We start from the raw sequence: 60,356 nt of genomic DNA, 5'->3' as shown, positions 1-60,356 counted from the left end.
TATCCCGCACCATATACAAAAATCAACTCAGAATGGATTAAAAGACTTAGATGTACAACCCAAAACTATAAAAACTACTATAAGAAAACAGATAAAACACTTCAGGACATTGACCTAGGCACAGATTTCATGACTAAGATTTCAAAAGCATAGGCAACAAAAACAAAAAATAGACAAATGGGACTATGTTAAAACAAAAAGTTTCTGCACAACAGAGGAAACAACAGAATAAAGAAGCAACTTATTGAATAGGAGAAAATATTTTGCAAATTATTCATCAAACAAGTGACTAATATGCAGAATATACAAGAAACTCAAACAACTCAACAGCAAAAAATCAAATAATCTCATTAAAAAGTGGGCAAAGGATCTGAACAGACATTTCTCAAAAGACATACAAATGGCCAACAAGTATATGAAAAAATACTCAACATCACTTATCATCAGGGAAATGAACATCAAAACCACAATGAGATATCATCTTACTTCAGTTAGACTGGCTATTATCGAAAAGACAAAAAATAACAAATGCTGGCAAAGATGCAGAGAAGAGGAGCTTACATACACTGTTGGTGGGAATGTAAATTAGTTTAGCTATTATGGAAAACACTGTGGAGGTTTGTGAGAAAACTAAAAATAGAACTACTATATGATCCAGCAATCCCACTACTGGATATATGTCCAAAAGTATCAGGGGAACCTGCCCCCAATATTTCAACATAGGTTCTTTTTAGTTTCCCTAAGTGTCAGCCAGTCTGAGAAATAAAAGGAAAGAGTACAAAGAGAGGAATTTTACAACTGGGCCACCGGAGGTGACATCACATATCGGTAGGTCCGTGATGTCCACCTGAGCCGCAAGACCAGCAAGTTTTTATTAAGGATTTCAAAAGGGGTGGGGGGTGTAAGAACAGGGAGTAGGTCACAAAGATCACATGCTTCAAAGGGCAAAAAAGAAGAACAAAGATCACATGTTTCTGAGGCCAATAAAGATCACAAGGCAAAGGGCAAAGCAAAGATCACAAGGCAAAAGGCAAAATCAAAAACTCCTGGTAAGGGTCTATGTTCGGCTGTGCATGTATTGTCTTGATAAACATCTTAACAGAAAACAGGATTCAAGAGCAGAGAACCGGTCTGATAAAAATTTACCAGGCTGGAATTTCCTAATCCTAGTAAGCCTGAGGGTACTGCAGGAGACCAGGGCCTATCAGTCCTTATCTCAACTGCATAACATGAACACTCCCAGAACGGCCATTTATAGACCTCCCCCGAGGAATGCATTCCTTTCCCAGGGTCTTAATTATTAATATTCCTTGCTAGGAAAAGAATTCAGCGATATCTTCCCTACTTGCATGTCCGTTTATAGGCTGTCTGCAAGAAGAAAAATATGGCTCTCTTCTGCTTGACCCCACGGGCAGTCAGACCTTATGGTTGTCTTCCCTTGTTCTCTGAAAATCGCTGTTATTCTGTTCTTTTTCAAGGTGCACTGATTTCATATTGTTCAAACACACGTTTTACAATCAATTTGTACAATAGTGGTCCTCAGGTGCCATACATTCTCAGCTTATGAAGATAACAGGATTAAGAGGTTAAAGTAAAGACAGCATAAGAAATTATGAGTATTATTTGGGAACTGATAAATGTCCATGAAATCTTCACAATTTACATTCAGAGATTGCAGTAAAGACAGACGTAAGAAATTATAAAAGTGTTAATTTTGGGAACAAATAAATGTCCACGAAATCTTCACAATTTATGTTCCTCTGCTGCGGCTCCAGCCAGTCCCTCCATTCAGGGTCCCTCACTTCCCGCAACACAAAAGAAATGAAATCAGTATGTCAAAGGAACACCTGTACCCACATGTTTATTGCAGCACTATTCGCAATAACCAAAATATGGAATCAACTTGAGTATCCATTACTGGATGAAGGGACAAAGAAAATGTGTACATATACACAATAAAATACTGTTTGGTCATAAAAAAAGGATGAAATCCTGTCATCTGTAGCAACATGGATGGAACTTGAGGTCATTATGTCAAGTGAAATGAACTAGACACAGAAAGAAAAGTATCACATGTTCTCACTCAGATGTGGGAGCTAAAAATTTGGTCTCATAAAGAGTAGAATGATAGGGGGCAGAAATGAAGAGAGATTGGGTATGAACATGTAGTTAGATAGAAGGAATAAATAATAGCTAAATAATAGTATTTGATAGCACAGTTGGGTGACTATAGTTAACAGCACTATATCGTGTATTTCAAAATAGTGGCCAGATGCAGTGACTCACACCTGTGATTCCAGCACTTTGTGGGGTTGATGCAGCAGGATCACTTGAGGCCAGAAGTTCGAAACCATCCTGGACAACATAGTGAGACCCCATCTCTACAAAAACTTGAAAAATTGGTGAAACCCCGTCTCTACTGAAAATACAAAAATTGGCCAAGCATGGTGGCATGCATCTGTAATCCCAGCTACCAGGGAGGCTGAGACAGGAGAATCACTTGAACTGGGAAGGCGGAGGTTGCAGTGAGCTGAGCTCGCACCACTGCACTCCAGCCTGGGAGACAGAGCAAGACTCTGTCTTGGAAAAAAAAAAAAAAAAAAAAATTTGAAAAATTATCTGGATGTGGTGTACACCTATAAATCTACATACCCATGAGGTTGAGGTTGAGGTCTGAGGATCACTTGGGCCCATGAGTTTGAGGCTTCAGTGAGCTATAATCACACCACTGCATTCTAGCTTGGGAGACAGAGTGAGATCCTATTCCAAAACAAAAACAAAACAAAACCAAAACCAAAAACAAACAAAAAGCTAGAAGAGAAGATTTGAAATGTTTCCAACACAAAACAATCATAAATGTTCTGGGTGATGAATATCCTAAAAACCCTAATTTGATCATTACACATTGTATGCATGTATCAAAATATCACATGTACTCCATAAATATGTACAAATATTATAAATTAATAATAAATCAATAAAAATTTATATGTTGAAGCCCTAACTGTCAGTACCTCAGAATGTGACTGTATTTGGAGATAGGGCCAAAATGAAATCATATGGGCAAGCCCTTATCCAATATGACTAATATTCAATCCTGGTATCCGTAGAAGAGGAGATTAGGACCAATAAAACACAGATCTAGGGGAACCATGTGAGGACACAGTGAGATCAAGTGAGGACACTTGCTGTCTTCAAGCCAAGGAGAGAGGCTTCAGAAGAAACTAAACCTGCCAACATCTTGATCTTGCACTTTTATCCTCCAGAACTGTGATAAATTAAACTATTGTTTAAGCCAACCAGTCAGCGGTATTTCGTCATGGCAGCCTTAGTAAACAAATACACCCTCTGCCCCACGATTACAGATGAAGTCTGTAACCAGGGTCTTAGGTCACCCAATAGACTTCATTTTATAACTCAGATAATTGCTTAGCTATGGAATCATGCTTCCTAGATTATGGGTTTATTTACCATAAATAATCCTTTGGCCAGGGATATCTTGTAAGTGCATTCAGTCTTTCAATTCTCTTCCTCCTAGACAGTATCATGCATCTATTTACACAAAATCCAGTTAATATGGAGATTAATTTGCCTTTTTCTTTCTCCTACAGGGCAACCCTGTAGTAAGGGGGTAAATGCATCATAATGCAAGCTGCTTTTAACTCCTTCCATAGCTAAAGTCTTTAACTTTCACCTGTTGCTAGATTTCTTTGCCTTCCCACCATAGCATTCAAGAGATAAACACAGCCAGGTACGGTGCCTCATGCCTGTAATCCCAGTAATGTGGATGGCCGAGGTGAGTGGATCACTTAAGGTCAGGAGCTTGAGACCAGCCTGGCCAACACGGTGGAACCCCATCTCTACTAAAAATACAAAAATTAGCTGGGCATGGTGGCCCCTGTAATCTACCCCAGAGGCTGAGGCAGGAGAATTGCTTGAAACCAGAACGTGGAGGTTGCAGTGAGCTGAGATCATGCCACTGTACTCCAGCCTAGGGTGACAGAGTGAGACTCAGTTTTTAAAAAAAAAAAAAGATGGAGACAAACACTCCCATGATTTTGATGTCCTACAGTCCATTATATCTATCTGCAGACATAACTGTACTATTTATATACTATATTTTGTTTTGTCAAAATATTATTTTGTTTTTTGTTTGATAAAGTATATTATATTGCATTTATTTTTCTGAACTACCTTACCACTCAATTTTATGTTAACTGGCTTCCCATTTCTACTACTTCCTCTTAGATCCATCAGGATTCTTGGCTTAAATACAAAAAAAAAGTTCACTGGAAGGATACCAAGTAGCTCATATAATTGTTGGGAAAGCTAGAATTCAGGCAACTGGCAGGGCACAGAATAGTCTGGGCTGCTAGAGTCACATTCAAGCTTGCAGCATTAATGTCTGGTTAGGATAGATAGTCTGCACAGAGACTCCACTCACCCCTGCCCTGCCGAACTCCTGCCTGCTGTGCAGGATTGACACCAGCCTAAATCTGATCCAAAAGGACAGAGGGACTAACTTGAAGGGCCTCCCCCTGACAATTAAGATGGAGCCGTTAAGCTGGAATAATGACTGTGGTGGATTAAAACACATCAAATATTATGAACATTCATGAGTTCACAATAATGGTTTTTAAAGCCTTCATTAATCCCTGTTGGAGGTTGTTAGGGCACCAACTTTTTACTGTAAAAGTTGAATATTTGTCTTGCCCTCCATATGAATGGTATTTCAGGATAACCAAATAGCTAATGAAAGACTATCTGTCTTTAAAACTTTCACTATTTTGCAACCCCAAATGAAATAACAGATTTAAGCTATAATCCTAAGTGGCTGCTGAAAACCTTGGGCAAAAAGCTAAAAGGGGAAATGTCTCAGTCTCTTCAGCTACTGTAACAAATCCCCATAGACTGGGTGACTTAAACAGACATTGATTTCTAACAGTTCTGGAGGCTGGAAAGTCCAAAATCGAAGTGCTGGCAGAGTCAGTTCTTGGTGAGGGCACTCTTTGTGGCTTCTCATTTTGTTCTCACAGGGTGGAGAGTGGAGGGAGAGAAAGAGAGAGGCAAGCTCTCTCTCATGTCCCATGAGAACACTAATCCCCTCATAAGAGCCCCACCCTCCTGACGTATCACCTCCTGTGTTAGTCTATTCTCACAGTGCGATGAAGAAATATCTGAGACTGTGTAATTTATAAAGGAAAGAGGTTTGACTCACAGTTCAGCATGGCTGGGGAGGCCTCAAGAAACTATCATGGCCCAAGGTGAAAGGCAATCAAGGCATCTTCTTCACAAGGCAGCAGGAAGGATAAAAGCTAGCAGATCTTGTCAGAACTCTCTCACTATCATGAGAACAGCATGGGGAAAACTGCCCCTGTGACCCAATTACTTCCCACTGGGTCACTCTCACAACATATGCAGATTACAGGAACTACGATTCAAGATGAGATTTGGGTGGGGACACAGCCAAACCACATCACCTCCCAAAGGTCCCATCACCAAATACCATCACACTAGAGATTAGGATTTCAATATGTGAATTTTGGGGGAATACAAAGATTCAGTCCATATCAGGGAACTTTATAATGTATAAATTTGGCTTTGACATCCTGAATCCACTGATCAACTTTACAGGAGGTACTATGTACCTCACTGTATGATGCAATGGACAGAACCACCTATGAAGTTTTTCTGCAAAAATCTGAAGCCTAAATTTAAACAAGCATCTTATTTATCTACTTATAGGAAATATAGAGGATAGAGGATAAACCAAAGGATATAATTGGCAAAATCCACAATGTTAGAAAGTAAATGATAAAAAAGCAAGAAATTATTGCACATTTAAAAAGACTTAGATACATCAATCGAATGTAATATACAAATATTGTTTGAAATCCTGATTTAACCAAACATACAGTAGGAAGATATTTGTAAGACAATTGGGATATTGTTAAACACTGACTGGATACTTGATAATATTAAGATTTTTTTTCCTTTTGAGATTATCATTTTTCTTTTTGTGGTTATCATATCTTTTCTTTTGTTTTTTAAATAGAGTCAGCCAGTCTCAAATTCCTAGACTCAAGTGATCCACCTACCTTAGCCTCCCAAAGTGCTGGGATGACAGGCATGAGTCACCTCGCCCTGCCCGTGTTTTCTTTTTATGGTTGTTTTTTTAAACTAATCTCTCTGAGATACATGCTGAAGTGTTATAGGCCTTGAAAGCTAATGAAGGAACTTATAATTTCTGACTAACTGGGTTTAAGAATTGCTATGAATCTTTGGTCTTTGTCACTCTCATTCCCTTCTTTTGTGAATAGAAACTTTTATACCTGTTATATGTATTTTCCTGTCCTACTATTTTATTAGATGTGGGGGGCCAATAACTTTTCTTTTTGGTTTCACAGGTTAGCAGATCAAAAGGAACTGTTCTCAAGGAGCTGAACTGAAGAATTACTTCCAAAAAGCCTTGTCCATATCTGGACATGATGCAGAGGATGAAATTCTAGACTTTGAGATGATGCTATGATGATGATATGAGATCTCTGAGGACCTTGCAAGAAAATGACTGTATTTTGCATGTGGGAAGTATTTGGGTCGTTAGGGGCTGGAGGTCAATCTTAGGTTGACTCTAAGATGGCCCAGTTGATCCCCTCCTCCTGGAATTCATGCCCTTGTGAAACTCCCTCCCTTTGACTTTGGGTTGGCCTGGTGACTTGCTTCCAGCCAATAGAATACCACAAGGTGATGGAATGTCACTTCCATGATTAAGTTCTAATCTGTTGTGGCTTTTATCTTGCTAGCAGACTTTCTGCATTGTATTCTCAGTTTCCAGCTTTGATGAAGTTAGCAGTTCATTGGACAAGCCCATATCATAATGAGCTGAGAGTGGCTTCCAGACAACAGCTAGCAAAGAACTGAGGCCCTCAGCCCAACACCCTCAACAAATGGAGTTTTGCCAGCAATCTTAGCGAACATGGAAGCAGAGCCTTCTCCAACTGAGCTTTCAGATGACCCAGCCCTCGTCTATGACGGTAGCCCTGTGAGAGCTTCTGAAGCAAAGAGTCTGGCTGAGCCATGGCTTGACTCTTGACCCACACAAAGCATAAAATAATGAATGTGTGCTATTTTAAGCTGTTAGTTTGTGGTCATTATGTATCAGTAAATAATTAAAACATGCAGTAACTAATTATCTTTTAACAATTCTTTGAGGTACATGCTAATAGACAACCCAAGTTTACAAATGGGGAAACTCAGGCACAGACATTGAGTAACTTGCCCAAAGTAACTCATTTATGCCAAGAGGGGAGAAACTTCTTTCTTATTCCACAATATTGCTGTGAAACTAGAGAGTCAAGATGAGTGACAGTGGGTGTGTTTTGTGGGGTTGCTGCAAGGGAGATAAGGGTAAAGAGTAGTTTTAAGCCATTCTGCAAAGCATGGTGTTGCTACGTCCATTCCACTGGATTAGCACTTACCATCCAAACAGGGGTTGAGCCTCCTTACCTTGCACTATCCAATAAACATTTGGAGAAGACATGGTGCGGGGGTGGTGGGGAGGGGGTGGGATGTATGGTCAGCATTAGCTAGCCGTGAAAGTTGCAGACACCACGATGAAATCACTTTCATCAGACTCAGACAAAATAGAGCTGGTAAAGTCCAAAAAAGAGGATGCTCATGCTTATATGTCTGGCATAAGAACTGTTTCCAAGAACTTTCTAAAAACCCTTTGGTTTATGACTAGACATTCTCCTGGACTGCAATAATTCAGATAAGATATTCTCAAGAACACTTGCCCACTAACAGTGTCTCCATCAATAAACTGCTAACAACTCTGGCTTTCAACTTCTAGAACCAACAAACTCTATTTCTAAGCACCTTATGTAAACCTTTTTTTGCTAACAAAAGTTCCCCTTGCCCTTCCCTCACCAAAGGTACTCGTGGTTTACCATTCCATGCATTCAGATTATAATACTTACTTCTATTACCAAGTAAACCCAACATATTTAATTCTTTTTCTAGTGTCTTTTTTTGTAAGGTTGACATAATCAATGCTTGTCCTTAAAAGAAAAAAAAAATGTGAGCACCTCAAAGCCTCCCATTTTCAGTAGATTGATTTTCCTAAAACTTTGCCCTGGTTACCTCAAAACATTGATCACAGTTTAACAGTAATTCTTTAGCTGCTAATTTAAGTACAGATCACACCTTGGCATTGAAAGCCTATGGCATTTCTTCTGTCTCCCTTTCTATCTGTACCTGCTTTAATGTATTGCTGATGTACGCTGCATCAGCAATTCATTCCAGGCTGACTGCACACTACACAGTTGCATACAAAGAGCTTGCAGTTTCCTTGCCTCCTTTTTACCAAACTATTTTTCATTGCATAGAACACTTTGTTGCCCATCCTCATGAATCACAACCTTACCTATCTGCAGCATTTCTGGCATTCTCAAATATTGCTAGTAGGAGTGCAGATTTCTTGGAGGACAATTTGACAATATTTATTGGCAATGTTGAACCTTACCTGAGCCCTGTGTTCTTGGAAAGGCACTTTAAAAATCCTCCTTCCCTTTTGTTCTGGGAAATGGCTTGCTGCAGGGAATCATGCTTGCTCTTATGACTTAAAACTTTTTTGTTTACGTGGGACATGACCAGGCACAGACCCTCTGAATTCCCACTTTTTTTTTGTCTTATAAATGTTACCTGAAGTGTTTGTTGAACTGTTCAATCTGGGCAAAATGCAAAGTAACTTAACTTGACCAAAGTTTAGTAAAGCTTTTCCCCTTTGCCCAGGCACCTAAACTTTGGCCCACTTTGGGCAATGGAACATGGAACCATGTTAAAGTCAGAGGTCCCTCCTCCAGGGAACTGGCTGAACTCAGGAAAAAGTGTTCCCTGGTCAATGTCCCATCATACCTATCACTCGTCCCATCTCCTGCACCCAGTTCTTGTTTAATTCTCTCCATAAAAGAAAGCCTATTTGTGTCTGACCTTTGAGCTACAGATCTCATAGATCTCAAAGCCTTCTCCCTATTGTCGTAGTCACCTTCCCCTTATGGCAATAATCCTATTGAATAAAGTCCCTCCTTACATAAGTTTAAGCTGTTTTTTTTAAAAAAATTTGACATTACTAACAGCTTTTAAAAATATCTAGGCTTTTTGATCAAATAATCCCACTTCTAGGAAATTAATCAAAGGAAATAGTGATAAAGCACACATAGTTTATCTTCTTTTTAAAAGCAAATGCTCATGACATATTATTTGTAATAGAAAAAAATACTAGAAAAGCAAAAATATTTTCCCAAACAGGAAAGTTAAATAAATTATGTAGCCATTAAAAATATGTTTTCAAATTGTCCCTAGTAGCATTTGAGAGTGTTCTTAATGTGTTAGTCCAAACCATTAGAGCAAGATATAAAAATATATAAAAAGCTAATTTCAAATTGTTTGTCTTATTACTATGTTGAAAAATAAAGGCCATAAATACATGCAGGAAAAGACTGAAATAAACACTTTAAAATATTAATATTATTTAATATTTGATGGGGTGATTGATTTTATACTAAATATTTTGGGGAATTTTACAAATTTTCTATAGTGAGTATTTTTTTGTAATCAAAATATTTTTTATATATATATATATATATTTAAATATAACACTTCAAACATACCAAAGCAAGAAATTGTCTCTGGCTATCAAATATTATCTTTTCTACAAGCTTTTCTTATCAAAATATTATATATATATATATATATTTAAATATAACACTTCAAACATCCAAAGCAAGAAATTGTCTCTGGCCATCAAATATTATCTTTTCTACAAGCTTTTCTTATCAAAATATTATATATGTGTGTGTGTGTATATATACATATATATATAAATATATAAATATAACACTTCAAACATACCAAAGCAATAAATTGTCTCTGGCCATCAAATATTATCTTTTCTACAAGTTTTTCTTATGCTCTCAGCTAGTTACTGTTTCTCTCTCTCCTGTGGATTCCTAGCCCTTTGCCTTCTATGGATGTAAAAGCATTCTACTTTATGTTATATTATCCATGTACTTATTCCCTTTAGCCTATTGTCCTCTACTAGGTTGAAAAATTAGGGAAGGTAAGAATTGTATTTTAAATGCCATAGGAGTGCCTAGAATAGCACAGTATCTTTCATAAAGTAAATGTTTATTAATTCCAGCCACATCGTTTAGAGTTTACATTTGCATATTCCATCCTCTGAATTATTTTTTTTATATTTTGACTTCAGCTTTTATTCATGATACATTCAATAAAATTCCTTCAGTATAATCTCTTTGTTGTCCAAGGGTCAAATATACTGTTTTCTACCCTGGAAAATTATGAAAACTGATCATTATGTGAAACAGTTCTACACCGTATTACATCCCTGAAGCAAGCAGAAACTCATGTGCTTTGTTTGCAGAGTTGCTTTAAGATTTAGAATTTGCCGCCAGGCGCGGTGGCTCACGCCTGTAATCCCAGCACTTTGGAAAACTGAGGCAGGCAGATCACCTGAGGTCAGGAGTTGCAGACCAGCCTGGTCAACATAGTGAAACCCCATCTCTATTAAAAATATAAAAAATTAGCTGGTCCTGGTGGCGGGTGCCTGTAGTCCCAGCTACTCAGGAGGCTGAGGTAGGAGAGTCACTTCAACCCAGGAGACGGAGGCTGCGGTGAGCTGAAATCATGCCACTGCACTCCAGTCTGGGCAGCAGAGTGAAACTCTGTCTCAAAAAAAAAAAAAAAAGAAAAAGAAAAAGATTTAGAATTTGCAGACACCTACCTACTGTTTCCTTTTTAGCATCTCAGTTTTGGGACACTTGTGAAATTAATCTTCCAAGTATAATTCTGGTCATAGGTAAATGGTGAAGGCATTGGAAATTGTCTGCACCTTTTCCCATCTCTGTTGTAAATTAATTTCCCACACACCTGGGACTTGTTGCCTACAACCAAACCTTGTGTGTCACTAAGGTGAAAACTTAGAATTTAAGCATGAACATTACAAAGACTTCAGGTATGCGATAAAAAACCTCTTTCCTCAGAGAAATTCAGATTTTATTAGTGAGCCATCTAAACATCAATGTCTTAAAGCGTTGAAATTATAACATTGGAATAACTGAAAAGCGAAGTTTTCTGGAGTCATGTGACCCTGCTGTGTGCCCAAGTCATCTATTCATATGGCTGTTCACGTCACCTGCATGAAAATATTTTCACTTTGTGTTAACCATAGTGATTTACAATTGTATGACTATTAAACTTTATTAAAAACAAGTTTAGAAAGTATCTTTAACAAAGGTGTGTTTATTTCCATATATTGCCCATTACATTTTTCTTGCCATAGTTTTATCTAAAGCCAAGTCAAAATTTTTCTCTAAGGTATTTATTTGTAGTGTGTGTTCTTCAGATATAAAATCCCTCTGGTCAACATGCAACATTTGAGTATCTATTGGTACTGTATCTCTATGAAATATTTATGACATTTGTTAATAGCAAACCTCAACCTCCTGACCCCACATCCGAAGTTGGGGGCGATGTAGGGGAACATAGACAAAATTACCAAAACATTACTGGTCAAGCACGTTGCAGCTAAAATCTATTGACTTTAAAATAGTATTGTATGTGAATTCAGAGTTTTAACATATTTGTGGATCAAAAGGAAAGGATCAAAGGCTAAGCTGAACACAGAGGGCACTAAATTAGCTAATAAGGCAGCTAGTGTCCCTGTTCTTGCCCCAGCCCTGTCATATCACTGCATCTTATTCTCTCAAATGTTATAAAGAATGATGAACTTAAAACTTCAGGGGTTCCTGAAAATTGGTATTAAATTAAAAGCAGAGCAGCCAGAATTCTTTGCAAATGACTTCTCTGATAGAAAAAAAATATTTCCAACCTGCTTCAGAGGAGAATCCTCTTTTAGGTGCCAAGGAAAGAGTGATAAAGATGCTGAGTGTATTAGTCAAGGTCATCTGAGAAGACTACTTTGTGGTTGATTCTTCTGAGCCCCTGAGTTGTCCAACATTATTGGTGTACCTGTAGCATGAATAGCATTGCAACCAATAACTTTTTGAATACAGCATGTAAAACCCTAACTTGAATGTTCATCAGATCATAACAATATCAGCTCAGCTACAAGTCTTCCCCAAAGTGGAGCTATTCTAGTCATATATTTACTTAGTTTCAAAGAGCAGGAATCCTGCAAAGGTGGAGAAGCGTTGGTGGTCGCCATGGAGAGCGCCATTGCCCATTCGCAGCCAAACTTCATCCCCTTTGGCTAGCTTCAGCACAGCATGGTTGCTGGATGTATCTGATTTGCCCTTCATTTCATAGCTGGAAAGAAAAAGAGGATCAAACTACTTAGTCTTTGCCATGAACAACCAGCTCTTCACCAAAGTCTGTGCTCCCCTTTTCCCCTTCCCACAGGTATAATCCTGTGGCTAAGTTCTCTAAACAGCCTGTGAGCACAAATGACCTAAGGCTGGCGAGTAACACTCTCACAAAACCCCTCCCTGCTCCTTCTTATGACCGTCTGGAATGTTCATGACAATGACCAGAATGATCTTAGAAGCCATATGTTGAGTACTGGGTTCTTGGAGACTGTGTGGAAAACAGCTCTCTCTCTTCCCTGCTCCAACCCACAACAACCCTGGACTGTTTCATGAGAAGGAAAGAAAGTTATAATATGTTTGAGCTATTCCACTGGGTTTTTGTTACAGCAATTTACCTTCCCCTAACTAGCTAGAATTTGGTACAAAAGGAGACTGCTCCATAATGCAAACAAAAATAGGCTTGCACTGGCTCATGGTCAGGCAAGGAGCAATGGGGAAACAAATATCACGGTCTGGGAAAGCAGAAGATCCATGTTACACTGTGCAAAAACATTTGGGAAAACATATTAACTTGGAAGATAGATCTAATGCCTATAGGCTAAGAAAGGGAAGTGACTGGAAAAAGCCAAAATACTCTGCTGCTTTTAGAAAGATGTTGCTACAGAAGATGAGCTTAGGCAAAAACTAACTTGTTTGAAGAAGAAGAAGAAAATAGGGTCTATATGGTTGGGGCCTAACAAGGTTAAAAAAGCCGGATGTTTTTATACCTGGAAGAGCAGTAATAAAGTTGATGTTTTCTCCTTAAGACTGCTCATTTAGCAGCCATGAAAAAGAATGAGTTCATGTCCTTTGTAGGGACATGCATGAAGCTGGAAGTCATCATTCTCAGCAAACTAACACACACAGGAACAGAAAACCAAACACTGCATATTCTCACTCATAAGTGGGAGTTGAATAATGAGAACACATAGACACAGGGAGAGGAACATCACACACCAGGGCCTGTGGCGGGGTCGGGGGAAAGGGGAGGGAGAGCAAAGGGGAGAGAGAGCATTAGGAGAAATACCTAATGCATGCAGGGTTTAAAACCTAGATGATGAGTTCATAGGTGCAGCAAATCACCATGGCACATATATACCTATGTAACAAATCTGCACATTCTGCACACGTATCCCGGAACTTAAAGTAAAATTAAAAAGAAGAAAACTAAAAGACTACTCATTCAGTCAAATAGACACAGCTGTGGCACAATCTGATGGATTAAAAATATTGCCTTTCTACCCAAATCTATTGCTTTAGAAGGCCTCAGGGTAATTCCATTACATTGAGAGAAAGCCACGAAGACAAGGAATAGCAGGCTGAAAACTGTCAAGAAAAGTACATGGAGTGTGGTTTAATAACACATGTAACTGACTTGACTTAATCTCTTTAACAAACGAAGTAAAAGCCAGCTAAGTAAATAGAGTAAATAGAGTAAAAAATAGAGTAAAAGCCTGCTAAGTAAGTTTCTGAGGAAATGGGTTTACCAGAGACCCAAAACTGGACTCAAGAGGCTTGGGATGTTTGACTCAGCCTTCAAATTCGCACCAGCAGGAAGTGGGCTGTGAGAGAGCCCTGAGGAGGGCCTGCTCACCTTTCAGATGTGCTACAGAGAAAAGCAGACAGAGAAGACCCTCCTAGAGGACAGAAGCAGCAGCCAAAGAGAAAAATAGCCAACAAACCAATTTGATGAAAAGGACTACTCATTGACTAACTCAGGGCTTTGAGCTGGATGCGTTATCTGTGCTTTACAGGCTGTCTCCCATAGGGTCAGAGCGATGGGGAGACATGTATTCTAAGTGTAGGAAGAAGAGTTCAGCAGATATTTGGAAGCCAGAGGGCAGAGAAGGCTAGCTGTTCACCAGAATCCCCTTTCCTTTCTTCCATTGGCCCTACAATTCCATGTCACCCTTGCATTTGTTGGGTGGAAAACAATGTGACTAAGTTCTCTGAAGAGAATTCCTGATTCATAAACATTTCCACAAGCTTGCAACAGGAACCTTTTTTCCTTCTGGCTCTGGCAATGACAATGACCAGAGAGAATTTCAAAGTCAGGTTTTTTTGTTGTTGTTTGTTGTTTTTTGTTGTTGTAATTGTTTTTGAGATGGAGTCTCACTCTGTTGCCCAGGCTGGAGTGTAGTGGTGCCATCTCAGCTCACTGCAAGCTCCGCCTCCTGGGTTCACGCCATTCTCCTGCCTCAGCCTCCAGAGTAGCTGGGACTACAGGCGCCCACCACCACGCCCGGTGACTTTTTTGTAATTTTTTTTTTTTTTAAGTAGAGACAGGGTTTCACCATGTTAGCCAGGATGGTCTCGATCCCCTGACCTTGTGATCTGCCTGCCTTGGCCCCTCAAAGTGCTGGGATTACAGGCGTGAGCCACTGCACCCGGCTCAAAGTCAGTTTTATAGATAGCAGAGCTGCTTTCATCAGCCTGGCTTCCTCAAAAAACAGGAAGAATAAACCCATTCCCAACCCGCACCCCTCCTACAACCCCTCATTCTTTCCCAACCTGAAACTCTTCCCTGGACTGGTCAAGAAAAATCAACTTCTAGTGTGTTAGAGCTACTGGATCTCTTAGTTGCAACAATTTCACCTACCCTGACTCATCTTTCTGTCTTTTGGCATTTCAAATATATCTTCCCACTCAGCTTAGGCTCCAGAAGTAAACACAGCAATTATCACACATCATCAAAAATAACAGAGAAATGCTAACAGCCACAAAATATTTCATAGATAACTCATGGCCCATTTAATTGTAAGAAAGGTGTTGGCTCTCTGCGTCTCTGCCACATTCCAAGCTAACATCAGAGGGTGTGGGAGAATGGGAAAGCAGAAAAAGGGACAGAGAGAGAGGAGAAAAATAATGATTTATAAAAATAATCCAAATGATTGGTTATGGGGAGTGCTGCTAGTAATAAATGCAAGGCCTCTTATCAACCTTTTGATGCTCAAGTTCATCAGATTTATTTCTTCCCAAACAATAATGATGATAATGTGGCCACATTGGTGCATGAGGGCTCGTATTGAGGACAGGGCCATGCCAGGCTCTATTGACCCCTATACCCTTCCCTGTCATTGGGTGTTCCTTGAACAAACAACGGCAGCATGAATGAGACCCGTGATAGAAAAGACAACTCACCTGTACATGCTGAAGACTGTATTGCCATTGTGCATAAGGTACACATACACTTCCTCAACATCTTCATGCTTCATCATGCTGAAGGTGAAGAAATACACACCTGAAAAAAGCAGGTATTTATCCATGTTGATATTAACATATTATACACTGAGGACCTGGAGATACCTGGAGATTTGCCAAATGCCTTCGCATGTCTTTTATTGATATTCTTTGTAGTAGGGTGCTTCTCCTTGGCCTTAATCTGCAGGAATGTCCCTTTATCTACTCCCCTTCCAAGTGCTTTCAAGTGTTTTGAGACTTTCTCAATGTGTACACTGTGTATCCCGAATAAGACTTGAAAGTCTTTAAGGGAAGAGGCCTACCTCATTTTAGCTATATCTCACCACCTTGTGCCCTGATAAAGTGCTTAGGGCAAAGTAGGTGTTGTTCCTGGGCATAGGTTAGCTATCATCCGCATCTACCACAGAACTCGTGTTACCAAGGTACAGAGAGGTTTGTGGTTGAACAACGATGCTCCGTAGCTTAAGAAAATGAGCAACTATAACAATACAACAGATGATTATACTCACCAAAGGGGTTAGCCAAAGATAAGGAAATCCTGGAGCACAGAATAAATGTTTATGAGTTATAAAGAAATGGTTCTGGTAATTTCTTATGCTATTCCTTGTATGTCGGTGAAATTATATACAATAAACAGAAAGACCCAACTTAGACTCAGTGACAGGACCTTGTCACTAAAAGTCTGTATCCTCTTCATTTGAAAAAGACCAACATATATTTTTGAAGATTTGAGTTATTTAATAAGAGCCTGGGGCTCCTAATTGAAAGCAGTATAATATGACCTAATATACTCTAAATGCCAGCACACAGGATACTTTACTGAATGATTAAGAAGAATCCAATAGCACACAGACAAAACAAAAGGAAAATTTTTCAAACTCTAAATGATCTGGGATTTTGGTGTGCATTTTGGAAAGGTGAATGAACATAAGTCATCAAGCTCTTACTGATTTCCATGTTACATTTTAAACACATGGCCCTTCAAGACAGTAACCCAGAAATAGCTTTAATAAAAGATAGTTCTATTTCTTTCTCAAAGGTGCAATCAAGTAAGATGAAAGTTGTAAGGGTGCCGTGTCAATTCACCTGATTCCAAGTCAAATTAAATGAAGAAGTATGATGATGTTTTGTCTAGTACCGAGAATGCATACTCAACGTTCTGGGAACAAAGGAAATGGCCTAAAAGTTTATCATGCCTATTCATATGCCTAGAGATTGGCCCACAGAAGAAAAGTAAAGGCAGATAAAAATTAAAAGCCTCAAGGAAAATAGTTTATATGTGTTTAGTTTTTCACCTTTTACAAAATTTCATATTAGATACATACACATACATAATTTTCAATACCTCAAGAAGATAAAGCTGAAATCAAAATGACAGGAAAATATATTAGTTTTTCTTACAAAATCATGACGACTGTTAAAAATAGATTGCAAAAACATGTTAGAAAGAGTAGACTAAAACACCAGATGGTGAATAAATGAAATGCCTGGAGTTGGAAATACCGAAGTTAGTAGGTATTATACCCACATGTGACTTTCCTGCAAGGGAAGCTACTGAAACCAGAGGAGACACACTTGCACTACAGTTTGGTGGTCTTTGTGTTGCTGTAATTTCAAAAACCAGCCTTCTCTGTCTCTTCACTCCCAAAGCTGAAAAGGATAAAATGGTCTTTTTGCAATCTATTGCAAAAATGGAGACTAAAACAGAAAACTGTGAGGGTCAAATGACAGTGGTATCGCTAGAAGCTGAACGTCTGGCAAGAGAGCTCTAAAAAACTAAATTCTTACTTAGGCTTCAATTAAAAAGCCACTTAATTCCATGGAAATGTGTACTAGGTATTTCTAGTCACTAATATAATCTGTGGCACAGATAGCATTTAACGGAATAGTTATAAGAAAATTACCACGTAAACCTTCAGAGCAGAAAATCACATAAGAACATTTAAAGATGATTTTCATGACATTAAGGTGTGATGAGAGATTGCTTCTATCATTTCATATCTCAGTTCATTTCTGACTTAAGTTGAGAAGAGAAATAAATCAAGGTGCAATTAAAAGCATTTGTGAGCATCTGACAGGGCCACTGCCTCCATCAGAAGTTTCTTCCTTTTAATTCTGGATACCATATAGAGAAATGAAAAGAACTGGAAAACAAAAACCAAATAAGTATCCACATTCTGCAACACTAAGAGACTGGAAGAAAATCAATGAACTTCAAAAATACCTGTAAGTGCTGCCAAATGCCCCTGAGGGTGGACAGAGTCACTTGGAGATAACACAAGGTTGGGCTGGGCTCCGAGGAGGCCAGGTGACAGCAGGTGTCACACAGTGCCAGGAGAAATGCACTCTCTGATAGTGAGGGCCATGTGGAAGTGCAATGCTGAAAACAAGCCGCTGTGAACAGGGCCGAGCGGAAGCAAAGGCTGTGTTTGGGGTGATGGTTGCTAGATACAGTGTAGGATGTGGAAAGAGGATCTGCAGTGAGTGGCCAATCTCAAAATTTGCCAGCAAAAAATAAATAAATAAATAAAATTTAAAAAAAATTTAAAAAAAGAAAGAGAAAAGAAAGAAAGAAAGAAAGAAGAAAGGACTCCTGAAGGCAAGGGAACCAGGAAGTATAAGATTGGCTTCAGAAGCTTTCATGGACCCAGTGCAGTCTGGAGCGGCAGTGGAAGAGTGACCAAGGAAAACACACATCAGGGCCGTACTTAAAAGAATCTGTTAGTCCCCTGGCAGCAGGGGAGGGAGCCTTTGAGTTATCCAGTCTAGAAACTGCCCTGGTCTTTTCTTCACCAAGAAACTAGAGCATATAGCTGGTCTAGGAAAATCCAACTCATTCAATCATCACTTAATTTTTTTAAGTAGAAAAGAAAAGCAAAAATGACCCTAATGTATTAACTATACTCTCCAAGAAAAAATGTTGTCATGTAGTGGATGAAAAATGTAGCCATGAATTTATACTAATAAAGCAAATACCTCTATGAAAGAACATTATAGAATAAAAGGTGTGAACCCATGGTAGAAATGGCCAGACAATAAAAGGAATTAAAAGTTGGGGGCATCAGAAAAACCTGGTGAGATCTGAATAAAGTCCATAATTTAGTCATAGTATTGTACCTAGATTCATTTCTTTATTTTAATAATTGCACTTTGGTTATTTAAAACATTAATAGTAGGGGAAGATGGTTAAAGAAAATATGAGAACTTTGTATAATATTTTTATAACTCTCTCCTATAAGTCTAAAATTAATTCAAAGTAAAATGTTTGTAAAATGGGATTTTCTATTGATCGACTATCCAGAAACTTGAAAGCACATTTTGTTGATAAGGCTATCAGGAAATAAGTGCTTTCATATCTTAACAATTTAAGTATATTGGTATAACCCTTACAGGGAGCAATTTAGCAAAATTGATAAAAATTATGGATATGTTTATACTGATAACATTCCTAAAACTTTAGCCTACAGATGCACCTGTAAGTGATCAATTACAAAGTGGTATATTCTTGCCGGCATGGTGGCTCACACCTGTAATTCCAGCACTTTGGGAGGCTGGGGCAGGCGGATCACTTCAGGCCAGGAATTTCAGACCAGCCTGGCCAACATGGTAAAACACGGTAGTCTCTACTAAAACTACAAAAATTAGCCAAGTATGGTGGCCTGGGTCTGTAGTTCCAGCTACTTGGGAGGCTAAGTGGGGAGGATCGCTTAAGCTTGGGAGGCAAAGGTGGCAGAGGTTGCAGTGGGCCGAGATGGCACCACTGTACTCCAGGCTGGGCTACAGAGTGAGACCCTCCCTAGAAAAAAAAAAAAAAAAAATCCACCACCACCACCAAAAAAAACCAAACTGGAAACAACCCAAATGTCCAGCAATAAGGGAATCATTAAATATACTTTGGTACATCCAGCTATAAGAAAGAAGATGAAGTAATGATGTGAAAAGATTTCTAAAATATATTGTTAGTTTTTTAAAAAAGCAAAACACAATCAGAATGTAGACTGTCCTAGCTGTTATATAGAAATGTGAAAAGATATATTTGTATTCATTTGCATAAACAAACTCTTTTAACTTTTTAAATAAGTAAATGTATTACCTGCTCAATTTCTTTTAATTAAAAAAATAGGATCAGGCACTCCTTGAGGTGGTGGCAAGGGGAGGAAACAGTTATGACACATTTAAACTGAGAATTATGTTTTAAGGACTTTTAAAGTCTGAGGTAACTATGTCCTCTTAAGAATTATTTAGCTCAGTCTAGATCAGAGTTAATAATATTAATGACTGTGGCCATATTTTAAAAACTATTTTTATGTTTTCAGATTCTAATTTGTTTACTTTGAAATCCAATAGAAATCTATATGAGCTGTTTGGTTTAACTTGAATGAGAAAAAAATAACTACCTTAATGTCTTCCTTTATTTCATATTCCCTTCCTCCTTCTTTTCCTCCCTCCCTTTCTCCATCCCTCCCTCTCTTCTTTCCTTCCTTCCTTGTCTTTATTATTACATTGATTAACTCAATCTTTATCCAATGTTTCCATCTCACCTGATACTGGGGCCCCAAATCTACCAGTCATGACATCAAAGAAGTTTCCAATGTTGGTCTCAACACTGCTGAAGATAATCCCACTGTTCTGATTGCTGAAGTGTGTTGCCAGAGAAGCCATGAATGCAATCTAAGGAAAGAATTATTGGTCAATAAATAGGCAATTTATCTTAAAGAAGTCAAGTTTTTATGCAGATTAGTTTGTTAAACATTATACATAACAGCAAGATTGGGAATAAACATCAATCTATGGAGAAAGAAATAAATAAATTATGGTAATTCCTAACACTTGAATGCTATGCAGCCGTTAGACTGACAATGTCTGAACATAGGTTTCAAAGATTATTTGTCTTTCAAATGATTTTTGAAATATTAAAATTCTGTTATCAAATAATACCAGAAAAATTTAGATGAGATTTTCCACTTACAGCCGTGAAATGCACATTAGCAAATTCAAGGATGTGAGAAACCCTATAGCCAAACATTTTAATTTTGGTAACCCTGCATTATTTTTTCCCCAAGAGATACCTATTAATTTATTGTTTTTCTTTATATAGACAAGTTCTTACTACGTTGCCAAGGCTGGTCTCAAACTCCTAGGCTCAAGAGATCCACATTCCCTGGCCTCCCAAAGTACTAGGATTATAGGTGGGAGCCATGGTGCCCAGCCTATCAATTTCTAATGAAATTAATTCTTTGAATACACTTTGAGAATTCTTGATGCTGATCTAAATGTGCATCTATATAAAATGAGAAAATATCTTCAATACACTGTTTACTCAAAAAGTAGACAACACAAGATCATTATTGTCTGATACCAGACTTTATTAACTGTGTCTGTGTGGATGGAGTTATTGTGTGGGCAAATTCAGAAAAATATCTGCAAGAATATTCTTGAAATTATTAATAGCAGGTCTTTCTTGGTAGAAGTTTCATGGGAAAGTTTTCCTTTCTTCATTACACTTATAATTTTCAAGTTAGCACGTATTAATTTTATATTCAGAAAAAAAGATACAAATTTTAAAAATACAGAATTTTACTTATTTACATGAACAGACATTTAGGATAGATTGTCATTCATGAAATAAAGTAATGATATGTATATATGTTCCCATCATATTTAAAAGTAACATGTATATAAGTACGCATAAATCTGAAAAGTTATGTAACTGTATGTTAATAGTAATCATTTCTGGGCATGTTTTATTATTTTTGGCCCAGAAGTTTTCTAATTTTTTTAATGATGAAAAGATATTACATGAATAACCTTGAAAAGGTAAAAAGGAGTGTTTGCGGTTATCTAAAATACAGAAAAATGGTTTACTAAAATTAACAATCTTTTTGAATATTAGAACAGCAAAAATTTTTCGGCATGATTTTGGATGAAAAAATGTAATATTGGAACTGCAAAGTTTAGAGATGGGGAATCTGAGAAGTCATTTAATGGTCAACACCCATTTCTGGGAATGGTTACAAATACTTTATGTGTAATCTTTTAAGGGACTTTGAAAGCCTCTGCTCAATCGGTAAAAGATCAGCAAAGAGAATTAACTTAAGAAACCAGCTCGTGTTGGCAACCAAGATGCTCTATGAGTTTGGATATAAAGCTGTCTACTTGGGCCCAAAGATATGAGATTAAGGCCCACCTCTCTTAATTCTGTCACTTGGCAAGTCACTGAGTAATTGAGCCTCAAATTTCTATATCCCTTAAGTGGAGAATGGGGCACTACTCTTCCTCCTCCTGCCACCACTACTACTATTGTTACCACCTCTATACTACTAATGTCCAAAGACAGGGTTGAAGTTCAAAATACAAAATGTTAACAATAATTGTAAAAGCCTTGAGACAATTCCACCTGTCAAGAAAAGCTTTTGTCACTATTCACAATAGCAAAGACATGGAATCAATATAAACTACCATTGATGATAGACTGGATAAAAAAAATGTGGTACATATACACCCATGGAATACTACGCAGCCATGAAAAAGAGTGAGTGTCCCTTGCAGGAACATGGATGGAGTGGGAGGCCGTTATCCTTAGCAAACTAATGCAGGAACAGAAAATCAAACACCGCATGTTCTCATGTATATGTGGGAGATAAATGATAAGAATACGTGGACATATAGAGCGGAACAACACACACTGGGGCCTGTGGGAGGATGGAAGGTGGGAGGAGGGGGAGGATCAGGAAAAATAACCAATGGGTACTAGTCTTAATACCTGGTGATAAAATAATCTGTACAATAAATCCCCATGACACAGGTTTACCTATGTAAAAAACCTGCACATGTACCCCTGAGTTTAAAATAGAAGTTTTTTTAAAAAAGAAAAGCTTCTGCTTAAACTCACCATTGAAGAATGACTTGTGAAAGTCAAAGTCAAAAAACAAAACAAAACAAAAAAACAATATACCCTAGAGATCACTTACTGTATAGAGATAATCCCCATTTTACACTGCAGTGTATCATTATGTGCAGAAAAAAAAAAAAAAAAAAAAGTCAAAGTCAATCCTTCATCCAAATGAGTCATTGAAACTGAGTGTAAGTTAGATTAATAAATTCTTTAACTTGCTGGGACCTTCAAAGAATGTGAAGTTCCCTCCTTCACAATCTGCCCATAAGACCCAAATGATTGGACTGTGATTTTAGGGTAAAATAACTGATGGGGCAAATTTAATAATTGCCCAGAATGTTCTCTATCAAACTGGCTACTCTAGGGCCCCTTCTCCATGGTTTACCATTCATAGGTTCTGGGTTAGAGTGTCTAGCTTTGAGATGTGTATCTTCTGTCTTATTAAATACCTTAACTTGGCTGAGTGACATCTCTAGCCTTTTTGTTTGTAAATTTATACTGGCACATGGATCCCAGGTTGCTAAAATTATTAAACAGTATTTGGCTAGGCACGGTGGCTCACACCTGTAATCCCAGCACTTTGGGAGGCTGAGGCAGGTGAATCACTGGAGGCCAGGAGTTCGAGACCAGCCTGGCCAACATAGCGAAATGCCGTCTCTACTAAAAAGACAAAAAAATTAGCCGGGCATGGTGTTGCGCACCTGTAATCCCAGCTACTCCAGAAGCTGAGGCAAGAGAATCGCTTGAACCCTGGTGGAGGCTGCAGTGAGCCAAGATCACACCACTGCCCTCCAGCCTGTGCACACACACACAAAACAAAACAAAAACAGCATTCATTTAAAAGTTGCAAAACCCACAAAAAGGAGTGAGAGTAACACACTAACTATTCAAGTTATTTTAAACTTGAAAAACCAAGGCCCAGAAAAATGATGGAACTTATACAGGGTCAAACAACCACCATACACGCACAAATAAAAGACAGTTTCCCCCTAATTGATCCTTCAGGCAAGAATCGCTTTATAGTGTAGTTCTTCAAAAATCTCTCATGTTGCAGCATTTTATCTCAGTTACTTTATTTTTATCCACAAGTTACTTTTTTTGGGAAGACACTAGCCAGAAAGAAACTTAATTTTTTAAAAATGCTAGTTTTCAATGCTGATAGCAATCCCCTGGAGGGGATCCATTTCAAAATGTTAGCCCTCCTCCACCTTCCAGAAATAACCCAAAATTAGTAATTTTTCTTGTGACCTAACCTCACATTTACAAGTTTAAGATGTTGTTGGCAATAAGAACTTTAACGGTCATTTTAAAAAGAGATAAAGAATAGATGGGTACTTGAGCTTGGGATAAAATGTACACTTTTAACCTCATAAATTGATTTTTTAAACTTTATGCTGAAATGAATGTAATCTGGTCTGGAACACTGAGTGGAGGACTCAGAATTGAAATCTTCCGTTGATAAAGAAGATTCTGACAAGAAAAACTCAAGTAAAATTTATACCGCAAGGTCAAGCGTGTGGCTCAAGCCTGTAATACCAGAACTTTTTTGGGAGGCCAAGGCAGGCAGATCACTTCAGGCCAGGAATTTGAGACCAGCCTGGCCAACATGGCAAAAACCTGTCTCTATTAGAAATACAAAAATTAGCCAGATGTGGTGACGGATGCCTATAATTCCAGCTACTAGGGAGGCTGAGGCAGGGAATTGCTCAAACCCACGAGGCAGAGGTTGCAGTGTGCCGAGATTGTGCCACTGCACTCCAGCCTGGGCAACAGAGAAAGACTCTGTTTCAATAAATAAATAAATACAAATTATACCACAACATCTGAGTTGAGAGAAAACAATATATATCAATATTTACGTATGCATTAGTATATGTAAATATAACAACATTAATAAATAAAATATTGTAACCAGACTTTCACCATTCCATTTATATATTTAAATGTTTATATATTTGAGTTGGCCCAAACTCTTATTACATCTTATTACATTCTTAAAAAACATCTCATTTCAGAAAATAGGAGATTAATTTATATTCAGGGTTGTCTTGGATTTGGTCCTATGTGGGTCTTAGATTTCACTCTTCATAAATGTCTCCCTAAGAATAATATCAAAGTCCTCCTTTTGGACAGCATGGGCCTTATGCAAACATCCTGTGATGTAGAAGAATAAACTGAGACTCAGATTTACTCAGGATTGGGGAAGACTTGAGGAAGCACTCGAACATCCTGATTCCTGGCCCCTTGTGGTCAGGGAGGTTGGAAAGCCACCAGGAGATGTACCGAGGATGGTTTACCTGAAGTTCTGGTGGAATCCCTGGGTAGCCCTTCTCTCCTTTGGGGCCATGCTGCCCCCGCTCCCCTCGAGGCCCCAGGTCACCTTTGTCGCCCTTCTCACCTTTGGCTCCTTCATGGCCAGTGGCTCCATTGTTGCCATTGTTTCCATGGTTTCCTTAAACAACCAGATATCATCACATGAGAAAACCCAGTCGCTCATACTTACCCTCTATTTCTAGAAAAACTGTCCAAACTCACTTATGAAAGGGGCCCATTCGAAACAATCCCAACTATAACCAAGGGATATCATCATCTAAATAGGGCACCAGGCTCTGAAAGAAGCCTTAGATACCCTAAAGCTCCAAAGCCTGTTCATCCTTTGAAGCAAGGCTTAGAGGAAAAATTGTGTAGAATTCTAATTATGACATTATCATTTAAAATAGCCAAGACTGGAAACCACCTATATAATCACCAATACTAGGACGGCATGACGTATTCTAGAAACTATGTTATATAGTCATAAAAAAGAAGGTGGAAGAAAAACATTTAATGATACAGTGATATTTATGATATTTTTAGATTTTAAAGTTAGAAGTGGCCAGGTACCGTGGCTCACACCTGTAACCTCAACACTCTGGGAAGCCATGGTGGGAGGATCACTTGAGCCCTAGAGTTTGAGACAAGCTTGAGCTATATGGCGAGATCCCATCTTTACAAAAATGGAAATTAAAAAATTAGCCAGGTGTAGTGGTGCGCACCTGTAGTCCCAGGTATTTGGGAGGCTGAGGCAGGATGACTTCTTGAGCGTAAGAGGCCAAGGCTACAGGGAGCCTGGATCATGCCACTTCATGCCAGCCTGGACAAAAGAGCCAGACTTTGTTTCAGGAAAAAAAAAAAGTGATGAGTAAATAGAGATAACATGATACTCTCTTTGTTTGGAAAAAGATGTATTTATGTATTATATCCATAGGGAAAAAAAGACAAGGATAAGTTACAGAAAAATATTCACAGCCGGGCGCGATGGCTCAAGCCTGTAATCCCAGCACTTTGGGAGGCCGAGACGGGCGGATCACGAGGTCAGGAGATCGAGACCATCCTGGCTACCCCAGTGAAACCCCGTCTCTACTAAAAATACAAAAAACTAGCCGGGCATAGTGGCGGGCGCCTGTCGTCCCAGCTACTCAGGAGGCTGAGGCAGGAGAATGGCGTAAAGCTGGGAGGCGGAGCTTGCAGTGAGCTGAGATCCAGCCACTGCACTCCACCCTGGGCGACAGAGCAAGACTCCGTCTCAAAAAAGAAAAAAAAAAATATTCACGGAGATTCTTTTCTAAATGTGGAACATGAGTAATTTTCATGTCATTCTGTATATTTTTCTGTCTCTTTGAAGTTTTCTACAAAAAACACATATCACTTTTACAACTGAGGAAAAGGTAAACTCATTCATTAAACAAATTACAGCAATGATTTTGAAAGCAAGAGTTGGAAATAATTTTAACTTTTCCCTTTGCCACCAAGAGACAATTTCTACACCTCTTCTTTATTTTTAATATTTGTTAAATTTCAGGCTTTTTGCTGTTTATTTTACATGCTATCCTTGGCCAGTTATCATACCAGGCTTACAACCCTTCCAAATGCTCAATACTAAATTGAGCTAATTAACATATGCATGAATTTTGACTGTGTTTACAAATTAATGTGTTCAGTGACAAAGCCATTTCCTGGTTAGAAAACATTTAACCAAGGCCAGCCTTATGTGTAACCTCAGAAGAGTTAAGACCTGAGAAGATTTTACAAGGGTCGAAATAGTCCCTACCCTACATCATTGCACCTGCTGGCTGCTGTCCTTGATGACCAATGACATAGATTCCAAGCCAGTAAATGTAGTTTAAAGTTTAACATAAGATTTTCTTGCTGTAAATTTGTTTTTGTGCAAGAAGCTACTCAAAAGTAGAAAAAAATTTGAACCACATTTGATCAATATTAACATCAATGAGAGTAAGTCACAGAAGAGCCAGTGGACTTTGGCCAGACCCTGAGATTAGGTCCTACCCTAGGGATTAACCTGAGGATGAAGACAATAAAACCCAAGATAGGCTTGAGAGCCCCAAATTGAGGGGACCCGGGCTACCCTTTCCTGGACTGACCCAGGTACCAGCAGGCCTGTGGCACCCCCCTGTGCCTGGTGGCACTGGTATAGTACAGATGGCTGAACTGTTGGTCTAGTGGGGTCTGATGTAGCTCCAGAGCATTCCCCATGCCACTACATGGTGCTGGAGCCTAAAAATGTTTCCATGAGGCCAAGAGTGGCATGAGAGTCAACTGAGAGATGACTGAACATGGAGAGACCCTGAGACTGGAGGAAGAAGCGCTTAGCTGGACCTAGAGTCACACAGAAGGATGCACAGCTCAGTGACTGGCATTGAGATGGCTGTAGCCCAGACCAGTAAGCTTTCGGCTATACTCTGCCCTTCATAAAGTGCGCTGTGGCAGATATACTGGAAAGAAGACTATGACCTGATCGTTTCAGACTCAATGCTGGTGAGGAGCCTCCCAGCCTATGAACATGGTACTCCAGGATGCCATGAGTCTAGCGGATCCTTTGGATCACACCGAAGTGATCCCAAATTATTTAGGTTTGCCCTTTCCTCCTACTTTAGCTCAGGCTGCAATTAGATTGACAGCGTGTCTTGCTTGTCCTTACCTGGAATGCCAGGAGGGCCCGGTGGCCCAGGGGGGCCTTGGTAGCCTCGAAAGCTGTAGTCTCCATGACAACACTTACTGCAGTCTGGGGGTAGTCCTCCGGTTTGTGGAGACTAAAAAGACAGAAAGAGAAGCTTCAGAACAAAAGGTACTTGTGAGCAGTTAGGATTTCTAAATTTTCACTAACCTTGACCCTTAGGCAAGCTTAACTCCAATCAAGATCAGAAGAGATGGGATGCGGTGGAGATATCAATGGCAAAGGGTCAAGGAGTAGCTAAGGTCAGTTGATGATCAAAGGAAAAGGCAACAAGAAAGTCAATAGAGGAAGATGCTCTTTGAAAAGGTGTGTGGGTGGAAGTGGGAAGTTGGGTCCTATTTCTGGAAAGTGCCTTCCTGCTGCCACTGTAACAGCAAAGGAAGAAACTCCTTCAGAAGTGGACTTGGAAGCCTTTTTTCTTTTCCAACTGCCATAGCCCCAGATGTAGCTAAATTGAGTAGATGGTCCTCAAATTACAAGAATTATCCACTTCAAACACTGTTTTTAAATGCTTACTATATCCATGATACTAAGTTAAGAGCTAGATTAAGATTTCCTGGAAATTCTGAATAGTAACACTAGTTTTTCAAACAGCCATAGCATACTTAAATTGTCTTAGAAAACGAAAGAAATAAAGTATTCTTTAGTCCAATACATTTATTTATTTGTTTAACTGACAACTAGAAATTACATGTATATTTATCATGTATAACATGTTGTTGTAAACCAATTACACAGTGTAAAATACTAAATTGAGCTAATTAACATATACATTGTCTCATATACTGTTTTTGTAGAGAGAGCACTTAAAATCTACTCTCAACAATCTTCAAGAATATAATACATTGCTATTAACCATAAGTCCAATACATTTTTATTAATAATCTACATCTTGAAACAACTTTAACTTTATAAGTAAATCAACTATTTAACATGATTTCTATTTCCCACATTCCACTTTAAAATGTGAAATGATTAGGCCAGGCATGGTGGCTCACGCCTGTAATCCCAGCACTTTTGGAGGCCGAGGCAGGTGGATCACCTGAGGTTAGGAGTTGGAGACTAGCCTGGCCAACATGGTGAAACTCCATCTCTACTAAAAATACAAAAATTAGCCAGGCATGGTGGTGCATGCTTGTAATCCCAGCTACTTGGGAGGCTGAGGCAGGAGAATCACTTGAACCCAGGAGGCAGAGGTTGCAGTGAGCTGAGACAGCACCATTGTACTCCAGCCTGGGTGACAAGAGCAAGACTCAGTCTCAAAAAAAAACCAAAACAAAACAAAACAAAAAAACCTGTGAAATGATTATCCCACTCTTTGAACCAATATTTTATAAGCATTTAATGGGTACTAAATATGCTCAAGTATGATGCCGAGTGAAATGCTTATTTAAACAAAGATAAATTTCTAAAATATATGCTGTCTAAGAGCTAAAGACTTAGTGGAAGTTGATTGGCAGAAAAGTTAAAGTTGCTTATGAAATTTGAACTCTCATCTAAATTGGCAACTTGCCTTTTAATTATGTCATACAAAATACTCATGGGAATGTTCCTAGACATCAATTATAATTCAATGGTCTTTTGAAAACAGCATGTTGTTGCTAAGAGATTCATGAAAAAAACGAAGTAAAGGAGGGAAAAAGGAGGACAGGGAAGAAGAGAAAGAAAAAGGAGACACAGAGGGAGGAAAAAAGAATTTAAAATTCAAGTTGCATTTATCACTAAAAATTTAAGCAGAAAACTGGGTCAAAACTTCACACCGTTAAACATTTAGACCTTACTTTCTTTTCTTTCTAAAAATGGGCTTGGATTTTGTTCTTACTCTCTCACTGCTTTTTCCTAAAACTTTCCACAAAGCTATTCAGGGAAAACACTGAACAGTATCTGTAGCACAAGCATTCTCCTGCAACAGCTCAGAACCCAAGTCTTGCTGATCAGGAGCTATAACTTAGAGCTAACTCCTAGTCTTGTCTTCAGTCTACCAGGCTGAAACCTGGACAAGAACTAACTAGAGAGTATGAAAACCTTCTGTCAAATTGGTAGGGGAAGAAAAAATCAACTAAAGCCGTTGGTTTGAGGTGAGGGATTTCATCTCAGTGATTTTGTCTGAGAGATTTCAGGACACTTGGAAAGTCAAAGACACCACGGCATGCCCCACTTTCTAATCCAAAATTGTAATCTGAGAAGGAAGGATTCCATATTTCCTGTTATGGTTTTGCTAATGTGAAATTCAGCTTTTTAAACCTCAGAAAATCCAGGGCTCTGCCAATGATGAATTTTAAGGATGGAAAAGGGAGGAGAAGGAGGGAAAATCCTCAAGTGGATGTAGGAATGGAATGGAAATACTGAAATGCTTAGGAATGTTGAAACACCCACTGGACTGAAACTAGAATTTCCATCATGGTGCTGCGTGACCTTAGAGAAGTCACTGTTCTCCAGACTTCTTTTTTGTTTGTTTTGTTTTTGGCTATTCAATTGGAGGATTGGATGAGGTGGTGTTGGTGCACAGAAAATGACTCTTTAAAATACGTGCTTCAACGTGTTGAGTGCTTTGGAAATGGAAGGCTTCAGAAATAAGCCATGAAGATAAGGTGAGCACAGGGAGGATGGAAGGCTCTGTGGAGCAGGACAAAAGCTCGCTTGACCTTGATTTTCAGTATGAATGCAGATCATGAGAGAGGGGCCTCATGATCCTTCTGACCTTTAGTGTTTTAATAAAGAGGTGTTGGAAGAGCCATCATAGGGAAAATTGGCTTGTGGCAAATCTCTTATTAAAAAAAAAGAAGAGAAAAGAAAGAAAGAAGCCTCAGATCCAAGGTCTCTCTCTGACCTTTCCCTGCCTCCCAGTCTCTCTGATCCTCTTTCCAGAAGTGCCGGGAGGGACTCTGTCTGGAATTTCTTTATTTGACTAAGGAAGTGTCTTTCCAAAAGAAATGCAATTGTCTTAAGACCCCCTCCTTAGGAATCTCATCAAATAGCCAGGAAAGATCAACCACTGGAGAAGCAAAGATACTGGGAGTCATCACAAGGCTCAGACAGGCTTTTCTTCTATTTCCTGAGGGCAGCTAGAAGCCATAATCTGGGAAGCTTTAAGACAACCTCTGTTCACAGTAAATTTCTCTCCCTTCCCTTCTTGACACTGTTACAGTAGGTAGCTACTCAGACACGAGCAGGGTAGGGGAGGGTTCTACCTGACCAGGAATTTCAGGTGATCATCAGGTGATGATCAAGTGGCTTTTAACTGTCTCTAAAATAATAATTGGTTGCAGCCAGTGCCAGGGAAAGGCAGTCTTCGTAAAGATAGAAAAAACCTGAAACTGGTTATCAGCAGCTTCCCAATAAGATCTCAGGAGGTAGGCAAGTGGGCTCAAGCATGTGCACTAAGAGGCAAAATGGCAGTTTCAGTGGCAAATGACCTCCTAGGAGCATTTGGCTAGTAAGGGAAGAATACCTCAAGTGAGCATGCTTACAACTCCAGTAAACACACTGTGCATGCTCACCTCCCAAGTAAGTGCTGGCAGGCCACTGCACATGTAGACAACCCACCCCAAGGGAAGAATCAAGGCAGAAGTAATACAAGACCCCATGAGTATGCCAACGTAAAAAACCCCAAGTCAAAACGTCAAACCGTGCACTTGTCTTTCAAGTTGCCCATTTGGCCCTCTTCCAAGTATACCTGCCTTCCTGTTGTTCCTGCTCTAAAGCTTTTTAATAAACTTTCATTCCTGCTCTAAAACTTGCCTTGGTCTCTCCTTCTGCCTTATGACCCTCAATGAAATTGAGGAGCCAAGAATTGAGGTTGCTGCAGACCCACATGGATTCACTGCTGGTAACAACACCTCCCCCAGGGCTCAGAGGAACTTTGTAATTTACTTCTACATTCCCCAACTCCCCGCTACCCTACATGGAAGGGTGTGTAAGCATGCATACTGCATTGGGCTATTGGGAAATCATCCCCATGTGATTCCCGTGTGCTATGCACATTAAGTAAATCTGTATGTGTTTTTCTCCTATTGATCTGCCTTTGGACAGTTCATTTTCAGAGAATCTTCAGAGGATGAAACAGGAGATTTCCCACTTTTTCCCTACAATTGTCTTGCATTTTTTTCCAGCTCTACAATGCAAAGATACTAAAGTATTTTCCAAAGCTTCAAATAATAATTTAGAAACATTTTGTTTTTAAAGTCTAGTATCTAGGCACAAGAATTCAGCTGCAGGAGATGAGGTTGTTCAATGCTAAAGTCAACTAGGATTGGAAGTGCAAGACCAGGCTATTTGAGGGCGCTTTAATTGCACAGAGCTGCCACCAGAACAGTGGGAGACTTCTGGTTGCTACTAATCAGGCGCCTCATGAGAACCCTTCGGCAACATTGCATTACAGGTTCCTTCCTCTGGACTTGTCTTTCAAAGTTCAGTCGAATGGAACAATGCTCGTGAGCCTTTTGCTGGAGCTCTTAGAACAAGTTGGACAGGATGTGTTAATTCAGAAGTTTTCTCCTAGGTAAGGGAAAATTACATGTAGGTAGTTGCTATTTATGATCTCCTTAAGTTTATCATCCCCTTTCCCAAAAGCGGGTCAAATTTGTATGCAGAAGGCCTGTAAATCTGCAGCATGGGAGAAAGAGTTTCTCTCTAAGACACGCTCCATCAATTTTGTAGATGGAGGCCTAGGGGTAATGATGCAGAATGGAGCTCTACTACTAGTAAGTGACTTCTAGGAAGGAGAGTCATAGCTCCTTTTTTTAAACCTCCTGCCCCAAAAAAGGGGAAAGAAAGAAGAGGAAGTGAAGTGGGAAGAGGGAGAAATGGGTATCCAGGAGAAGGAGGGGAGATTGATAAAGGTGAATGACAAAGAGGCTGCAGAGAAGAAAATACCAGGAAAAGAGAGCCCAGGTCTGCCCACCCCAGATCTCTGGCCATTGTACTCTACCATGAACCCACAGCCAGAGCATCTTTCCAGACCATATATCTGATTACCTCACTGTCCTGCTATGAACAAACAAAACCTAGCTAGCAAAGCAAAATCTAAGCTCCTAAACCAGCTAGCAGAATCCTCCTTGGCACTAACATCGTGTAACACCCCGTCCCCACCAGTCCCCACCCCTGCATCCCTAACCCAGGAGCTTCAGCCACAGCCAATCCCTCACAGGCTTTCTAGTCTCTGTTGCAGCACTTTTTTTTTTTAAATCTGCTGTGGATAGTCATTCTTTTAATCTCATCTTTTGAGACCCAACTCAAAGACTATCAGTACTTTGACACTTTTGCCCAACTGCCTTTTATGTACTGACTTTATTTAACACATGGCATTTAATTAAACTTAATTTAATTAACAAAAATTTGTCTCTACTATAGCACTTTAGGATTGTTTGGACATGGGAGCTCAGGCAAATTTATCTTTATATATCCCTGGCCCCCCTTTTAAAGTTTGGTACAAAGTAGAAACACAAGAAATGCTTGGGAACTGAATGAATAAGAGGAAAAGTAAATTGTGATCAAAGAAGAGGGACAGGGGAAGTAGGGAAAGAAGGAAGAACGTAGCACAATCCTAAATTCAATCTGTGGTCTCCACAGCCATTGGTAGAGGAGTTGTATTGAAAACTTCCAGAATATCAGTAACTCTAAATATCCTCAATATCTCCTGTTGGTGGTTTGTTTGAAAATACTTCAGGAACCTAGAAGCTAGAGTGAAGGAGAAATGTGATTTGGATTTCAGTGGCCTGCTGGCTGTCGGTTTTCAGGACATAATGACCAAAGACAACCTTTAACTTCCTTCTGCTTCCTCTGGGGGAATCACACTGCCATGGTCAGGAAGGATACCATCTGTAAAATGGAAAGTCCAGATCAAGTCTTGGACGGAAGTGAAAATATCTTCACCACAAAACAAAAACAAAAACCCACACACAAATCAGTGTTAATCATTACCCTTCAGCCAAAAGATTGTCAGATGCACAGACAATCTCTAAAAGTGGCTTTCAAAAGATAGGATCATATTTAGAGATTATCACTTCTTCTATGGCTCCTTAAAGAAGCAATTTTCTCTGGATACATCCCCCACAGAATGGCTTGGACAACTGCATTGTGTGGTCAAGTTAAAAGTTCTGGGTTAGTTTCAGATCGGCAACTGATTCTGTGTATGATCTTGATCTGATCATATAACCAAACAACCAACTCAAACTTCTGAATCTATGGTAGGAAGGATTTAGATTTCAATTACATGAAATTCTTCAGGTCCTATTTAATGCATTAAAGTAATCAAATCTTATAGTAAAAACCTATGTGTTCAAATATCGTATAACTCAAAGTAACTCTTCTTGCTCCCTCCATCAGTTTTCAGCACACTACATGCCTAGAGGGTAATTCAAAATATGTCTCGTCATGTACTTAGTATTTTAAATTACATTGAGTTTCACCAATTTGCAATTCACTCTACTGAAATCTTAACTCACTCTTGTACTACCAAGATTTAAAGATATTTCCTTAGAGCTGAATTTATAACCTGAGAAATAGATCAAGTCCTCTGTGATTATCAGGCATCAAATCATGCTATAAGGTTTGCATTTCGAACAGTTTATTTTTTATTTAACTCTTTAATTCTTTTTAAAACAGGCTGAACAGAGAAGCTTAACAATCTAGAATGCTATAAATCAAATAAACAACATTGCCATTAAATGTGACAGCACACTCACAAATCAAAGTAAAAAAACTTTGATTGCTTTTGACAAACTCAAAGGGCAGCTTCTCCCTGCTGGAAGGGGTTAAGAAAGTCCAATTCTCTTAAGAACAACAAATGATTGTCTACAGTGACCCATCTATCTGCATGGGTCAGCACTCCTTTCCGGACCAACAGAGCAAGAAAGAAATCAAGTCCCAGCACAGCAGGAAGCTGGCTGGCCGGGTTCCCCTTTCTGATGGGGTGATGCTACGACCACTATCCCATCACATCATTGCTGCCTCTGCTGATTTTCTAACAGAGACCGACAGTCTCTCTTGTACCGGAGAGCAATCCAGAAAGAGATTCACAAGCAGCTTAGCGAACTTCTCGGAAGCATTCGCTGATTCTAAGAATCTTAGCCAAAAAAAAAAAAAGAAAAACAACAACAACAACAGCAGCAGCAACAGAACTCATTAAGCTTTCACAGATATCCTTAGAAGAGAATTCTGAGTACCTGGCCCCAGAATGGGGTGATCTGGGCTAGGTCATCTACCTCGGGGTGCGGTAGCTCATCTGGTCTCAGGGATTTTAGGTCTGTAGAAGTGTTATTATCCACAGTCCCAGTTTTAGGATGGCTCCGCTCTCTCACTTTCTCCCTCCTGGAGCCGCTACGGCCAGTCTGCTGGTGGCTTTGCACTATTCTTGCCACCACTTTATTAGTTCTTCCGCTCACCTCCATGTATTCATCTTGACACAGGCAAAAAGGGAGGAAAAACAAAGCCAGCAATTGCCAATAGACGAGCTGCCTCCAAAGCATGATTCTCAATAGAGCCTCAGAGCCTCCCTGAGAAGACAGCAGGGCTCCAGGAGCGTGGTCTCCTCGGGCAGATGCCAGGACTGGAGCTGAGAGCTGCAGTGGCGGAGTGGTTTTATACTTTGGTGTGTAATAAATAAGGCTGTAGGCATGCCAGAGTGACAGCAGCCCTCCTCCCCAGGCAGAACAGCCCCCATTCATCATTTTCCCACACCACAGGCAAGAACGATTTGTGTGCACAGTTCCCAGTTGGCGAAATTCATAAATGTCACACCTTGGCACGTTTCTGTTGAAGTGTGAAGAAAACATACACAACCAGCTGGGAACAGAGAGCATGTGTCCAGCGGTTTGCTTTTGTGATTAGACATGGAAAGGCTGTGTATTTGCAGTCTAAAAAGCCTTTTGGAAAAACCTACCCTTGCGCTTGCCAGGAAATTCAGGCTTAACTGCATCAGTTTCGTCTGAAATGGCAGTGGGAACCCGTTCAGGGCTTTCACGACAGCTCTTGCTTTCTAGTTGTACTGTTAGTATTTCCCCACTTTGGCCCACTTAAGATAACTCATTTCCCCTTCCAGAAACCGGTGGCAGAAGGCAGTTAGTTGCCTACAAAACACCGAGCAGGATTCAGGTGCAGTGCCTCTGGGTTTAGCAAAGGTATTTCACTATCCTCAGCTTTACTTCTTTTCCCCATGACTTCCCGAAAGCCAAAATTAAATCAAAGTTAACCAAGTCACTTATTGTCAGATGAAGATATAACACCCTGCTTTGTGTTAAGAGAAGGCTGTCTCTGGCTCCTCTTTCTTTTGACATATTCTTAATTAAAATAGAAACGGCGCCAGGCACAATGGCTCATGCCTATAATCCCAGCACCTTGAGAGCCCAAGACAGGAAGATCCCTTGAGCCCAGAAATGTGAGGCCAGCCTGGGCAACTTAGCGAGACCCTGTCTCTACTTAAAAAATAAATAAATAATAAAATTGAAGAAGTGGAAAGCACCAAACACATTATTTCGAACACAGCATATCCAGAGCAAGAGGATTCTCATGTTCTTTGCTTTAGTTGCTATACTTTTATTAATTCAGCCAAAAAGCTAATGGACATTCCTAATTGCTTCAGGATAATAAATTAAGAGAATTTAAACAGTTTTGTCGTCAAAAATTGCTTCTATTTACACATGATTTTATTTATATTACTCATTCACTGCCTTAAGAAAATGTCACTGGCCTTCTCTCGTGAAAACTGGAGAGACCCAGGACCATAAAGAGCACGGGTGGCAAGCGTCTGATGAGAAGGGGGCGACGTGGCACTGTGGGAAACTGAGGCTTGGAGAAGCTCAGCCTGCTGATGAAGAGTCAGAGCAGGTGGGAAAAGGGGAGAGAAGAGAGAGCTGCTGACAGCTGCCCCCATCACTCAGCCAAGGGCCTGAGAACCAAGAGCCATCTCTAGAAGTGGCCAGAACTGTCGAAAGCTAGCCTGGCTCCTCCTGCAGCTACCAGAACAGCCGCTTCCAGAGTCCACACTTATACATGGAAAGGGTTTGGTGCTGGGGACGGAGGGAGAGAGTTACTCTGTGAACTAAAAGCTCTCCAGGCCACAGTTCGGGGCCTTGGAAGTCATGTTCGGTCCGGGCAGTCAGTTCCCACCTAGTAGCGCATAAAAAACTCAGCCATCTCCATGGTACAAGTCTACCCTTGAACATCTAAACCTTCCTCACTGGCGGCTTCCTTGAGTTCTATTATGTCCACCGTTAAAAGGTAGATGTCCCTGGGAAGGGAAGTGCGTCAAACTGTTATTCTTAGTAACTGAGGATTTTCTTCCCAGACCTGGAGCTGGAGCTGGAGAGAGGATGGTGCCCGTGTTTGGAGGGTGAGCAAGTGGATGGGCTTTTGCTGTGGGAAGGAAAGCCCAGAGCAGTGTCTCAGTGGGGGAATGTTCCCTCATCAGGGAGGCCCAGAGAAAATGTCACAAGGAGACCACAAAGCAAGCAGTGGCTCTGAAATCTAGGTCACCCAATTCACAGGTTTTCCAAGAGCTGTCTCTGTCTCTCATCATCACGTATCCCCCACGACGTGGGCCATCTTGCTAAGTAACTACAAATCAGCCTCTGACTTTCCACTGCATTGAGACTTTCCATTCGTGTTTTCAATCCTGTCATCTATTCTAGTGGTTCTCAACCCTGGCTGCATATTAAACCAAGGAGCTTCTAAAAATATTAGTGCCTGGACTTCATCCCAGACCAATTGAGTCAGAATCTGTATTGGGACCTGGGCAGTTTTTAAAAGCTTCCCTCAGATGATTCTAAGGTGCATGCAGGGTTAGGAATCACTGACCCATCCTCTCCTTGACTCAAAAGGAATAAATAATAATATCCATAATTTGTTAAGCACTTATCATGTGCTAGCCAAGTACTACTTTGCTTTATCTCACTGACTTCTGTCAGCAAACCTATGATCCCATCTTATAGATGAGGTAACAGAAGCTTACAGAGGTAAAGTGACTTGTCTTGTGTTACACAGCTGGAAAGAATTGGGCTCCATCTGTCTTTCCAGAGTGAGTTCTCCTGCCTTCCTGTAGAGAAGGATCTACAGAGAAGGATTCTGCAAAGAAGGATCTCTCCTTCTCTCTGCCATTGGCCCATTATTGATATCTTCCAAGAAATCAATAATGGGTCAATGACAGAGAGAAGGAGGTCAGTCTGAGAGCTGCCAGGGAGCCTGCCCTCAAGTCAAGCATTGGGGTCAGAAAGTATTATGGGTTGGTTATGTCCCCCCAAAAGAAATTGAAGTCTTAATCCCTAGTACCTGTAAGTATGACCTATTTAAAAATAGGGATTGTTAAAGTAAATGAAAACAGAGACCAGGCCTGTTAAATCTTACTTGGTTATCATTTCATATATGCTCCAGAATGTTCCTTATGTCTAGTTTTCAAAAATGTGAATAACAATTGGGCATAACTTTTTACCTATGGGTTGAATATTACAAACATGTAACCAATCTACTATTTTACTTGCTTTATACCTGTGTTTGTCCTGTAAAAGCCTCCCCACCCCTTGTGTTCCCTTGGTAGAGCTCCTGAACCTCTTCTGGTTTAGACTCATGCCTGAGTCATGAATTGCTGTTTGCTCAAACTCTTTAAAACTGTATTGTGCCTCAGTTTACTTTTGAATAGGTCTTTACAGGTGATCAACTTAAGATGAAGTCAGTGGGGTGGGCCCTGACCCAATATGAATGTGTCCTTATTAAAAGAGAAAACTTAGACACAGAGGCAGACATGCATACAGGAGAACACCATGTGAAACTGAAAGCGGGGATGAGGGTAATGCATTTACAAACCAAGGAATACCAAAGTTGCAGCAGACCACCAGAAAGTAAGTGAGAGGCATGGAACAGATCTTTCTCTCACAACCCTTAGGAGGAACCAACACTGCTAACATCTTGACCTCAGACGTTGAGACTCCGAAACCGTGACACAATAGATTTCCCCATTTAAGTCATCTCATTTGTAGCATTTTGCTATGTCAGTCTTAGCAAACAAATACAGAGAACATGTATGAAAACTTTTAAAAACAACAAAACACTGGAGTCTAGAGTCTATGCATGTATGATCTTGCACATGCAGAGATGGCAGTCTGAAAAGGTTTAGTAAATTGCTCAAGTTCATGGGTAGTAAGTAGAAAACTGGACCAGAGAGAAGAGTCCCTTGTCTTTCAATATAGGTTTCTTTTACTTCCCTCCAGTAATTTCTAATTAAATGCATTTTAAACATTGGTTTATTAATAAATCTTACTTGGTTATCATTTCATATATGCTCCAGAATGTTCCTTATGTCTAGTTTTCAAAAATGTGAATAACAGTTGGGCATAACTTTTTACCTATGGGTTGAATATTAAAAACATTTAGAATCTGCTCCAGGCAACCTCCATTTAGGTGATGAAGTCCCAGTTCTGCACAGTTGTCTCTGGCTGTGAAAGTTCACAAAGGACACCTGAGGACATCGGGCTCCTGGATACACTGGGACTGTCACGGCATCCTGCCTGCCCTGGGCCCAAGAGCCCAGTTAGGATGCTGGCACAGCCAGTAGTGTGAGCAGTAGAGCTGCAGATGCATATGAATATATGTGTAAAAGCCAGATCTGTGACTCAGCTTTGCAAGGCAGAAGCAACTTTGCAAGGCAGAAGCAAATATTTGTTTAGCTTTACAAAGGAGGCCGTTATAAGATGTGTAGGTACCCCATGGCCTCCCCCATGGTGCTTTGCTGTGGCCTAAGCCAAAAGGAGATCAGTTATGATCTGGCCAAGGGACAGTCAAGAACTGTGTTGAACTGAACGTGTCTTTGTATCAGTGCCAACTTAAAGAGCAGCTAAAGGAGGCAACTGTTTGCATGATTTTCAAGAGCAGTGGAAATGTGACCCACCTCTCTCCTGCCTCTTCCCAATGAAAAATACTCCCTGTACTAAGCACAGTGAATTCTGAGATTCTAAAATCAAGGCTTAGTCTCTTTGATTTAAACCAGTTAGAGATTTATTAATATACAAATAAAATTAAAATACACCTGGAGATGAGGTAGTTTAGCTGTATTGGCTATTTATGTCTTCATGTTAAGGGCTTTTTCAGATGCTCTCCAGAGAAATTCTACTGAAGAATAAGTTTTAAAAAGAATCAGAGTGTGTTCAGAAAGGGAACATTGCCTCTAAAAATTAGGTATTTCCATTTGAAGAAAAATGGGTTCACGCTTTCCACCAGTACAGGGCAAAATCAGGAATGAAGTAACATGAGAGGAAGTTGGTCAGCTGGTCAGGATGTTACAATTTTGGTGGAATTACATGTTTAGAGTCATTATTCAAGTGCAGGAAACTCATTGTCAGTGTCCCAGGAATGGATCTGTCTCCATAACAAGAATAAGGCTTTCAGAGACTCATGTACAAAAACTAGCATCTTAATGTATTCATTTATAATGAAAAACATGTATAACTCTCAAGTTGGCTACATGTATTACAGATGTTTACTGAAAAACAAATTCTCCTGGTAGGCAAAGCTATGTGAGAAGACAAATACTAATCAGAGATGTGTGTGTTAAGCATGGTGGTTGTGTGTGTGTGTGAGAGAGAGAGAGAGAGAGAGAGAGAGATAATTTGTTGGATAATGTTAATGGCTGGTGTCATGGAGCATTTGTGTCCATCAGGCTACAAATAGAAAAACAGAAACCACACTAGATACTTTAACACAGAGAATTTACTATAAGAAATTATACAACACAGAGAAGTAACCATCTTGTAAGGTTGGGGGAACCAAGAGGAGAGGCTGGTGTCATCTGGATTTAGAAGCTAGAAGAAGGGACCCTGCAGGCTTCTGAATAGGGGGCACTGCCCACCTCAAACTGATACCTTTGGCAGGGTACAATGAGAATTCTGGGAATATAGAAAGAAGTTTACCTGCAACCAACTATAGCTACCAGGGTTAAGGGCCATTGCTCAGATGACACAAAAACAGCGAGCCAAAAAAAAGAGCAAGTGTCTTCTACAGCCATCCAGGACCCTCTTCTGTCACCCAATATGGGTTGACAAAGGAGAAAAGTAATTTGAAGAATCTGAGTTCCAACATCCCAGGGCAGAGTTTTGAAGGGTGAGTTGGAGCTGAGAGACAACAATGTAAAACCTAATGCACCAATCTCCTAGGAATGTTCCTGCCACAAGGAACAGACATTCAAGCTCCTGGGGCAGAGCTGGAAACACATCATCCAGGTTGGTCTGAATTTTCCTTTTGTAAATTTTATTCAGATTACCTCCATTTTTCCTAATCATTTCTTTCTTCAGACAGAGGACAATATAATTCCTTATACAAAAGCTTTCTTTTTTCTCCTGGTGTTTGCATCCAGTGTACTTGGATTGGATTTAGGGTATTCACAGACAATCTTTTGAGTCTTTCTCATTAAGATGACCTGCTAACTTTGTATTGGACACTGGTGGCTGTAGCTGGTTCCAGGTCAGCTTCTTTCTATATTCCCAGAATTAGCCTCATTGTACCCTGGCAAGGGTATCAGTTTTAGTTGGGCAGTGCACCCCCTCAGAAGCCTGAGTCTCAGCCCTGTAGGGTCCCTTCTTCCAGCTTCTAAATCTAGATAACACCAACCTCTTCCCTTGGTTCCCCCAGCCTTAGGACACAGTGACCTTCCCCAAGGCTAGCCTGCCCAGCCCTATTTTGCTACTTGAGAAACCAAGGTGGACTTCTGTAGATGGAGGTCAAACAAGCTTGATCCAGATCATGAAGAAGCCTGAAGCAGAGGCAGCTCTGACACTTCGGAACCCAGTTTCCCAGCGGGACCATGCTATACTGGCCTCCTAGTCATTTGACAAGGCAAACTGCGTTCACACAATGAAGGCAAGATGAGGGTTTTCTTGAAGATCTTGCTTGGCTACAGTGGGATCTTGAAAGATCCAAGCAAATTCCTCAAAATGGGACACTGATTTTCAGGAATTGCTTAATGTGATCGTGAGAGCTGGCAAGTCTGAAACTCACAGGGCAGGCCAGTAGGCTTTAAATTCCTAGTCGATGTTGCAGTCTTGAGTTTAAAGGCAGTCTGGAGGCAGAACTGTTTTCTCTTTAGGGTCCCTCAGTCTGTTCTTTTAAGGCCTTCAGCTGATTGGATGAGACCCGTCCACATTATGGCGGGTAATATAATTCATTCAAAGTCTACTGATTTAAATATTAATCACCTCTAAAGAATACCTTTACAGCAACATCTAGACTGGTGTTAGACCAAACAATAGGGAACCATAAGCTAGCCAAGTTGACACAAAAAATTCACACTATAAAAAGTAAATAAACATCCCAGGAGAGTTGAGAACATTTGATAATCATGAAAAATAATCCAATGATACTTGAGAGACTGGAAGATAACTTTCTCATTCTGAAATATTCCAGAGAAGATGTGATAAGACTTTTTGAATGAACCTGCAGAGATCACCTCATTGTCCATATCCCCTAAGTTCCTCTAAGCTCAGCCTTCTTTAGGGTTCCATAAACCTCTCCACCCTAGTTAGCCAGTTACTTCCATTGCTCATCAATCCTTCTCATGTGATCCTCTCTCCTAGTCATTGTCTCTTTGCCTTAAAAGTCCTCCTATTTTACTCCCTCTTCATGAAGTTTATCTAGGCTCATTCAGATAATACCACAAAGGGTTCTCGTTGTTACGGTACATATCCGAGCTACTCAGCGCTTGGCATCATCTCTATGGCAGACACTGTTTGTTGTTATTTTCTTTTTTTCTTTTGTGGAGGCTACAGCAACTCCACCCTGAATGCTAATCTTCCATGTTGACTTCTGATTAACACCTGTCCTGGGAAGGCCTCTAACATTTCCAGTATATTTATTGCTCCTTGGGTAAGATCACATACTTACTGTAAATCCTGCCCTTTGGTTAAAACAACCTGGATGTTATCATACTTCACTTGTCCTACACACCCCATCTGAATCACACATACCCCTTCCTCATGATATATAAGTTCCTGCTCTGGGGAGTAATGGTGCAGGGATCCATCATCTCCTTTCAGCACTACTTGAGATACAGACATGGCTTCTGTTTCTAAATTCCTACTAAATGTTTCTTTCAGAGAAACTGCGTATGTCAGCTTCTGTCTTCGACCTCTCAGCTTCCTTGGACTTTGGGGTAGGCTTGCATAGACCTGTCCAGTATGGAACACCTTGTAACAGAGTCTTAATTTTGTTCTTCTGTCTTTCAGGTAAAGTGAGTTCTAGTCGCAGGAAATAAAATATGACTAGATTCATCTTTTGGCCAGTGACTATTTTAGTCATGGACTTGACATTATACGATATGAAGAGAATCTGCTGGGGAATTTTGGGAAGGACTCCTTACTCCTGAAAAGGGACATATAGAAAGGAAATGTACCTTTTCTCTCTCTTCTTCCACTGAATACAGTCATGTTTACATACAAAGTGGGACATTACAGCAAATCCTAGGATGGCAGAGCAGAAAGATGGAAATAACCTTGTCCTGGATGGCATTTGTGAGCCACCAAATTACCTAATTACCTAGTCTTCAAACCACTCAACTATCTTCTATGCGAGATAATAAATTTTCTGTTGTTTACACCTTTGAAGTGGTTCAAAATTATCTTTATTGTGTTATTACTTAATACTCTACGTATCTGTCTTATTTTCCCAACTAGATCAAACATCCTTGAATGAAACAACAATACCATGATTATCTTTGTATATAGCCTGTTCTGCAACTCATACATAGTAAATACTCCATAAATGCCTGTCCTTGGTAGAATAAGTAAGTGGAAAATATAAACCAAATTAATGGATTAAGTATGTACTGTACTGGCTAGTTAAACACTGCCTGAGCTCAAATAAGGCAATTGTAAGGGAGTTGAAGGATTTAGAGAGCTGGAAATCCTCCACTTATTTGGTTGTCCCAAGATACTTCCTGAGGAGGCAGGGTACTTCCTCTACATGTCCAGTCCTTCTTCTGGGAGGTCTTTCCTGATTTCTTACAACAGAAACAATGCCACGTCCTAGACATTTTTCTAGTTAAATTGGCGCCTGCTGACTGGGTTCTGGCCAATGGGTGTGAGTGAGGCAAGCTGTTCCTCAGCTTAGCCTTTGAAAACATTCAGTGAGATCATTCTACTCTTCGTCTCCTCCTTCACTTACTTTGGTGGCCATGTGTTCTACGTAGTGGAGCTATGATGGCAGAGTCTCTGTCAGCCTGGGTCCCTGAGTGACTGGGTGGAGGAGAACTCTCTGTTGACCCTTATAAAACATGTACTCATGGTGCCAGGCACCTGTAATCCCAGCTACTCAGGAGGCTGAGGCAGGAGAATCACTTTAACCCGGGAAGTGAAGGTTGCAGTGAGCCAAGGTCATGCCACTACACTCCAGCCTGGGTGACAGAGCAAGACTGCGTCTCAAAAAAAAAAAAAAAAAATGTACTCCAAGTTGTGAATAAACTTTATGGTGTTAAGCCACTGTGCTTTCAGAATTAATTTGTTACTACAGATAGTCTATGTACTCTATGTACTGTCCCACTCAATAGACATCCTTAACTAGATATGTTCTCTCCCATATGATCTTAGAGCACTAAAATGTCTTCTTTGCAGTATTTTCCAAATTAAAATTTATATTTATCTATTGTATTCTTTTATTAATGCGGTTCTCTTCTCATTAGACCATCTATACCATGATGAGATCCTTGTTTTCTTACTACTGTACTTTTAATGCCTAATATAGTGCCAGCCACGTGATAGATGGCAATAAATATCTGCTAATGAATGGACAGATAGATGGATGAATAGATGGCTGCATATCGTCTTTAGCTACAGACCCACCTGAGTTTTGAGTTCTATCTCCTTGACTTTCTAGCTGTTACTTTGTCCTTTCTAAGTCTCAATTTCCTCATTAGTAAAATGAGGCTCATGTTATCTATCTTACACGGTTGTTGTGAAGATTAAAAGAGACATTGATGCAGCAAAGCACTTTCTTCCTAGCACAGTGCCTGGCACCCACTCACTGTCAAATGTTGGCCATTATTATAGCTCAGGGATTGGAGAAAGGGGTAGAACTAAAGAAAATTACTAGAAAGAAAACATCAAGTCGGCATAAATTGTTTTGTATTTCCTGCTAGTGATTAAACAATTAAAAACAGGATTTGAATCATTAAACCTATTAAGAGGTTATAGATCACTAAAAACAATTTCTTTCTTTTAATAATTGACTGGGAAAAATTATGCCTCCATTGAATTGAGCTCCAGATACTACAGGGTGTTGGTGTTAAGTTTGGGAGGCTTCTGCATGCAATTTTGAAGATATTTCCTTAATTTCTTCGATTTTTCCAAAGATGAATTTGAAAACATAAGGTCAGATTTCTATATAGAAACAGAGATAAACATCTTAAAGGAATAAAGCTGTATAAATTTATGAATAATCCTTATAAAATCTTGAGTCTGCCTTGAAAATTAATCACTGGATTCAGCAAATAATGGAGCTTCTCTGTCTTGCCTGCTTTCATGGTTTGCCACAGGCTGTTCCAGGACTCTGAAAGTATTAAGGAGCAAAATGTTTCCACATGAGTAATGCTGATTTCAGACACTCCACCCGAACCACAAAGGGAGCAGATCTGGGGTTGGCATCCCAAATACATTTCTTTATTCTGAGCCTTAAACTAGGCAGTAAAGAAAAAGCATTTTTGGATTCTAAACCAGGAGTCCACCGAACCATCTCCCATTGGTTCCTGTCTGCTTGTGTGACATGGGGCTCTCATCTTTCAGAGCCATTTGCCTCTGTCTGCATGCCTTCCTACAAATCCACTCAAATGCTCATGCTCCATAACTGCATCATTGGATGGCCCCATTTAAGATAGACTTTGGCACATAATTATCCAGTTTTTATGCACCTAACCGACATGTGTATCTCTGGAAAGGACGCCTGTGTGATGAGCAATAACAGTACAACAGGATTTTAAGAAAAGCAGAGCCAGCTGCAGCCCAATTAACTCATTGCCTCACCCTGTTATATTTGATGAATAATAGCCCAGAAAAGAGAAGTAACATGCCCAAGGCAATGCAGCTAGTTAGTGGCAGCTCCAGAACCAAAGCAAAAGTCTGCTGACTGTTAGTCCAGGGATCTTCATGCTTCATTATGGGTGATATGTTGTGTATCTAGTACAATAAGATGTTGCTCCTCAGTATTTAATGTACTGAAAAGAGATGAATTAATAATTTTTGTTTGCTGGCTAGATTATCACTCTGGTTTCTAAGCTAAACTCAAATGCCACTAATCCTATTAAGACTTCCCTGATGAGGCAGAGTGACGAGTAGAGAAACGGGCCGAGTATGGAAAGACTTGGCATTGGGTCTCAGCTGTTATAATTAGCAGTGCGACGTTGAGTCCTTTGCTTCTGCACATTGTCCAGAAGCATGGCTTTCAGACTTCCCCAGAACTGGGCCCCCAGACAGGGAATCCAAAAGGATTAAAGAGAATTGAGCTGTTTCCATCTCTTCTTCCTTGTTTGTTCCTATCCTCTGGGAAAATGGATTTTAGCCATCTGAAAAAGAGAAGACTTCTTGGATTAATCCTCCACATTGGGAAACTATAGCTGGGAAAGGAGGATAACTAGGAGAGGCATGAAAGATAAGAAAAACACAGTTCTGTACCTCGGTTCCCAGAGATTCAGATGCTCTATCCAGGGACGAGTAGACTTTTCTGTAAAGGGCTGTGTAATAAATATTTTAGGCTCTATGGACCATAGAATTTCTGTCTCAACTACTCAAGTCTGCCACTGCAGCTTGAAAGCTGCTATGAACAATTCAGAAATGAATGAGCAGGGTTGTGTTCCAACAAAACTTTATTTATAAAAACAAATGGCAGCCCACAGGCCATAATTTGCAGACCACTGGTCTACTCTAAGCCTGATCACTCCAGGATCTTCTTGACTGAATCATGAGAGAGATTGTCAGGGGAGTCACTGTGGTTCCATAACTCAAGAAAAACTATCAACACATGGAAAATAGAATTTTTAAAAGGGCAATAAGTGGTGCTTCTAAACCAACTGTAGGAATCTGAATTTTTTTTTACCTTCCTATCTGTCTCCTTTTTGGTTTTGTCTGTATCTTCTGTATCTGTCCATATTTTTATCAGCTCCTCTATCTCCCCCTTTTCTCTCTCCTTTTCCTTTTGGATTATCATCATCACTATTCTCTGCCATATGTAGACCAAAAAACATGTGTATCAATTAGGGATTTGAATATTAGCAACAGAAATCATCACATGATGTCTTAGGCAGAAAAGTTTTGCATCAAAAAGTTACAAGAAGCTCATAGAATTGACTGGCACCTAGAGGACCAGGCTTGGAAAAATGCAGGACAAACTGTATAGAGGGTCCCACGTGGGAAACTAATCAGTGATTTTTCAGCATGAACAGTTTGGCTGTAATGTCACTGTTGGTGGAGTCAGACTTTGTATCCTCCTGGACATCCATAAACCATTATAACTAATTCTTAACTGACCCTTTGTTCTTTGTCTTTTATTCCAAATTCCTGGGTGGGAGTTATCCAATTATCTGATTGGCTGATTCTAAACTACATGCCCATGCTATAGCTACCGTATTGTAGAAAGAAGGGGAAAACTCCAAACTTAAGTTCTACACTGGACAGCAGGACATTGAATCCCACTATTATCACACAAAAGGAGGGATTCTCACCGTATGAAAAGTATATAGATATTGCACAACCAACACTTTGACAACAGTCAGTCAGCACAGATGAGGCATTCAAAGCCAAAGGTGACCTCTGTGTGAAACATCCAATTAACATCTGAGGACTGACATACAAGGGGTTGATTCTAAATTGACTACAGTATTATTACTGTATTCTGCCTATGGGTTCAGACATGGGAGGGAGATATAAATTGTCAACCTAATCAAATTTATATTCCCTGGCTGTAGAAGGATTTTCAATTCATAACAGGAAGTGTAAGACTACAGATTAATCACTGACATGGATTAGGTGCTGGGTGACCCACATCTGCTTTCTAAGTCCATGGGGAATTTAACAATAAATCAAAACTCCGGGGACAGTCTCAACGTCCTGGCAGTTATGCCCATGAAAATCTAATATTTTCCAATATGCAGTGAGAAATCTGCACACATCTGTCTTCAGCTCCGAAACACAGAGCAGCTGGGAGGCAGCTGCTCAGCCTCGGGGAAATAGGGTCAATCGTCCTGTGACACTCACCCCATCAAAATCTGGACCCTCTCTTGAAATGGCTGCAGTTCCTGGTATCAACCTACTTTAAGATGCATCACCTACCTTAGTCATTGTCACTGGAATTTCAGAAACCTCCCTTCTCCAATTTAGAAATGGCATCCATCAGTTTTATTCTGAAATGCATGATTCTACACTTGCTCCAGAAAAATCTCATTACTTTCGCAGAAAATGTCCTCTGTTTTGATTGAAAATTATGCAAGGTTTTGATGAGTTCCAAGTCATTATTTTATGGTTTCACAATAGACAAGGCATCAGGGAAGGGAAAGAAGAGGGAGTGAGGGAACACAGAGTCAATGTGTGCAATCCTATATGTTCATCATGGTACAGCACTTTTGTCTTTTCTCTTACTCATGCTTGTGCCTATTTTAGTTCACCTTTTATTTTTGACATCATTTTGTCTCTAATGCTTTTACTTATTGACTTTTATCATGATAGATATATATATACACATATATATATATAGAGAGAGAGAGAGAGAGAGAAAGAAAGAAAGAGACAGGGTGTCAGCCTGTTGCCTAGGCTGGAACGCAGTGGTATGATCACGGCTCCCTGCAGCCTTGACCTCCCGGGCTCAAGTGATCCTCCCACCTCAGCTTCCCGAGTAGCTGAGACTACAGGCACATGCTACCATGCCTGGCTAATTTTTTCTTTTGGTAAAGGTGAAGTCTCACTATGTTGCCCAGGCTAGTCTCAAACTCCTGGGCTCAAGCGATCCTCCCACCTTGGCCTCCAAAAGTGCTGGGATTATAGATGTGAGCCTCACACCCAGCCATGACTTTTACATTCTAATGAACCAGTCCAGGTAGTTGAAACATTTTCTTGAATTGGAAATACAGTGCAGACAGAAAAAATAACAAGAAAAAATGTAATTTTAACAAGCACAAATAGTAACCTACTAATGCCATCAGCAGAACCACGTCCTTACTGGAATGTGAGCAGAGGTCAGCTGACCAATGCAAACCTTGGGTTCCCTTAAAAAGTAGAACACTTACAATAACGTTCAGGAATCTGTGAGATAATACTTAATCTTTCATTTCAAAAATTTCCAACTGTACATCCATCAACGTATTTTCCTCTGAAACGAGATTAAACCACCTGCTAACCACTTCATTGACATGCGACGAACAGCGATCCAAAGACCACACTTTGAAAAGGACTCAGCCTTCATGTCAAGTGTCAAGTGATAAGTAGAACAGATGGTGTGGGGATGTTTGGAACCCTAGAATCACTGGTTTTTTAGTTGAAAGGAACTATAAGAATAATCTAGAACAATGCTGAAAATTGTGGGCTGTGTGACTCAGAGTCACTTAGGATGAACGTGTGAAACTGAGTCAAGCAGAGGAGAAAGGTGACTATGAAATAGTAATAATGATAATTTTAAATGTCACTGGCTTTGTTAATCAAGAAATAGATTGAGGACAGACAATGCATTGGGACATTCATCATCCCACATGTCATGAAGACCAAGTGTCTGGCTATCTCTAAGACATTTCTTCCCAAAGAAATTGTTTTTCCAGTTTTTTTCTCTACAATTCTCATTCCTATAACCAGTTCTCCAAAAAGATGGACCCTTCACCAGTTCTAGAACATTTAGTGTAATTTCTAATTATCTTAGCAAAAACCCTTTATTAGAGGACTCTTTTTGGTGACTAGGGTAAGTTTCTCTGAATCAAGGAAATCTGATTTTATGGCAGTGAAGAAGGCTGGAAGCCAGGAGCTTATGGTCAAAGTTGGACAACTTTATTAAAGGGTGATGAGGCATCCTGGCCTGTGAAGTAGGCCAGGAGGTGCCGAAGTTTTTGATCCCACAGTTCCTCCAGCAGATCCAGGTAAACATGTTTCTTACCACTGTAAACAGGCCAGTGTTCGTGCCATGTTTACCATGCCATTAACCAGTAAAAGGGACTTTGATTGTTTTACGGGGCAAAAGACCCGCCTCCCTGCCTTGGCTTCCCTCACTCCAGTCCTGGACCATCCTTGACAGGAAAGAAGAAGTTTGTACTGTTCTGTGAGAGGGCTCCATCTGCAGAAGCACATGTTTACCACACTTGCGGACACTCTGCTGTTACAGCATGAAGAACAGCAGCAAATGAGTCTTCTGGGATGTTTCAATAAGATTTATTTCTCCATCCTATTTATTTCCTCTCTGTGGATATCATGTGAGGCTTTTCAGATCCAATTCCCTACCCCACCCCCTTACCTTTGCTCATTTTCTTTGAAGTACTCTGAAGACCACATGCCCTTGAATTCTGGTTCTGTCACCATTACTTGAAAGTTGCTGATTTAGGGTGAAGAGCGGAGGAGCAGAGCAAAGGTGTGGGAGAGAGAGAAAGGGAAGAGGAGCAAGGAGCAAGACGGAGACTTTTTTCATCACTTTTCTGTCATATTTCCTGCCAAGGTCAATATGTTTAACCATGCTTTGCTTTCCTGGCTCATTGGGCAGTCACTCAGTATACAGACACCCAGGGGTCCCAGAGAAATGTCATTCTCCTCAAAATGTAATAGCCTTCAGCCCAGACAAAAGCCTGAGTCAGACAAATGATAGGCTGGTAAGAGACTTGGCTGGCTCTCAGAGCAGACTGGAGCAAGGAGGAGGCAGAAATGTTACCTGGCAGGCAAGCTCTGAGTTTTTTCCCTTTCTCTAGGAGTGGGTCTAGGTCACAGGCCTAGTCAATGTGTTAGGTTGCACAAAGTAGACTTTCAAATGCCACTATTGGCATCACAAATACCCTGACATGCTGTTTGTCATTCTGCATAATGCACAGCCAACTGGCCTGTCTATTTCTATGGGTAAATCCGAGAAGACACCCTTTACAGCACATGCAGGAGTCCTCTCCAACTCTCTTTGAGGTGGAAGATGGGCACAATTCACTCTCTTTCCCTGTCTGGTCACAGCCATTTGTTCTATCCATAATAGCATTATCATATTGCTTTCATTGAATATCACAAGTTTGGACTGCACAGGTCCATTTATAGGTGAATCTTTTTCAAAAATACAGCTGTCTCTCCATATCCCCAAGTTCCCCATTGACAATTAACATGGGTTGAAAATACAGTATTCAAGGGATGCTAAACCCACAAATATGCTGGATCAACTTTTTGTGTATGTGGGTTCTGCAGGGTAGACTGTGGGATTTGAGGATACACTGATTTTCACATCCTTAGGAGTCCTGTAACCAATCCCTCAAGAATATGGAGGTATGGCCATATTTACTCCTCTGAGTTCAAAAGTTCTTTTAGGTCAGAAACTTAGGCTAGGTATTTTGTTTTCCTAGAATCTAGTGCTGTGCCCAGCACAAAACCAGCTTTCAATGAATATACTTTTAATGACTGCAAAAAGGAATTAGTAATTATCTTCAGCAAGACAGTCACAAAGATGTCCAATTATAGCTCCTCCAAGTCTTCACAATGGAATCAAAGAGTTAGGTGTTGAAAATAGAAGTTGACCAAAACATAGTCCCTCCACTCCAGGGACTTAAGGTCAAGAGGAAGAGGTCAAGATGAGAAACAGAGAATTACAGCCACATGAAAAGTTATGGTGAAGGTTTGAACTGCATGCAGGAGAGCAGATGCAAGCTGAAGATGCCAAACAGGTTTCCTCCCCCTTTAACAATTGTGTTTGTTTACTAAGGCTGCTGTAACAAAGTATGACAGACTGGGAAGCTTAGAGAGCAGACATTTATTTTCTCACAGTTTTGGAGGCTGGGAGCCCAGGATCAAGGTGTACAGAGTGTGTGTCTCCTTGGCTTGCAGATGACCATCATCTTGCTGAGTCTCTATAAGGTTGTCCGTGTGTGCACATATCTGGTGTCTCTCCGTGTCTCTAAATGCCTTCTTCTTATAAGGATACCAGTCAGATTGGATTATGGCCCACCCTAACAGCCTCATTTTAACTTAATTAACTTACCTCTTAGTTCCTTCAGGCTATTATAGCAAACTGCCAAATACTAGATGGGTTAAACAACAAGTATTTATTTCTCACAGTTTTGGAGGCTGGATAGTCCAAGATCAAGGCACCATCAGATTCAGTATCTGTCGAAGGCCTGCTTCCTGGTCTATAGACAGCTGTCTTCTCTGTGCCTTCACATGGCAATAGGGGCTGAGGAGTTCTCTGAGGTCTCTTTTATAGGGGCACTAATCCCATTCATGAGGGCTTTGCCCTCATGACCTAATCACCTCCTAAGGGACCTCTTGCTAACACCATCAGCTTGGGAGTTTAGAGCTCAACTTATGAATTTGGGGAAATACAAACATTCAGTCCATAACACCTTTTAAAGACTTTATCTCCAAATACAGTCATATGCTGAGGTACTAGGGGTTAGGGCTTCAACATATAAATTGGGGTGGAGGGTTGGGACACAGTTCAGCCCATAATAATAGCAATGACCCATAAAGATCCTGGATGCACCTCAGGCCTTAGCATACCTGGCTCTACCATGTGCTGAGTCTGCTACAACCACCACTGCTTGGGCCCAGGCACTGTTGTCTCCCCAAGAATAGGCAGGCCTCTGAGGGTCATTGTTAAATCATGGGAAGTGGCCACCTTGCTCAGGACTTGACTGCAGATTTACTCAGGCCATTAAATTATAGCCTTCTAAGACACAATCAGTGCATAGAATGTTACTACAGTGTTACTACCAGCTTTCTCAAAGAGACCTTTCATGCAAATACTTCCTAATTTAAATGACATCACTTCCTGATTCTGTAAGGCTGGCCTTGAGCAAAATAATAGACCAAACAAAGTAGTCATGCATTGCTTAATGATGGGAATGCATTCTGAGAAATGCTTCGTGAGGTGATTTTGTCGTTGTGCAAACACCTTAGAGTGTGCTCACACAAACCTAGATGGTATAGCCTACTGCACACCTAGGCTGTATACCATAGCCTATTGCTTCCAGGCTGCAAACCTGTAGCAGGTTACTGTAGTGAGGGTCATAGGCAATTGTAACACAATGGTATTTATGTATCTAAACGTGTCTAAACACAGAAAAGGCAGAGTAAAAATTTGCTATTAAAAATTAAAAATGGTACGCCTGTGTATTAGTCTGTTTTCATGCTGTTAATAAAGACATACCCAAGAATGGGGGCAATTTACAAAAGAAAGAGGTTTAATTGGACTCACAGTTCCACCTGGCTGGGGAGGCCTCACAATCATGGCAGAAGGCAAGGAGAAGAATGTCACGTCTTACGTGGATGGTAGCAAACAGAGGGCTTAGGCAGAGAAACTTCCACTTTTAAAACTATCAGATCGCTTGAGACTCATTCACTATCACAAGAATGGCATGCGAAAAATCTGCCTCCATGATTCAATTACCTCCCACTGGGTCCCTTCCACAACATGTGGGAATCCAAGATGAGATTTGGGTGGGAACACAGCCAGCTCATATCATTCCATCACGGCCCCTCCCAAATCTTATGTCCTTACATTTCAAAACCAATCATGCCTTGCCAACAGTCTCCCAAAGTCTTAACTTATTTCAGCATTAACTCAAAAATCCACAGTCCAAAGTCTCATCCAAGACAAGGCAAGTCCCTTCTGCCTATGAGCCTGTGAAATCAAAAGCAAGTTAGTTACTTCCTAGATACAATGGGAGTACAGACATTGGGTAAATATAGCCATTCCAAATGGGAGAAATTGGCCAAAACAACAAGGCTACAGGCCCCATGCAAGTCCAAAATCTAGTGGGGCAGTCAAATCTTAAAGCTCCAAAACAATCTCTTTTGATTCCATGTCTCATATCCAGGTCATGCTGATGCAAGAGATGTGTTCCCATGGCACTGGGCAGCTCAGTCCCTGTGACTTTGCAGGGTACAGCCTCCTTCACAGCTGCTTTCATGGGCTGGCACTGAATATCTGTGGCTTTTCCAGGTGCACCGTGCAAGCTGTCAGTGGATCTACCATTCTGAGGTCTGGAGAACAGTGACCTTTGTCTTGCAGCTTTACTAAGCAGTGCACCAGTAGAGAGTCTGTGTGAGTACTCTGATCCCACATTTCCCTTCCACACTGTCCAAGCATAGGTTCTCCATAAGGGCCCCACCCCTGCAGCAAACTTCTGCCTTGACATCCAGATATTTCCATGTATCTTTTGAAATCTAGGTGGAGGTTCCCAAACCCCAATTCTTGACCTCAGTGCATTCTCAGGCTCAGCACCATATGGAAGATGCAAAGTTTGAGGCTTGCCCCCTCTGAAGCCATGGCCCCAGCTCTATGTCAGCACCTTTCAGCCATGGCTGGAGCACCTGAGACACAGAGCTCTAAGTCCCCTGGCTGCACATAGCACAAGGACCCTGGGCCCAGCCCATGAAACTACTTTTTCCTCCTAGGCCTCTGGGCCTGTGATGGGAGCGGCTTCTGTGAAGACCTCTGATGTGCCCTGGAAACATTTTCCCCATGGTCTTGGGGATTAACATTTGGCTCCTCGCTACTTATGAAAATTTTTTGCAGTTGGCTTGGATATCTCCTCAGAAAATGGAATCCTGTTTATCCTGTGTGCCTTTTTCCTACAAGAAGGAGAGCGAGGAGAAAAAGATGGGCTTGCCGGCTTTGTAAGTACTTTAAGGCTTGACTGAGTGCAAACAGCTCACATGTTTGAGCAGACCAATTATTAGGCAATTATCTTAACTCTACTTCCACAAGAGTCTCTCTCTCTTCCCCCTCTCTCTCTTTCCCTCTCTTCTCTCTCTCACTTCTCTCTCTCTCCCTTTTCTCTCTTTCTCTCTCCTCTCTGTCACTACTCTCTCCTCTCTGTCTCTTTCTCTCTCCTTGACTTACTCAATTCACTTTCATCCTGATCTATTATGTGTTGTAGACCCAGTTCTAGTTGTTAAAGTACTGGATCATCAGTCTAAGGCCCTGGCCAGGGAGCTGAGGCTCAAAGATTGTATGGTGGGGAGCCAAGGGGAAGTTGGGTAGAAACTGGGGGAGGAGAGCATCTTACACAATGGGAGAGCAAATTTTTCTAGCCATTTACAAACTTGGGGTCCTAACAAGGGTGGTGGGGAATAGGCCCCACATAACTGCCCATGTCGAGAGCTGTATACCTAAATTGGGAGGGACACCAGTGACAAGACCCCCAGGGTTCATAACCTAGATGCCTAAGGATGCAGCATAGAACTTCCTTAGATCCCTTTGGAGATACAACTTGCTAGAGGAAATGAAAGTCTGAACCATTAGTACCTAGGAGGCAGGGATCAGAGGAAGTAGATTCAGAGGTAAGGAGAATTTTGGGGCTACACTTTCAAGAAAGTCATGGTCGGGACCCAGGAGGTATGGGTCAGAAGGACAGGTAGGGGCACACACATGGGCGACTGTTGAGTAGAGACTTCTGACTGTGCCACGATCTCAACCGGGTAATGCCGGGAGTTCAGGACGACAGCTTTCTGTCTCTAGTTGGCCCTCGGCTTCCCCAGGAAAATGGAAAGTGGAAGCTGGTTCCAGGCAGACCAACACTCCCAACCCAGAAGGGTTGGGGGTTGTTAGAAAGCCCTTCCCCAAACAGCCTCACACCTGAGTCTTAAGTCCAGTGGCCACGCTAATCGTTTTTAACCAGCCAACAGGTGTCCAGTATTTTCCTCCAATTCTAAGGAAGGATAGGACAGAATAGCAAGTGAAAGGGATCCAATATTACTCACTGCTTTGAAGAATCCCAGTATGGGCAACCAGATGTTACAGGATGGTCTTTGTTCTTAGAGCTCCCGAGATGTGGTGGGCAGCTCCCAAGATGGGGGCAGGCCACTCCCAAGATGGCAGCAAGCCTTTTGTTCTCTGTCCTGGGGTTCTTGATCTCACAGATTCCAAGGATTGGAACATTGAGCCAAGCAGTGAGTGTTATATCTCTATTAGAAGCCATGGGTCATGGAAGAGAACCATGGAACCCAGCAACTAGTGTTCAGCTCAATTAGGACGACCCTGGACACTTAGCCACCCAGGATCAAAGGCGAGACTTTAGCCTGACCAGGAGCAACAATGGGCGCCTCACTGGATCAGGAGTGCAGGGGACACTCTGCTGGATCCAGAGGGGTGGAAGTCAATGGCAGGTCTGGGATGGTGGTGAACAGCAGCAAAAGCTCAGCTCAAACTATAACAAACACAGACCAGAAAAGTGTGCAGTTGCAAGATTTAATAGAGTAAAAACAGAGCTCCCATACAAGGGGAGGGGACCCAAAGGGGGTTGCCTAGTCTTTTCTCTTGAGGCCTTCAACTGATTAGATAAGGCCCATCTACATTGTGGTATGTGAAATCATTCATTCCAAGTCTACTGATTTAAATGTTAATCACATCAAGGATTTAAATGTAAGACTCCACATTGTGAAAAACCTAGGATATACCCTTCTTGAATTGGTCTTGGCAAAGAATTTTTGGCTAAGTCTCCAAAAGCAATTGCAACAAAAATAAAAATTGACAAGTAGGGCCTAATTAAAAAACTTCTGCACAGCAAAAGAAACTATCAACAGAGTAAACAGACAACCTATGGACTGGGAAAAAGTATTCACAAACCACACCCAATGAAGGACTAATATCTAGAATCCATAAGGAATTTAAGCAAATCAACCAGCAAAAAACAGATAACCCCATTTTAAAATGAACAAAGGACATGAACAGACACTAAAGACATACAAGCAGCCAACAAACATGAAAAAATGCTTATTACAAATCATAAGAAAAATGCAAAGCAAAACCACAATAACATAGCATCTCACACCAGTCAGAATGGCTATTAAAAAGTCAAAAAACAGGCTGTGCACAGTGGCTCACACCTGTAATCCCAGCACTTTGGGAGGCCAAGGTGGGCAGATGACCTGAGGTCAAGAGTTTGAAACCAGCCTTGACCAATATGGTGAACCCCTGTCTCTACTAAAAATACAAAAATTAGCTGGGCATCTTGGCATCAGCCTGTAATCCCAGCTACTAGGGAGACTGATGCAGGAGAATCACTTGAAACTGGGAGGCAGAGGTTGCAGTTACCTGAGATCGTACCATTGCACCTCAACCTGGGCAACAAGAGGGAAACTCCATCTCAAAAAAAAAAAAAGTCAAAAAATGACGGATGCTGGTGAGGCTGCAGAGAAAAAGGAACACTTATTCACTGTTGGTGGGAATGCAAATAGTTCAAACACTGAGGAAAGCAGTTTGGAGATTTCTCAGAGAACTTAAAACAGAGCTACCATTTGACCTAGCAATCCCATTACTGAGTATGGAAAACAGATCGTTACACCAAAAAGACACTTGGACTTATATGTTCATTGTTGTGCTATTCACAATGGCAAAGACATGGAATCAACCTAGGTGCCCATCAGTGATGGACTGAATAAAGAATATGTGATACATATATACCACGGAATACTATTCAGCCATAATAAAGAATGAAATCATATCCTTTGCAGCAATGTGAATGGAACTGGAGGCCATAATTCTAAGCAAATTAATGCAAGAACAGAATACCAAATACTACATGTTCTCATTCAAAAGTAGGAGCTAAACATTGAGCATGCATGGATATAAACATGGGAACAATAGACACTACAGACTAGTAGATGGTGAGGGAGGGGTCCATGGGTTGAAAAACTACCTATTGGTAGTTTTGCTCACTACCTGGGTGCAATACACTCATATAACAAACTTGCATATATACCTCCTGTAATAAAAGATGAAAATTTTAAAAATAATAATTAAATAAATGTTAATCACATCTAAAAAATACCTTCACAGCAACATCAGACTAGTGTTTGTCTAAACATCTGGGCACCATAGCCTAGCCCAACTGACACATAAAATTAACAATCACACCTACTTAAATGCCTCCAGAAGTTTCCCCTTCTAAACACATGTTCCATGACCTGTTGATCTGCTTGCATTTCAGCCTCAGCATGAAGTGCTTCCACCTCATCTTCCACTTCAGTAAGGCTGACCCACCAGCAACTTTCCTTTTAAGAGCTTTCATTTATTCAACCAATTTAATGAACAAATACTTGCTGAGCACCTCCAAGGTACAAGGCACTCTCTGGGCACTGGAGACAACAAAGTTGACAAAGGCACACACTCCTTTTCTTAGAGCACTTACATCTCTCAGTATTGTTGCACTCACCACATCCACAGAAATGGCTGCATCTACATGTTTCCCTCACCAGGCAAATCCTATGCATCTGTCTGTACCCTCCACTGCGCCAATAAGCACACATGTATGTCTATAGTGTACAAATTTTTCAAAGTCACAAAGCTAATCTGCAAAATCTCAATTTCTTAATTTGTTCTAATCCTAAACTAAATTTGTATTTTGAGTTGTTGTTACCCTTGGAACTGGGAACAATAGTGCCAATAGATGACATTTTTGGAAATTGAGTAATAATTCAATCATTTCAAAAATGAAATTTTTCAGTTTCAGGAGGCTACCTTTTCCCATTCTTTTTCCCAGTGTGACAACTAAGTTCTTGAGAGAAAGTTTATACCTGAAGGTTATAGCTAAGGTATGACCTTAGAGGGGGTGTAGAAAACTAAGGTGGTCTTCTGTGCCCCTCTGGGCCTAGGAGGGGCTCAGGGACTCTATTGGGCCTTAACTGCCTGCATACCTGGAAGCCACATTTAATTTTCTGCTGCAGCTTCTTCTCTTTTAATTTGCTGCTTCCTGTGCTTCACCCTAAGAGTGAAACACAGATTTTCTCTGCTTTCAGAAGGAGTAAGGGAAACAAGGTTGAATGTGGAAGTTTGAGACTGCAGTACAGTTCTAGGGATGTTTGGCAAGGCTGATGGGGAGTCCTCTCATCAAAGTCACTCATCTCAGAAATGGGCCTGCCTGCTATCTCTTCCACACTCAGCCATAGTTGAGGAGCAGCCTGTGGAGAGGCTAGTCTCTGCAGGAACCCAGTGATGAATTTCTAAGCACAGCAGCAGGGGCTGTTGGTCACGTATGAGATAAATAACAAGATCCAAAATATTTTCAAAGCATTGCATCATCCAAATTGAGAGGTCAGGAATTTTTGGGAAAGCCATTTGTAGCTAACGTATGGTAACTAGATGGAAATAGAGTAAATTTGGTTGCTGGAAATTCTTCATTGGTTCATTTGGTCAGTCATTCCCATTTTCCAGGTTCCAGTTGACTTTATCCCTACACTCAAGAAGTTTACACTTTAATGGGGAGACAGATATTCATTATTAGCAAATGCATAATTACAAATATATTTATGTATGTACATATATGCATACACATTTTTAAGATAATTGAGGCAGTGTATTAGTCACTTTCTATACATTCTTATATTGAATTATTTAATGTAGTGGATTTCTGCTTCTGTAACTAAGAGGTTTGGAAATGATGACAACAAATGTTCCTGTAGCTGTGGAAATTATTTAAAATGCATCTAATGCAGAGCCCAGGTATTGGTTTTCTTGTGATGCCCACCTGTAAGGTGCGAGTAAATGGCTGAGTCCCATGATAATTCAATATAGCTCAATAAAGGTGAAAATCAGCACAGAATAAGGAAGGGCAAAGGGTAGGCTACATCTAAGAAAGGGAGTGTCCATCTGTACCCATATCACCTGTGAGAAGAGGGAGTTTTGCTGTGCAGAGATCTAATGGCTATTTGCAAATTGCCTTTCTTAAAGAGACTCTTTTTGACAGTTGAATGAGTCTCTTAAAAAGACTCTTTTTGACACCCTAAAATGTAGTGTTGGTGTTGGTTGAACCTTTGGTTTACATGAGGCTTATTGAAGAAAAGAGTCAAACTCTGAAAAAATATGTGAAGAGATTTATTCTGAGGCAAATATGAGTGACCAATGGTCTGTGACACAGTCCTTAGGAAATCTTGAGAACATGAGCCCAAGGTGGTCAGGGCACAGCCTAGTTTTATACAATTTAGGGAGACATGAGACATCAATCAAATACATGTAAGATTTATATTGGTTTGATCCGGAAGGGTGGGACAACTTGAAGTGGAATGAGAGGCTTCCAGGTCATTCCAGATAGATTTAAAAATTTTCTGACTGGCAATTGGTTGAAAGAATTATTATCAATAGAAAGGAATGTCTGAGTTACAAAAAGGGTTGTGGAGGCAAAGGTTTTATCACGCAGATGAAGTCTCCAAGTAGCAAGTTTAGAAAGAATAGATTGTAAATGTTTTTTATCAGACTTAAGATTTGTGTTGAGGTTCAAGCTGGTCAGCTTTTCCTGAATTCCAAAAGAGAAGAAGGCATTCCAACTCCCCATTCCCATCATGGCCTGAACAAGTTTTTCAGGTTACCTTTGGAATACCCTTGGCTGAGAGAAGGGCCCATTCAGATGGGGGGAGCCTTAGAATTTTTTTGGTTTACAGGCTAGAATCCTGGGGTTGGTCCAACCACACCACTGTGAAAAAAAGTGGTAGCTGATTGGTTGGCTTCAACATTTCTCTGTCAGTGTTTTGGCAAAATGGGTCTGCCATGAATTGTACAAACTCAGTATCTGCCTGTTTCTACTTATTAAGGTAATGAACTTTCCCCAAGACACTATGAACCAATATTTTTTTTTTATTTTCCCTAAGCACATCCTGTGGTGAGGACTAATATTTGAATAATAGGCTTTTTATTTGTCTTGTTCCTTTTCCTGGAGTTTCATGGGTAGAGGTCTGCCTTCTTCATC

General features: G+C 40.4%; 1 protein-coding gene across 4 annotated transcripts; it reads right to left on the bottom strand.

Moving 5' to 3' along the window:
• Nucleotides 1-11,301: 11,301 nt before the first annotated feature.
• Nucleotides 11,302-52,981, bottom strand: C1QTNF3 (C1q and TNF related 3). Of its 4 annotated transcripts, none has more exons than XM_073014812.1 (6): nt 52,868-52,981; nt 27,461-27,572; nt 24,780-24,934; nt 20,129-20,258; nt 15,528-15,627; nt 11,302-12,348 (listed from the first exon to the last, which is right to left on the bottom strand). In XM_073014812.1, exons 1-6 carry the CDS (start codon nt 52,898-52,900, stop codon nt 12,189-12,191), a joined length of 690 nt encoding a protein of 229 aa, XP_072870913.1. In that variant the 5' UTR covers nt 52,901-52,981; the 3' UTR covers nt 11,302-12,188. The 4 variants fall into 4 exon arrangements, with proteins under 4 accessions (XP_072870913.1, XP_007959505.2, XP_007959507.2 ...); XM_007961314.3 differs by lacking the exon at nt 52,868-52,981 and adding an exon at nt 34,663-35,071; XM_007961316.3 differs by lacking the exon at nt 52,868-52,981 and adding an exon at nt 34,702-35,071.
• Between the last annotated feature and the right edge of the window lie 7,375 nt (nt 52,982-60,356).

This window comes from Chlorocebus sabaeus, chromosome 4 (assembly GCF_047675955.1).
Source record: "Chlorocebus sabaeus isolate Y175 chromosome 4, mChlSab1.0.hap1, whole genome shotgun sequence".
In the NCBI taxonomy this organism is placed as follows: Eukaryota; Metazoa; Chordata; class Mammalia; order Primates; family Cercopithecidae; genus Chlorocebus; species Chlorocebus sabaeus.
The sequence above is the reverse complement of the archived record's forward strand: the minus strand, read 5'-3'. Positions and strand labels throughout refer to the sequence as shown.

Bases quoted from the DNA above. Each gene is read 5' to 3' on its own strand.
- C1QTNF3 (XM_007961314.3), bottom strand. From the start codon at position 34,965: ATGCTTTGGAGGCAGCTCGTCTATTGGCAATTGCTGGCTTTGTTTTTC. The intron at 15,628-20,128 runs GTGAGATGGAAA...TGCTTTTTTCAG, and splicing joins ATTTGGGGCCCCAGTATCAG to GTGTGTATTTCTTCACCTTC. The intron at 12,349-15,527 runs GTGAGTTGTCTT...TTTTCTTTCCAG, and splicing joins ACAGTCTTCAGCATGTACAG to CTATGAAATGAAGGGCAAAT.